We start from the raw sequence: 70,033 nt of genomic DNA on the forward strand, positions 1-70,033 counted from the left end.
AATCCTAAGCACAAAAATCAATCCACTTTTTGTTTTCATATTTGGTTGACATTCTGTCATCTGTATTTTCAGGGGAACATTTTGGTGTACACAAGTTCACACACCCACCCACACACACACACACACACAGCACTGTGGTCGGGCTATTCTTCTCTCTGTAACTTTTATTTAATCCCATGTCTTTTTCCCCTGCTAGACTGTGAGAATCTTGACACATGCAGCAATGTTATACACATTCACCACCTTTTCCCTACCCCATTCCGAGCAGATTTAGTGGGGAGCTGTAACTAATTCAATATATATTGCATAGACTTGAAAGAATATGGCCTCACAAAAATTGCTGCTAATAAAAGACAATGAGAGACAGAAAAGTTGCAGGGGAATACTAGAATAGGCATGGAGAACAAGCAAGAGGAATGTTTTCATGTTCTCAGATTAGGTCCCATTGGGGGTTTGAACTATGGTTTGCAAAAATTAAATAGAAAATAATAAATGAAACCCACAAAAAGTATCAGAGTGTATCATAACCAGTAAGGATACACACAAAATCATTTCTGACCCTCTTTGCTCAATCATGTGCATGGGTAGGTACCTGTCTGTGTGTGGATATGTGTGTTTGTCTATGTTTGTCTATACAGACATGCCAGTGTGCATGTGCAGTTGTGGAGTCTGATTCTTTGCGATCACCCCAGGATCATGATGTGAAATGCATATCTGACTTTGGGACTTAGTCAAAAAGTCTGGAGTCCACTGCAGTAAAGGCAAGAAAACTTTTAAAAGGGCAGTTCCTACTAATGAGGGAAAATCAATATGAATAAAGAGCCCAACAGAGGAGCCAGGTTTCAGAGAGAAGAGGCAGTTGTTTGGGTGCTGAAGTACCTTGGATTCAAGGGAGCACAGACCACTGGACCTTTATTGCTCCACTTGCTTCATCATGTCATCAGTGTCAGGTCCCTGATCTAGTTTTTAATCCTGTACCTATTCCTATTTATTTACCACACTAGTTTTCATATGGTCGAATAGTGAATGAGGTTGGCCTTTCTCTAATTTTTCTCTGTGTAATTCTTCTTTGTTACTCTTGGGCTGTAATTTTTTTTTCCTTTTGGACATATCCAGTAGGCTTCCTTTTTGACACTAGTCCAAGTTTTGCTCCTTATACCTTGTGCAAAGTTCTCCCTAGCTCATACTCTGTAATATACTGCATTTGCCGCAACTATCTGTCTCTATTCTTCAGATGAATTATCCCTGAGGATGTTATGTTATTCATGCATTTATTTTATTGTGTTCTGTTTTCTCTATTATAATATCCACATGAACAAGAATCTCCTCTGCTTGGTTCACATTTTTGTTTTCATAAATGTGTGCACATATATGGAAAAAATTGAAAATGAGCTGGAAACAAAACTAGGTTAAATATGGCAGTATTTAAAAAAATAAGTGAAATATAATTAAAGTCTGGCAGGCAGATTCTTTACCACTGTGCCACCTGAAAATCCACTAATAAAGTACTTATAAATAAATTAGCCAACCAACAAACAAACATGTCCAAGTCTTGGCTCTGAACTAGTCTCCTGAGAATCTCTTGTGACCTTGGGTAAAATTTTTCATCTTCCATTCTCTCTGAATCTTACCTGAAGTATCTGTGAGTCCTTAGACCCACCTAGTTAGGTTCTTTGAAAGGAAGATCTTGTGTGGAAGTCTGAATTCCTTAAGGATGGTTTATGATGGAGTCTGAAGCTGTGTTCTCAGACAAGACAGTAAGAGGAACTAAAGCCCCTTTGCAGATGCAGGACTCCAAAAGCAATGAGCATGTCTCCTCTACTCTGAGGTGGCAGAAGCAGAAGGACTGCAGCATGTGAGGTATATATGGATGCCCAGATTTGGTCATTGGGGACATTTTCCTCTTGTTATTCCATCCTTAAGCATGTGATTTCTCCCAGTGAACTGGTCTAAAGAGAAGTTTCTCGTAATGATTTTCTGTTCCCAAGAGACCAAGTTAGAAGTCAGGTGAATCCTGTTTATACTAATCCTTCTCCACGAACTCTTCTGCCTTCTCGAGTTGAAACTTCTAGCACTTTATCCCAAGTTTTCCCTTCCACACTGACTTTGGGGTCTTCTGAAAATAACCCTATTGTCACATATTTTTGTGACTTTTCTTTCTGGTGCAGGTTCCAAGGCTTGACACATAAAATGTACTTCACAAACTTATTGTCTTGAAAAAGTGAAGTCACTCAGTCATGTCCAACTCTTCGTGACCCCATGGACTGTAGTCTGCCAGGTTCCTCTGTCCATGGGATTTCCCAGGCAAGAATACTGGAGTGGGTTGCCATTTCTTTCTCCAGGGCATCTTCCCAGTCCAGGGATTGAACATGGGTCTTCTGCACTGCAGGCAGACTCTTTATCATCTTGAGTCACCAGGAGAAAATGCCTGTAAATGTGAAATCCAGCCCATTTGTGGGTTACTATGCTGGGGGTGGGGTTTTTGAAGAGACTACTTCTCTGTCTCTTCTGCCATGTTGATGTGGTCCTATTATCCTTTTTTGTGGAGCAGATGTCCAGCTGGGTCTTCCCTGATAGCTCAGCTGGTAAAGAATCTGCCTGCAATGCAGGAGACACCAGTTTGATTTCAGGGTCAGGAAGATCCCTTAGGAAAGGGATAGGCTGCCCACTCCAGTATTCATGGGCTTCTCTGGTGGCTCAGATGGTAAAGAATCTGCCTCAAATGCAGGAGACCTCGGTTTGACCCTGTGTTGAGAAGATCCCCTGGAGGAGGGCATGCAACCAACTTCAGTATTCTGAATGCCTGGAGCATCCCCATGGACAGAGAAGCCTGATAGGTTACAGTCCGTGGGGGTCACAAAGAGTTGGGCACAACTGAGTGACTAAGCACAGCACAGCAGCACAGATATTCAGCTAGTTTTCTGAGGAAATTTATCCACATGTAGCTGTAGATTTGGGGTGTCCATGGGTTGTGGTGAGTTTAGGATCTTTCTATGCTGCCATCTTGTACTGCCACCCCAACATTTGATATTAGACCAGCAAGACTCATTTAAAGCTCTTGACACCCGAACTATAAAAGCATATATTTGCTTATTTTAAGCAATTTATTTGGCATTATTTTACAACAGCAACATGAATCTAATATAGACATTTATTCAATAAAATTTGTTTACAAGAATTGATTTTAAACTTCTCAATTTATTCATTAGCTAGCTGACTGGATAAGGCCATTTTATGTGGAAAAGCATACATAGGAAAAAAAAATCATTTAAATCAATTTGAAGGTCTTCCACTTCATTAGCTGATACAGTGAACTCCTCATTCAGATCAGATCAGTCGCTCAGTCGTGTCCAACTCTTTGCGACCCCATGAATCGCAGCATGCCAGGCCTCCCCTGTCCATCACCAACTCCCAGAGTTCACCCAGACTCATGTCCATCCAGTCATTGATGCCATCCAGCCATCTCATCCTCTGTCGTCCTCTTCTCCTCTTGCCCCCAATCCCTCCCAGCATCAGAGTCTTTTCCAATGAGTCAAGTCTTCGCATGAGGTGGCCAAAGTACTGGAGTTTCAGCTTTAGCATCATTTCTTCCAAAGAAATCCCAGGGCTGATCTCCTTCAGAATGGACTGGTTGGATCTCCATGCAGTTCAAGGGACTCTCAAGAGTCTTCTCCAACACCACAGTTCAAAAGCATCAATTCTTTGGTGCTCAGCCTTCTTCACAGTCCAACTCACATCCATACATGACCACAGGAAAAACCATAGCCTTGACTAGACGAACCTTTGTTGGCAAAGTAATGTCTCTGCTTTTGAATATGCTATCTAGGTTGGTCATAACTTTCCTTCCAAGGAGTAAGTGTCTTTTAATTTCATGGCTGCAGTCACCATCTGCAGTGATTTTGGAGCCCAGAAAAATAAAGTCTGACACTGTTTCCCCATCTATTTCCCATGAAGTGATGGGACCGGATGCCATGATCTTCGTTTTCTGAATGTTGAGCTTTAAGCCAACTTTTTCACTCTCCACTTTCACTTTCATCAAGAGGTTTTTGAGTTTCTCTTCACTTTCTGCCATAAGGGTGGTGTCATCTGCATATCTGAGGCTATTGATATTTCTCCCGGCAATCTTGCTTCCAGCTTGTGTTTCTTCCAGTCCAGCGTTTCTCATGATGTACTCTGCATAGAAGTTAAGTAAACAGGGTGACAATATACAGCCTTGACGAACTCCTTTTCCTATTTGGAATCAGTCTGTTGTTCCATGTCCAGTTCTAACTGTTGCTTCCTGACCTGCATACAGATTTCTCAAGAGGCAGATCAGGTGGTCTGGTATCCCCATCTCTTTCAGAATTTTCCACAGTTTATTGTGATCCACACAGTCAAATTCTTTGGCATGGTCAATAAAGCAGAAATAGATGTTTTTCTGGAACTCTCTTGCTTTTTCCATGTTCCAGCGGATGTTGGCAATTTGATCTCTGATTCCTCTGCCTTTTCTAAAACCAGCTTGAACATCAGGAAGTTCACGGTTCACATATTGCTGAAGCCTGGCTTGCAGAATTTAAAGCCTTACTTTACTAGCGTGTGAGATGAGTGCAATTGTGCGGTAGTTTGAGCATTCTCTGGCATTGCCTTTCTTTGGGGTTGGAATAAAAACTGACCTTTTCCAGTCCTGTGGCCAGTGATGAGTTTTCCAAATTTGCTGGCATATTGAGTGCAGCACTTTCACAGCATCATCTTTCAGGATTTGAAATAGCTCAACTGGAATTCCATCACCTCCACTAGCTTTGTTCATAGTGATGCTTTCTAAGGCCCACTTGGCTTCACATTCCAGGATGTCTGGCTCCAGGTCAGTGATCACACCATCGTGATTATCTGGGTCATGAAGATCTTTTTTGTACAGTTCTTTTGTGTATTCTTGCCATCTCTTCTTAAATCTTCTGCTTCTGTTAGGTCCATACCATTTCTGTCCTTTATCGAGCCCATCTTTGTATGAAATGTTCCTTTGGTATCTCTGATTTTCTTGAGGAGATCTCTAGTCTTTCCCATTCTGTTGTTTTCCTCTATTTCTTTGCATTGATCACTGAAGAAGGCTTTCTTATCTCTTCTTGCTATTCTTTGGAACTCTGCATTCAGATGTTTATATCTTTTCTTTTCTCCTTTGCTTTTCACTTCTCTTCTTTTCACAGCTATTTGTAAGGCCTCCCCAGACAGCCATTTTGCTTTTTTTTGCATTTCTTTTCCATGGGGATGGTCTTGATCCCTGTCTTCTGTACAATGTCATGAATCTCATTCCATAGCTCATCAGGCACTGTATCTATCAGATCTAGGCCCTTAAATCTATTTCTCACTTCTACTGTATAATCATAAGGAATTTGATTTAGGTCATACCTGAATGGTCTAGTGGGTTTCCCTACTTTCCTCAATTTCAGTCTGAATTTGACAATAAGGAGTTGATGGTCTGAGCCACAGTCAGCTCCTGGTCTTGTTTTTGCTGACTGTATAAAGCTTCTCCATCTTTGGCTGCATTATGTAATTGTAAATATTGCCTGACCAGGATGCCTTGTGATATTATGGTAGAAAACGAACCCATTATGCAAGTTGAGGTCACCTATTGTACTTTAAAATTTTGTGTCTATATTTCTACATTCTTCTGCTTCATGATAATTCTAATGTTCAACCTTTTTTTTGGGTCTTTGTTGTACAGGCTCTTTGTTGTGGTGTGCAAGCTTCTCTATTTGCTGTGCATGAACTCAAGATCAAGCAATCTCAGTAGTTGTTGCTTGTAGGTTTCTCTAGTTGCAGCCTGTGGGCTCTAGTTGTGGTGCATGGGTTTAGTTGCCCCATGGTATGTGGGATCTTACTTCCCTGACTAGGGATGGAAACCATGTCCCCTGCATTGAAAGGCGGATTCTTAACCATCTGATCACCAGTGAACTCCCAAAATGTTCATTGTTTTCATTTCTATTACTCTCAGGTTTCCTTTTAACACAGAGGAATTAACAGTTGTGTCCACGTGTGTATATGTGTGTGTATGATTGTGTTTATTTGAAAGAAAAATGTATACAAGCACACAGATAATCAGATACAACATTTACCCTTGTTTTCTTTGGACTGAAAAATGAACTACACCTTTCATTTATTTCTCAGAGTATCCACGTGAAGTTTGGCTTAGTATCCCCACAATACCTTCAGAAATATGCAAACTGAGGCTCAAGGAACTGAATTTCTCATAATTATGTAACAAAGCATTTAAAGATATGCTTTAAATTATACTATTCAACTATACAGAAGTGGAAACATGCAATATGCTCTTTAATTTTTGTATAACTCCTTTAATTTATCAAATTGTGCACTCTAAGTATGCACTTTTTTGTGTGCAATTATACTCTGATTATTTAATTAAATTTAAACAATTCAATGGTGTATGGCTAAGGGTAGGATGTAGGCATAGATAGCTGGTTTTCATTTAACAAAGATAGGAGATATGTCATCTAACAGGGAAGAAAGCCAAGTATTATTTATAGTTGTAGGGACAGTGAAACTAAATTTAAGTAATTCGCATGGTAAATTCATTCTTTTCTGTAAATATATGACTAGTCTTAACAGAACTATAGAAAACTGAAGATAAATTAATTCAAGACAAAAAAGCACTACAACCTTACTAACATCATGGATGAGCCTTAAAAACACAGTATAGAGACTGACAGCTGACTACACACTCATGAGCTACACAAAGAAATCAATACAACTCCCCAGAATAAAACTTCATTGGATAGTAAGGATATTATGGTACCCAAATTGACATAGAATGGCTTGTTATGCAGCAACAGCTAACTGATACAATAATCCAAATGAACAGAACCAAGAGCAATTATAATAATCTACAGCATTTTATTTTTATCATATGCTCTTATATTTGAGGAGAACATCCATGGTCCTTCCATTACCCAAGCTTATTTCAGGTAACTATAGTAACAAGTGACTATTTTCTAGGAAACTAGGAGAGGTGGACAGACATTCCTGTTGCTACAGAAAAACTGGTGGATCTGAATCATATGACTGGGCAGGATGTCAGCCTCTCTTGTGGATCATCCTCTGATCATGAGGAAGGAAGAGACTCCTGAGTTTGAAAGACATGGGAAATGGATGAATTGATGTTGTTCACTCACCATCTTTGTGTACTTGTGACACATCAGGAAAGAGGAGATATTTCATAAAACAACAGAAAGAGTCATGTTAGTAGGTAGCAGTAGAAGTTTCAAGTACAAATAGAACAAAAATAAAGTGACAAAATGTAAAATACAGTGACCAACCCTTCACCTCAATTAATAAAACCTCTCACTTGTGGGGAGACATCTTATCAGTTCTGTTCAGTCCAGTCACTCAGTTGTGTCCTACTCTTTGAGACCACATGAATCACAGCACGCCAGGCCTCCCTGTTCATAACCAACTCCCAGAGTCTACCCAAACTCTTGTCTGTTGAGTCGGTGATGCCATCCAGCCATCTCATCCTCTGTCATCCCCTTCTCCTCCTGCCCCCAATCCTTCCCAGCATCAGGGTCTTTTCCAATGAGTCAACTCTTTGCATAAGGTGGCCAAAGTATTGGAGTTTCAGCCTCAGCATCAGTCCTTTCAATGAACATTCAGGACTGGTCTGCTTTAGAATGGACTGGTTGGATCTCCTTGCAGTCCAAGGGACTCACAAGAGTCTTCTCCAAAACCACAGTTCAAAAAGATCAATTCTTTGGCGCTCAGCTTTCTTCACAATCCAACTCTCACTTCCATACATGACCACTGGAAAAACCATAGCCTTGACTAGGTGGACCTTTGTTGGCAAAGTAATGCCTCTGCTTTTGAATATGCTATTTAGGTTGGACATAGCTTTCCTTCCAAGGATTAAGCGTCTTTTAATTTCATGGCTGCAATCACCATCTGCAGAGTTTTTGGAGCCCCAAAAATAAAGTCTGACACTGTTTCTACTGTTTCCCCATCTATTTCTCATGAAGTGATGGGACCAGATGCCATGATCTTCGTTTTCTGAATGTTGAGCTTTAAGCCAACTTTTTCACTCTCCTCTTTCACTTTCATCAAGAGGTTTTTTAGTTCCTCTTCACTTTCTGCTGTAAGTGTGGTGTCATCTGCATATCTGAGGTTATTGATATTTCTCCTGGAAATCTTGATTCCAGCTGTGGCTTCTTCCAGCCTAGTGTTTCTCATGATGTACTCTGCATAGAAGTTAAATAAGCAGGATGACAATATATAGCCTTGAAGTACTCCTTTTCCTATTTGGATCCAGTCTGTTGTTCCATGTCCAGTTCTAACTGTTGCTTCTTGACCTGCATGTAGGTTTCTCAAGAGGCAGGTCAGGTGGTCTGGTATTCCCATCTATTGAAGAATTTCCCACAGTTTATTGTGATCCACACAGTCAAAGGCTTTGGTATAATCAATAAAGCAGAAATATATGTTTTTCTGGAACTCTCTTGCTTTTTTGATGATCCAGCAGATGTTGGCAATTTGATCTCTGGTTCCTCTGCCTTTCCTAAAACCAGCTTAAACATCTGGACGTCTACAGTTCACATATTGCTGAAGCCTGGCTTGCGGAATTTTGAGCATTACTTTACTAGTGTATGAGATGAGTGCAATTGTGTGGTAGTTTGAGCATTCTTTGGCATTGCCTTTCTTTGCGATTGGAATGAAAACTCATCTTTTCCAGTCTTGTGGCCACTGCTGAGTTTTCCAAATTTGCTGGCATTTTGAGTGCAGCACTTTCACAGCATCATCTTTCAGGATTTGAAATAGCTCAACTGGAATTCCATCACCACCACTAGCTTTGTTCATAGTGATGCTTTCTAAGGCCCACTTGACTTCACACTCCAGGATGTCTGGCTCTAGGTCAGTGATCACACCATCGTGATTATCTTTGTCATGAAGCTCTTTTTTTTTGTACAGTTCTTCTGTGTATTCTTGACACCTCTTCTTAGTATCTTCTGCTTCTGTTAGGTCCATACCATTTCTGTCCTTTATCAAGCTCATCTTTGCATGAAATTTTCCCTTGGTATCTCTAATTTTCTCAAAGAGATTTCTAGTCTTTCCCATTCTGTTGTTTTCATCTATTTCTTTGCATTAATTGCTAAGGAAGACTTTCTTATCACTCCTTGCTATTCTTTCGAACTCTGCATTCAAATGGGAATATCTTTCTTTTTCTCCTTTGCTTTTCGCTTCTCTTCTTTTCACAGCTATTTTTAAGGCCTCCTCAGACAGCCATTTTGCTTTTTTGCATTTCTTTTCCATGGGGATGGTCTTGATTCCTGTGCCGTGTACAATGTCATGAACCTACGTCCATAGTTCATCAGGCACTCTGTCTATCAGATCTATTCCCTTAAATCTATTTCTCACTTTCTCTGTATAAGGCTTTAATAATTAGATGTACAGCATGATAAAGAAACATCGTGCCTAGTCACCAAATGTGTGACTTGACATTTTGCCTCCTCATGGGTCATCTTGATGCTATGATCATATCAGTTCAATTTATTCCAATTTGTCTTTCCATGTAGATTTCAACTGGAAGACACGTATTTGATAATCAATTTTTTGGCCAGTGACTATGATAAGCATTTGGACACCAAGGTGAATAATTGAATAAAACCAGGAGAGCAATTATAAAGCATTTGTTTGTAATGTGAGTGCTAGAAACTTAGCTTTTGATTTCGGAGGCATTCACTTCAAAGACAATTATGGCAAATAAATATATTGCCATCAGCTATGTAACACAGCTATTAGACTTGTATCCAGTGACACACCCCCCCCCCCCCCGGCCCGCCCCAACCATGAAGGCCCTTTTATTTTCTTTTTTTTTTCTTTTTTTTTTCTCTCCAATTTTATTTTATTTTTAAACTTTACATAATTGTATTAGTTTTGCCAAATATCAAAATGAATCCGCCACAGGTATACATGTGTTCCCCATCCCGAACCCTCCTCCCTCCTCCCTCCCCATACCATCCCTCTGGGCCGTCCCAGTGCACCAGCCCCAAGCATCCAGCATCATGCATCGAACCTGGACTGGCAACTCGTTTCCCACATGATACTTTACATGTTTCATTGCCATTCTCCCAAATCTTCCCACCCTCTCCCTCTCCCACAGAGTCCATAAGACTGTTCTATACATCAGTGTCTCTTTTGCTGTCTCGTACACCGGGTTATTGTTACCATCTTTCTAAATTCCATATACGCGCGTTAGTATACTGTATTTATGTTTTTCCTTCTGGCTTACTTCACTCTGTATAATAGGCTCCAGTTTCATCCACCTCATTAGAACTGATTCAAATGTATTCTTTTTAATGGCTGAGTAATACTCCATTGTGTATATGTACCACAGCTTTCTTATCCATTCATCTGCTGATGGACATCTAGGTTGCTTCCATGTCTTGGCTATTATAAACATTGCTGTGATGAACATTGGGGTACACGTGTCTCTTTCCCTTCTGGTTTTCTCAGTGTGTATGCCCAGCAGTGGGGTTGCTGGATCATAAGGCAGTTCTATTTCCAGTTTTTTAAGGAATCGCCACACTGTTCTCCATAGTGGCTGTACTAGTTTGCATTCCCACCAACAGTGTAAGAGGGTTCCCTTTTCTCCACACCCTCTCCAGCATTTATTATTTGTAGACTTTTGGATCGCAGCCATTCTGACTGGTGTGAAATGGTACCTCATAGTGGTTTTGATTTGCATTTCTCTGATAATGAGTGATGTTGAGCATCTTTTCATGTGTTTGTTAGCCATCTGTATGTCTTTTTTGGAGAAATGTCTATTTAGTTCTTTGGCCCATTTTTTGATTGGGTCGTTTATTTTTCTGGAGTTGAGCTGTAGGAGTTGCTTGTATATTTTTGAGATTAGTTGTTTGTCGGTTGCTTCATTTGCTATTATTTTCTCCCATTCTGAAGGCTGTCTTTTCACCTTGCTAATAGTTTCCTTTGATGTGCAGAAGCTTTTAAGGTTAATTAGGTCCCATTTGTTTATTTTTGCTTTTATTTCCAATATTCTGGGAGGTGGGTCATAGAGGATCCTGCTGTGATGTATGTCGGAGAGTGTTTTGCCTATGTTCTCCTCTAGGAGTTTTATAGTTTCTGGTCTTACGTTTAGATCTTTAATCCATTTTGAGTTTATTTTTGTGTATGGTGTTAGAAAGTGGTCCAGTTTCATTCTTTTACAAGTGGTTGACCAGATTTCCCAGCACCACTTGTTAAAGAGATTGTCTTTAATCCATTGTATATTCTTGCCTCCTTTGTCGAAGATAAGGTGTCCATATGTGCGTGGATTTATCTCTGGGCTTTCTATTTTGTTCCATTGATCAATATTTCTGTCTTTGTGCCAGTACCATACTGTCTTGATAACTGTGGCTTTGTAGTAGAGCCTGAAGTCAGGTAGGTTGATTCCTCCAGTTCCATTCTTCTTTCTCAAGATCGCTTTGGCTATTCGAGGTTTTTTGTATTTCCATACAAATTGTGAAATTATTTGTTCTAGCTCTGTGAAGAATACTGTTGGTAGCTTGATAGGGATTGCGTTGAATCTATAAATTGCTTTGGGTAGTATACTCATTTTCACTATATTGATTCTTCCAATCCATGAACATGGTATATTTCTCCATCTATTAGTGTCCTCTTTGATTTCTTTCACCAGTGTTTTATAGTTTTCTATATATAGGTCTTTAGTTTCTTTAGGTAGATATATTCCTAAGTATTTTATTCTTTCCGTTGCAATGGTGAATGGAATTGTTTCCTTAATTTCTCTTTCTGTTTTCTCATTATTAGTGTATAGGAATGCAAGGGATTTCTGTGTGTTGATTTTATATCCTGCAACTTTACTATAGTCATTGATTAGTTCTAGTAATTTTCTGGTGGAGTCTTTAGGCTTTTCTATGTAGAGGATCATGTCATCTGCAAACAGTGAGAGTTTTAGTTCTTCTTTTCCAATTTGGATTCCTTTTATTTCTTTTTTTGCTCTGATTGCTGTGGCCAAAACTTCCAGAACTATGTTGAATAGTAATGGTGAAAGTGGGCACCCTTGTCTTGTTCCTGTCTTTAGAGGAAATGCTTTCAATTTTTCACCATTGAGGATAATGTTTGCTGTGGGTTTGTCATATATAGCTTTTATTATGTTGAGGTATGTTCCTTCTATTCCTGCTTTCTGGAGAGTTTTTATCATAAATGGATGTTGAATTTTGTCAAAGGCTTTCCCTGCATCTATTGAGATAATCATATGGTTTTTATTTTTCAATTTGATAATGTGGTGTATTACATTGATTGACTTGTGGATATTGAAGAATCCTTGCATCCCTGGGATAAAGCCCACTTGGTCATGGTGTATGATCTTTTTAATGTGTTTTTGGATTCTGAATGCTAACAAGTATGAAAGGAGAAATTAACAATAACACAATAATAGTGGGAGACTTTAATACCCCACTCACACCTATGGATAGATCAACTAAACAGAAAATTAACAAGGAAACACAATCTTTAAACGATACAATAGACCAGTTAGACCTGATTGATATCTATAGGACATTTCATCCCAAAACAATGAATTTCACCTTTTTCTCAAGCACACATGGAACCTTCTCCAAGATAGATCACACCCTGGACCATAAAGATAGCCTTGGTAAATTCAAAAAAATAGAAATCATTCCAAGCATCTTTTCTGACCACAATGCAGTAAGATTAGACCTCATTTACAGGAGAAAAACTATTAAAAATTCCAACATATGGAAGCTGAACAACACGCTGCTGAATAACCAACAAATCACAGAAGAAATCAAAAAGGAAGTCAAAATTTGCATAGAAATGAATGAAAATGAAAACACAACAACCCAAAACCTGTGGGACATGGTAAAAGCAGTCCTAAGGGGAAAGTTCATAGCAATACAGGCACACCTCAAGAAACAAGAAAAAAGTCAAATAAATAATCTAACTCTACACCTAAAGCAACTAGAAAAGGAAGAAATGAAGAACCCCAGGGTTAGTAGAAGGAAAGAAATCTTAAAAATTAGAGCAGAAATAAATGCAAAAGAAACAAAAGAGACCATAGCAAAAATCAACAAAACCAAAAGCTGGTTCTTTGAAAAGATAAATAAAATTGACAAACCATTAGCCAGACTCATCAAGAAACAAAGGGAGAAAAATCAAATCAATAAAATTAGAAACGAAAATGGAGAGATCACAACAGACAACACAGAAGTACAAAGGATCATAAGAGACTACTATCAACAACTATATGCCAATAAAATGGACAACGTGGAAGAAATGGACAAATTCTTAGAAAAGTACAACTTTCCAAAACTGGACCAGGAAGAAATAGAAAATCTTAACAGACCCATCACAAGCACGGAAATTGAAACTGCAATCAAAAATCTTCCAGGAAACAAAAGCCCAGGTCCAGATGGCTTCACAGCTGAATTCTACCAAAAATTTAGAGAAGAGCTAACACCTATCCTGCTCAAACTCTTCCAGAAAATTGCAGAGGAAGGTAAACTTCCAAACTCATTCTATGAGGCCACCATCACCCTAATACCAAAACCTGACAAAGATCCCACAAAAAAAGAAAACTACAGGCCAATATCACTGATGAACATAGATGCAAAAATCCTTAACAAAATTCTAGCAATCAGAATCCAACAACACATTAAAAAGATCATACACCATGATCAAGTGGGCTTTATCCCAGGGATGCAAGGATTCTTCAATATCCGCAAATCAATCAATGTAATACACCACATTAACAAATTGAAAAATAAAAACCATATGATTATCTCAATAGATGCAGAGAAAGCCTTTGACAAAATTCAACATGAAGGCCCTTTTAGATTTACCCCCTGGACAAAGAGAACTTGTGAACTTGTTTCCCCTTTGTTCAGTCACTCAGTCATGTCCAACTCTTTGTGACCCCGTGGACTGTAGCCCACCAGGCTCCTCTGTCCATGGGATTCTCCAGGCAAGAATACTGAAATGGGTTGCCATTCCCTTTTCCAGGGCATCTACCTGAATCAGGGATCAAACCTGGGTCTCCTACATTGTAGGCAGATTCTTTGCTATCTGAGCCACCAGGGGAGGGTGGATGAGCACACTTTAATTGTGTGGAAGATTTGAATTCAGATAAATGGAAATTCTAAAAAATAAATATAAGGAGTAAGTCCTACTGTTTAACAATCTGATCAAAGAATTTGGCTCTAAGGCTTTGAACCCTACAGTCATGGACACTTCTTGGGCCCAAGGACAATTGCCCCTTTTATAGCAGCCATCCCAGTGCTTCTTTTCAGAGCCCTGTTTATGTCTTTGTTCCTCAGGCTGTAGATGAAGGGATTCAGTATGGATGTAACCACAGTGTACAATTGTACTTGAGTGTGAACTGTTTGTAGCAGCAGAGCTAAGGTACGCTCCTAAGGCTGTACAATAAAATATGGAGGCCACTGAGAGGTGAGATGCACAGGTGGAAAATGCCTTATACTTCTCCTGAGCTGATGAGATTCCAGGTATGGCAGAAACTATCTTAGAGTAAGAGTACAGGATACCAGTGAGGGAAACACCATCCAAAATGGCAGCTGCAAAATACATCACTATGTCATTGAGATACATGTTAGAACAGACAAGTCGGACCACCTCATTGAGTTCACAGAAAAAATGGGGGGTCTCCAGGATTCTACAGAAGGACAGCCACAACATCAGTAAGCTTAGTAGCAGGGAATTCAGGACACTCATCATCCAGGACACCAGGACCAGCAATCCACAGAGCTGAGGGTTCATGATGACTGTGTAGTTCAGGGGGTGACAGATGGCCATGAAGCAGTCATAGGCCATCACTGTCAGGAGAAAGATGTCCAACTCTGAAAAGAGCATGAAAAAATACATCTGGGTGATGCAGCTTTCATAGGCTATAACTTTGCTCTGGTTCTGGATGTTCTACAGCATCTTTGGGATGGTGGTGGAAGTGACACAGATGTCTACAAAGGACAGGTTGGAGGGGAAGAAGTACATGAGGGTGTGGAGGTGGAAGTCTGGGCTGACAGCTAGGTTGATGAGCAGGTTTCCAAATACAGTGATCAGATACACGGAGAGGAAATGTCCAAAATAAGAGAGGCTGCCGTTCTGGTTCCTTTGAAATTGCCAGAAGAAGAAATTCTGAAATTCGTGTAGCATTCCCTGGTTCCATGTGGAAGAGGTGACTGCCAGGAGACAAAAAATAACATGATCAGTTTCTCAACTGTGTGGTTTGTAAGAATAAGATAGAATAGAATATATAAAACACAAAAGAAAATATCAGAGTGCATCATACATAGTAAGGTTTTTTGTTGTTGTTCTTTTTGTTCAGATATGTCTGTATGTGTGTGTTCAAATGTGCATGCAATGTGATGCATGTGAATTTCTTGCTTGCCTGTGTACATATGCTGGATCACATGTAAAAAGCATGCTGTGTTCTGGGACACAATCTGAAATTTTTTTTAATCCATTTTATTAAATGGAAGAATTGTTTTTGAAGAAGATCAGTTTCTGCTGATGGAAGAATAATGTGAATAAAGAGTTCAACGAAAGAGGCAAGTTGCATAGAGAACAGGCTACAGTGTGTTCAGACTCAAGGGACCTGACACTGACTGAGCTTTTTCCCTCCACTTTCTTAATTATTGTATCCACATCAGACCACTGACTCAATTTTTATGAGTGAGTAAGACTGGAGCTTTTCTTACTTTTCTTATGTGGCATCTTTCTTTGTTATTCTTGGCCTTTCAGTTTTGATCTCCTTTTGACAAATCCAGTGGGTCCACACTACTCCTGTTTCAGATTCTCTTCCCACATGCAAAGACCTCCCCATAATATGCTCTATAAAGTCCTACATACCACAAAACCCTACTTTTTCCTTCATTTAATTTATATCTGAGGACACTTGGTCATACATGAATTTGTTTTACTGTACTATTTCTCCATTAAAATGTTAGATCTAAATGGACAGGGACTTCATGCTTTGTTCACTATTAATGGGCTTGCCAGGTAGCACAGTGATAATCTGCCTGCCATGCAGGAGATGCAGGTTTGGTCCCTCAGTCAAGAAGGTCCCCTGGAGTACGATAGGATATGGCAACCTGATCAAGTATTCTTGCCTGGGGAATGCCATGAACAGAGGAACCTTGTGGGCTACAGTCCATGGGGCTGCCAAGAGTAAAAAACAACTGAGTGACTTTCACTTTTCTTGTTTTTTTTTAAAGCATAAATAGATTCAACCATCCTTATGAAAAAGAAGAAATATTTGAGTGCAGAAGCACATATTCCACAAGGGGGCAGAAAATATTATTTAAAAAATTGATCTAGTCACAAAAGGCAATTGTAGTACTAGGCGAAAATGTGAAATAAGATGGCAATTTATAGAAAAGGTGGTTTCTTATTTCTAAGGATGCTTAAGAATTTTCTGGGTGTGAAAAGCAATGAGAGGGAGGACAAAATGTGACCAACTGATAACTTTGATTACTCACAGTTTTTACACTCTCACATAATGCAACAAATACATTATACACTACATACATACAAGATGTAAATGGCAAATATTAATAGGAAGCTTCTTTAAAAAATTGTAATTCTTTGTTTAGAAGAATGAAAACCGTTACCCCCTCCCTGACCCTACTCCGCCCCACCATGAATATAGAGACTGGAATAGGGAATCCAGATTAGTTGAACTAGTTACAGCTAAGTGCAGTTTGGGTGAAATAGTGCCACAGAAATGGTGGCTGACACACTTGTGTAGGGGAGGGGGAAAATAGGAAGAAAAAAGCTACATATTTCTCTATTTTCAGCAAGAAGAATTGACAAAGTATTAAAAATACATCTCATTCTCCTGGTCTTCCACATGCTGTAGTGCAGTTCCTTACCTTTCTGAGCTGGAGATGAAATACATTGTAAAGAAAATGATACAGCAAAACAAAAAAGAATAAAAACATCCAGACACCAGTAGGTAAAGCAAAACATACGTAGACAATTTGCAATAGAGATAGCAAATGGCTAATAAAAACTGCAAATAAATTTAGCCTTTCAGGTAATGAAATAATTGCAAAGATAAATGGTTTATAATATATCTGTTTGTATTTTAAATGCATATTTACCTAATGAATACTCAGTATGAAAGAAGATACAGTGATATATGTGTCTCAGGAAGTGTAGTTTTCAGATAGTAGATATTTCTGTTGATCTGGATCTTCCTAATGAATACAGAACAAGCTCAAATACACCCCGTCTTAAAAATTTCAGAAAAAATAATCACTTCACTGCAAACCTCTCCCGACCAAATAGTTTATTTTCCTACTCCCCTAAATGGGAACTAAACTTCTTGGAAATGTTCAAATTTTAATGATACCACTGGGCTCCCCATTTTTTCCTGAGTCTCATCCAACTAGATTTTCATTCCCATTACTTAGTTGTCAACAGCAATCCTTGAATTGCTGAATCCAACAGATATTTGTCATTTAAAAATATTTAATAAATTGATTATGAATTAATAAATCAAACAAGAAAACAAACATGGAGTTTTCTCGGCTCTGGGTCAGCTGTTTGTGTTCTCAGGTGACCTCAGGTACGTCTTGGGTTTCATTCTCTCCAGCTTTCTCCTCCAGTGTCTGTGGGGCTCTTGGACTCACCTGGATGGAAAGGCAGATTGGAAGGTCTCTGTGTGGAAGTTCAAAATTCCTCCCTGGATGGTGGATGGTGGAAGCCGAAGCTCTGTCTCCTCACAAGAAAGAAGGAAGGAGTGATGCATTGGTCCCTGAGCCAGACTTAGGAGTCCAACTGCAAAAAGCATCCCTGCTGCAGCTCAAGGTTTAACATGCTTAGATCTTGCAGTAGTAGAGATATTTATAGCTCTGTATATGTTCTGTATCTGCTCATTATACCTCTTTATCACATTTTCCATTATTGCTTGAATGTTGACTACATCATTTCCTCAGGGGAACCTGTTTGGACAGAATGGATTTCTCTACCCCGCCCCCCTCCCCCCCAACTCCCCGCTGATATGCTGTTCCCAAGAGGCCAGGTTAGACGTCAGGTGTATTCAATTCTTGTTACTACTCTACTAACTCTCCTATCTCCCAGAATTCTAACATTGAAAGTTTTTATAACCCTCAATATTTCTTCCAAATCTAAGCCTGAGGAATTTGTCTTGACTAGATCCTTTGAGTCTCAAGAGCCATAACATAACAGCCATGCTATGAGAATACAGCACCTGATATATCCAGGAAATTACTATTTCTTCTTCAACAAGGGAGAAAACTGTGTTCTCTTGCTAGAACACCATTGTGGGGAGGGGGGCTTTCCCAGGTGGCTTATTGGTAACAAATCCACCTGCCAAGTAGGAGATGCAAGTTCTATCCCTGGGTTAGGAAGATTCTCTGTAGAAGGAAATGGCAACCTACTTCAGTATTCTTGACTGGGAAATCCCATGGACAGAGGAGCCTGGTTGGTCACAGTCCATGAGACTGCCAAGAGTTGGGCATGACTGAGCAACTAACACTTTCACTTTCACCCAAACATCTACAATGTACAGGATAGCACCAAATACAAATAATTATCATGCCACAAATGCCAATAGTGAGAAGATGAGAAAGCCTATTCTAGGCCAACACTTCTACACATTGTACATAAGAATCCCCTAGGATTCTAGTATTAAATCAGATCCTGATTCAACAGGTCCTGGTTGTCCTGAGGTTCTGAATTTTCAACAAGGTTCTGGGTAACGTTGATAATGCATGCATGTCTTGGTCTGTGGATTATTCTTTGACTAGCAAGGCTGTGATCCTCTGTTAGAGTCTGGAGTAGGTAGTTGTAGGTTCCTTTGCACCAAAAATTGTCTTGGCTTGTAATTTCAAAAGAATGGTTTTCATCATTAAGAGGCTATAATACATTCTGCGTTTCTTTTATTTACAGTCCTTTATTGTTGTTTAGTTGCTAAGTCATGTCTGACTCTTTTGGGACTCTATGGACTGTAGCCTGCCAGGCTCCTCTGTCCATGGGCTACTGAAGTGGATTGCCATTTCCTTCTCCAGGGCATCTTTCTGGCCCAGAAATGGTACCCACATCTCTTATCTCCTGCATTGCAGGTGGATTCTTTCCCACTGAGCCACCTGGGAAACCCCTTATGGTCCTTAAGTAAATAAGTAAGTAAGTGTTACTTGCTTAGTCATGTCCAACTCTTTGTGACTCCATGAATCGCAGAACACCAGGCTTCCCTGTCCATAACCAACTCCTGGAGTTTACTCAAACTCATGTTCATTGAGTCGGTGATGCCATTCAACTATCTTATCCTTTGTCGTCCCCTTCGCCTCCTGCCTTCAATCTTCCCAGCATCAGGGTCTTTTCCAGTGAGTCAACTCTTCGCATCAGGTGGCCAAAGTATTGGAGTTTCAGCTTCAGCATCAGTCCTTGCAATGAATATTCAGGACTGATTTCCTTTAGGATGGACTGTTTGGATCTCCTTGCAGTCCAAGGGACTCTCAAGAGTCTTCTCCAACACCACAGTTCAAAAGCATCAGTTCTTCAGTGCTCAGCTTTCTTATAGTCCAACTCTCACATCCATACATGACCACTGGAAAAACCATAGCCTTGACTAGACAGACCTTTGTTGGCAAAGTAATGTCTCTGCTTTTGAATATGCTATCTAGGTTGTTCATAACTTTTCTTCCAAGGAGTAAGCATTTTTTAATTTCATGGCTGCAATCACCATCTGCAGTGATTTTGGAGCCCAGAAAAATAAAGTCTGACACTGTTGTCAATGTTTCCCCATATTTTCCATGAAATGATGGGACCAGATGCCATGATCTTCATTTTCTGAATGTTGAGCTTTAAGCCAACTTTTTCACTGTCCTCTTTCACTTTCATTAAGAGGCTCTTTAGTGCTTCTTCACTTTCTACCATAAAAGGGTGGTGTCTTCTGCATATCTGAGGTTATTGATATTTCTCCCGACAATCTTGATTCAGGTTTGTGCTTCGTCCAGCCCAGTGTTTCCTATGATGTATTCTGCATATAAGTTAAATAAGCAGGGTGACAATATACAGACCTGACATACTCCTTTTCCTATTTGGAACCAGTCTGTTGTTCCATGTCCAGTTCTAACTGTTGCTTCCTGACCTGCATATGCATTTCTCAAGAGGCAGGTCAGGTGGTCTGGCATTTCCATCTCTTTCAGAATTTTCCACAGTTTATTGTGATCCACATAGTCAAAGGCTTTGGCATAGTCAATAAAGCAGAAATAAATGTTTTTCTGGAACTCTCTTGCTTTTCAATGATGCAGTGGATGTTGGTAATTTGTTCTCTGCTTCCTCTGCCTTTTCTAAAACCAGCTTGGTCCTTAAGTGACAGCAAATAATAGGTCTATAAAAATTACTTTTGATAATCAGAGTAATGACCTTCAAATGATGACTACATCCTAATCCCCAGAATCTTTGCTTATATTATTTTACATAGCAAGAGGGGATTAATGTAGCAGATGGAGGAAGGTTGCTAATCAGTGACTTTAAGATAAGAAGATCTACTATGATTATCTGGAAGAGACTAATGGAATCACAATGAACCTGTGACTATAGAAGAGGAAGACCGAAAGGTTGAAATCAGAGAAAGATTTGAAAATGTTACGTTGCTGTCTTTGCAGAGAAGGCAATGGCAACCTACTCCAGTATTCTTGCCTGGAGAATCCCATGGATGGAGGAGCCTGGTGGGCTGCAGTCCATGGGGTCACTAAGAGTCGGACACGATTGAGTGACTTCATTTTCACTTTTCACTTTCATGCATTGGAGAAGAAAATGGCAACCTACTCCAGCGTTCTTGTCTGGAGAATCCCAGGGACGGGGGAGCCTGGTGGGCTGCCATCTATGGGGTCTCACAGAGTCGGAGACAACTGAAGTGACTTAGCAGCAGCAGCTGTCTTTGAAACTGGAGAAAGGCCTATGAGTCAAGAAATTCTTGTGGCCACTAGAAACTAGAAAAGGAAATGAATCAGATTCTCCTCAGAGACCATGCAGGCATGTTGACTTTAGCTCACTGAGATATTTGCTCTCTGATCTTCAATTGTAAGAGCAAAATATTTTTTATTTCAAACCCTATTGTGGTAATTTGTTATCATAGCCATGAATGTATTAATAAATGTAATACAGACAATTATTCAATAATTTTTTTAGAAACCGAATTTAAGTTTCTCAGTTCATTTTTTGTGATGCCTTATGTTTTGTTAGTTTCCTTTAATTCATAACATATACAATTACTCACACCCCCCCCCCCCACTTTTTTGGCTATGCTGGATCTTCTGGGGGCACACAGGCTTCTCTGTAGTCACAGTGTGCAGAGATTTCCCTTGTTGCAGAGCATGGGCTCTAGAACACATGGGCTCAGTAGTTGTGGTATATAGCTCTCTAGTTGTGGTGCATGGGATCGTAGCTTTCAGATCAGGGACTGAATCTGTGTCCACTGTATTGGAAGGCTGATTCTCAACCACTGAATCACCAGGGAAGTCCCTATATTGTTAACCTGATAGCAAAAGTAAACATGCTTTAATAGAATTTTTTAAAGTATTAAAAATCAAAGACAAAATCATTCATCATACCATTACCAATCAGATAATTACTGCGACAAATTATTTCACTGTATTTTTATTTGCATGTTTAAAATTTTTTATTGAAATATAGTTGACTCACAATATCATATTAGCTTGTGGCATATAAACAACGATTCAAAATTTTATAGATTATGCTCCATTTAAAGTTATTTGATAATATTGGTTGTGAATTCCCATGACTACTTTACTGTATACCCCAACCCAGGCTGTGTGAATGCTCTGGCCCCAACTGCTCCATGCTATAGCCTAGCACAGATCTGGGGTGGCTGAAGCAGAGGATGTGACTGTGGCTTGCTTCTGAAAGGATCCAAAGATACCTACACAGGCAGAGTCTTGGACCTCCATAAGCACACAAACCCTTATTGTTTCAGCATTCCCCTTTATTGAGACAAAGGCCCGAATGTGTGAAGAAGGAAAACATGCACTTAAAGAGAACAGAGCCAGCCCTAGCCTGATGAACAGGCCTTTTGCTCCATCAACCTGGGAGCAAGGTGACACTAACAGGATGGTGATGGCCACTAAGCAGAGAGGAAGACCCATGTCACACTCTACACCGGGCTCTAGCTCTCCTATCACCAAGGTTATAGCAGCCAACACCCCCTATGGAAAGATATGACTGTCATCCATGTCAAACCCAGCCATTCCACCAAAGGTATTGGACATAAGCAATCTACATAGAGACACTGCTAAATAAGAAAACCTCTTTAAGATTACAATAGGTAACTGTTTCACCAAAATTCATGACAGACAGAGAGAAAGTTAAGTAAAATGGAAATAAGTAAGAACTATTCTCACAAGGGCTTCCCTGGTGGTGGTGGTGGTGCTGCTAAGTCACTTCAGTCGTGTTCGACTCTGTGCAACCCCATAGACAGCAGTCCACCAGGCTCCCCCGTCCCTGGGATTCTCCAGGCAAGAATACTGGAGTGGGTTTCCATTTCCTTCTCCAATACCTGAAAGTGGAAAGTGAAGTTGCTCTGTCTTGTCTGACTCTTAGCGATCCCATGGACTGCAGCCTACCAGGCTCCTCTGTCCATGGGATTTTCCAGGCAAGAGTACTGGAATGGGGAGCCATTGCCTTCTCTGCTTCCCTGGTGGGTCAGTGGTAAAAAATGCCTGCAATGCAGGAGATCAGAGTTTGATCCTTGGGTTGGGAAGATCCCCTGGAGAAGGGAATGGAAACCTGTTCCAATACTCTTGCCTGGAGATATCCATAGAAAGAGGAGCCTTGTGGGCTACAGTCCATAGGGGTGCACAGAGTTACATGTGACTGAAGCTACTAAATAGCAGTATTCTCATTTGAAAGAGCAAGAAAAAGCCTCTGTATAAATTAAAAGAAATGTAAGTGAAACAGAAATAAATAATATACCAAAGAATTCAAAACATTCACAATAAAAATATATTGATAATAAACATGAATTAGGGAAAAGAATTTACCTTAACACAGATCAATTGAATAAGGAACTAAAAGTCCCCAGGTGGCACTAGTGGCTAAGAACCCACCAGCCAATGCAGAAGACATAAGAGATGTGGGTTCAATCCCTGGGAAGATCCTTTAGAGGAGGAAATGGCAGCCCACTTCAGTATTCTTGTCTGGAGAATGCCATGGAAGAGGAACCTGGTGAGCTACAGTCTGTAGGGTCTCAAAGAGTCAGACATGAATGAAGTGACTTAGCATAGACCCAAAGATATAAAGCTCTGTATAGTCAAAGCTATGGTTTTTTCCAGTAGTCATGTACAGATGTGAGAGTGTGACTGTAAAAAAGGCTGAGCACCAAAGAACTGATGCTTTTGAACTGTGGTGCTGGAGAAGAATCTTGAGAGTCCCTTGGACAGCAAGGAGATAAAACCGGTCAATCCTAAAGGAAATCAACCCTAAACAGTCAATGGAAGGGCAGATACTAAAGCTGAAGCTCCAATACTTTGGCCACTTGATGCAAAGAACTGACTTATTGGAAAAGACCTTAATGCTGGGAAAGATTTAGGGCAGGAGGAAAAAGGGGCAACAGAGGATGAAATGGTTGGATGGCATCATCAACTCAATGAACATGAGCTTGAGCAAACTCCAGAAGATAGTGAAGGACAGGGAAGCCTGGCATGCTGCAGTCCATGGGGTCACAAAGATTTGAATATGACTGAGTGACTGAACAACAACAAAAGTATAAAGACCTGATAAAAAATAGATAATTCAATATCTAAAATAAAAAGCACTCTAGAAGAAATGAAGGGCATACTCAATGACACAGAAAAATGCGTAAGTGATTTGGAAGATAGAATAGTGGAGATTATCTAATCATAAGAGCAAACAAAAAGAAATAAAAAAACAGAGATATGAGATCTCTGGGATGATATGAATTGTGTCAACATTTGCATTATAAGGATTGCAAATGAAGAGGGAGAGAAGTGTATTGAAAAGGTATTTGAGGATTTTTGCATCCATGTTCATCAGTGATATTGGCCTGTAGTTTTCTTTTTTTGTGGGATCTTTGTCAGGTTTTGGTATTAGGGTGATGGTGGCCTCATAGAATGAGTTTGGAAGTTTACCTTCCTCTGCAATTTTCTGGAAGAGTTTGAGCAGGATAGGTGTTAGCTCTTCTCTAAATTTTTGGTAGAATTCAGCTGTGAAGCCATCTGGACCTGGGCTTTTGTTTCCTGGAAGATTTTTTGATTGCAGTTTCAATTTCCGTGCTTGTGATGGGTCTGTTAAGATTTTCTATTTCTTCCTGGTCCAGTTTTGGAAAGTTGTACTTTTCTAAGAATTTGTCCATTTCTTCCACGTTGTCCATTTTATTGGCATATAGTTGTTGATAGTAGTCTCTTATGATCCTTTGTACTTCTGTGTTGTCTGTTGTGATCTCTCCATTTTCGTTTCTAATTTTATTGATTTGATTTTTCTCCCTTTGTTTCTTGATGAGTCTGGCTAATGGTTTGTCAATTTTATTTATCTTTTCAAAGAACCAGCTTTTGGTTTTGTTGATTTTTGCTATGGTCTCTTTTGTTTCTTTTGCATTTATTTCTGCTCTAATTTTTAAGATTTCTTTCCTTCTACTAACCCTGGGGTTCTTCATTTCTTCCTTTTCTAGTTGCTTTAGGTGTAGAGTTAGATTATTTATTTGACTTTTTTCTTGTTTCTTGAGGTGTGCCTGTATTGCTATGAACTTTCCCCTTAGGACTGCTTTTACCATGTCCCACAGGTTTTGGGTTGTTGTGTTTTCATTTTCATTCATTTCTATGCAAATTTTGACTTCCTTTTTGATTTCTTCTGTGATTTGTTGGTTATTCAGCAGCGTGTTGTTCAGCTTCCATATGTTGGAATTTTTAATAGTTTTTCTCCTGTAAATGAGGTCTAATCTTACTGCATTGTGGTCAGAAAAGATGCTTGGAATGATTTCTATTTTTTTGAATTTACCAAGGCTATCTTTATGGTCCAGGGTGTGATCTATCTTGGAGAAGGTTCCATGTGTGCTTGAGAAAAAGGTGAAATTCATTGTTTTGGGATGAAATGTCCTATAGATATCAATCAGGTCTAACTGGTCTATTGTATCGTTTAAAGATTGTGTTTCCTTGTTAATTTTCTGTTTAGTTGATCTATCCATAGGTGTGAGTGGGGTATTAAAGTCTCCCACTATTATTGTGTTATTGTTAATTTCTCCTTTCATACTTGTTAGCATTCAGAATCCAAAAACACATTAAAAAGATCATACACCATGACCAAGTGGGCTTTATCCCAGGGATGCAAGGATTCTTCAATATCCACAAGTCAATCAATGTAATACACCACATTATCAAATTGAAAAATAAAAACCATATGATTATCTCAATAGATGCAGGGAAAGCCTTTGACAAAATTCAACATCCATTTATGATAAAAACTCTCCAGAAAGCAGGAATAGAAGGAACATACCTCAACATAATAAAAGCTATATATGACAAACCCACAGCAAACATTATCCTCAATGGTGAAAAATTGAAAGCATTTCCTCTAAAGACAGGAACAAGACAGGGGTGCCCACTTTCACCATTACTATTCAACATAGTTCTGGAAGTTTTGGCCACAGCAATCAGAGCAGAAAAAGAAATAAAAGGAATCCAAATTGGAAAAGAAGAACTAAAACTCTCACTGTTTGCAGATGACATGATCCTCTACATAGAAAAGCCTAAAGACTCCACCAGAAAATTACTAGAACTAATCAATGACTATAGTAAAGTTGCAGGATATAAAATCAACACACAGAAATCCCTTGCATTCCTATACACTAATAATGAGAAAACAGAAAGAGAAATTAAGGAAACAATTCCATTCACCATTGCAACGGAAAGAATAAAATACTTAGGAATATATCTACCTAAAGAAACTAAAGACCTATATATAGAAAACTATAAAACACTGGTGAAAGAAATCAAAGAGGACACTAATAGATGGAGAAATATACCATGTTCTTGGATTGGAAGAATCAATATAGTGAAAATGAGTATACTACCCAAAGCAATTTATAGATTCAATGCAATCCCTATCAAGCTACCAACAGTATTCTTCACAGAGCTAGAACAAATAATTTCACAATTTGTATGGAAATACAAAAAACCTCGAATAGCCAAAGCGATCTTGAGAAAGAAAATGGAACTGGAGGAATCAACCTACCTGACTTCAGGCTCTACTACAAAGTCACAGTCATCAAGACAGTATGGTACTGGCACAAAGACAGAAATATTGATCAATGGAACAAAATAGAAAGCCCAGAGATAAATCCACCCACATATGGACACCTTATCTTTGACAAAGGAGGCAAGAATATCCAATGGATTAAAGACAATCTCTTTAACAAGTGGTGCTGGGAAATCTGGTCAACCACTTGTAAAAGAATGAAACTAGAACACTTTCTAACACCATACACAAAAATAAACTCAAAATGGATTAAAGATCTAAACATAAGACCAGAAACTATAAAACTCCTAGAGGAGAACATAGGCAAAACACTCTCCGACATACATTACAGCAGGATCCTCTATGACCCACCTCCCAGAATATTGGAAATAAAAGCAAAAATAAACAAATGGGACCTAATTAACCTTAAAAGCTTCTGCACATCAAAGGAAACTATTAGCAAGGTGAAAAGACAGCCTTCTTCAGCACTTCAAGAAGATCACAAAAAAAGTGTGGGATCTTCATGTTCATGCAGAAGGACAGCCTCAAGACAGTCAAAGTCTCAAGCAGGGAGCTTGTGACACTGAGGCACCAGGAACCCAGAGTCAGCATCCCACAGACCCAGGGGTTAATGATGGCCATATAGTGCAGAGGGTGACAGATGGCCACAAAGCGGTCATAGGCCATCACACTCAGGATTAAAATGTCCAGGCATCCAAATACAAAGAAAAAATATATCTGGATGATGCAGCCTTCATAAGTGATACCTTTGCTCTGTGTCTGGATGTTCCATAGCATCTTTGGGATGGTGGTGGAGGTGAAACTGATGTCTGCAAATGACAGGTTGGAGAGAAAGAAGTACATGGGAGTGTGGAGGTGGGGGTCTGAGATGATGGCCAGGATGATGGCCAGGTTCCCAGCAAATGTACGTGGGACAGAAACATCCCAAAGAAGAGAGGCTGCAGGTCTGGGTCCTCTGAATCCCAGGAGGAGAAAGCTTCTTGTTTGGTTTATTTTCATGTGGCTGTTGGGTTTGTTCGGAATCAGCTGAAAAGAAACACAGAATTCACTCCAGATAATCATTACTGCGAATGACAGAAATATCCTTAATCCAAACCCAGGGAGATGTCATTCATTTGGGGCTAAAAATTTGATCTATTTGGTAACAGATTGTGGTTGCCATTGCTACTTGGAAAATCTGTTCCTGGGTTCAGTAGCTCTCTCTGAATAAAAAGTATTTGGTAGAAATAAGGGGAGAAAAGATCAATAATTGTACCATAAGGTGAAAAATTATAAATAAGAATATACTATGGAGAGAATTTGGATATAAAAAATAATCTATTTGACTGACAAAAATTAATGTATTTAATCTATAAAGTCCTAAGTGTAAATCATAGAAAGATTAATGCATGAATTTAGAAAAAGGCATAGGATATTAAAGGTTCATAAAAGAAAGTGTAAAAAGGCAATAAATGTTAGACAAAAATTCTTTCTACTATTGCTCTATGAGGGATACTGTCTTCATTGCTAGAATTTATGTCTCTTCAAAAAGGATTAAGAAGGAAAAATTCCATCATGTGGAAAGAAAAATAAAATTTCAAACACTTGCTATGAGAGGATAGTTGACCTGCTTTTCTGGCCTTGAGAAATTAAATCAGCATATAGATCTTTTATAATTAGACACATACTTGTACAAACCCAAGGGGAAATGACCTATAACAAGATACACTAAACTGTGGACAAGAATCACCTTTGAGTGGCAACAAAAGTCTAGATTTTTAGATTCATTTTATCCTATTATTTCTTTCAAAAATAGTCACACAGGTACTCTATTTCAAGAGTGAAAAACATTTTAAAATTTGAAGATGCACTTCAGTTTTACAAAACAAAACCAACTAAAGCAGAAAATTAAGCAAAAAGCAGAACTAATAAATGAAGAAGAAAAATTTTACAACCAAGAAATAAATTCCAGTGCTAATTCTTTGACAAAATCAAATAGAGAAAATCAGATGTGTAATGAAAGCAATAAAAAGAAAGAGAAGGGACAGAAATGCCTAAAATTAGGAAAGAGAAAAATGGACACATATAGAAGAAAATACTTTACTTTGCAAGATGATATTACTTATAAATCCTCATTAAAAATGGAAAATCTCTAAAAAATAAATTTACTGATTGGTTAATTCAGCATGTAGGATAACAGATCAATAATTAGAAAATCAAAACTTACCTTCAAAATTACCATGGAAATATGTGAGAAAAACATTAAAAGAATTTCCCTTTAAGTATTAAAGAAGAAAAGAAAGTTTACAACCTCAGATACTATTTACTAACACCCTTGGGATCTGAAATTGTTGTTTGAAGATTATAGATTGGTTTCTGATATAAATTGAAAGCTGAAAACCTCGATCAGTGAATATAATTTTAATAAGACAGCTGATATAACACAAATTTGTAAAAACCAATAGCTATGTTAACGTCACATTCAATTGCAGATGCTGATATATTATATATTGTTCAGTTCAGTTCAGTTCAGTCGCTCAGTCGTGTCCGACTCTTTGCGACCCCATGAATTGCAGCACGCCAGGCCTCCCTGTCCATCACCAACTCCCGGAATTCACTCAGACTCATGTCCGTTGAGTCAGTGATGCCATCCAGCCATCTCATCCTCTGTCGTCCCTTTCTCCTCCTGCCCCTAATCCCTCCCAGCATCAGAGTCTTTCCAAATGAGTCAACTCTTCGCATGAGGTGGCCAAAGTGCTGGAGTTTCAGCTTTAGCATCATTCCTTCCAAAGAAATCCCAGGGCTGATCTCCTTCAGAATGGACTGGTTGGATCTCCTTGCAGTCCAAGGGACTCTCAAGAGTCTTCTCCAACACCACAGTTCAAAAGCATCAATTCTTTGGCGCTCAGCTTTCTTCACAGTCCAACTCTCACATCCATACATGTCACTGGAAAAACCATAGCCTTGACTAGATGGACCTTTGTTGGCAAAGTAATGTCTCTGATTTTGAATATGCTATCTAGGTTGGTCATAACTTTCCTTCCAAGGAGTAAGCGTCTTTTAATTTCATGGCTGCAGTCACCATCTGGAGTGATTTTGGAGCCCAGAAAATTAAAGTCTGACACTGTTTCCACTGTTTCCCCATCTATCTGCCATGAAGTGATGGGACCAGATGCCATGATCTTCATTTTCTGAATGTTGAGTTTTAAGCCAATCTTTTCACTCTCCACTTTCACCTTCATAAAGAGGCTTTTTAGTTCTTCTTCACTTTCTGCCATAAGGGTTGTTTTACAAAAATCATTTCTATTTAGTTCCAAAGCATTATCATTATTATGGAAATCTCTGTACTGACTACCTGTGTAACTTTTCTGTAAATCTCAAATTATTCAAAAATGAAAATTGGCAGAAAAAATGAGTGTGAGAGAAAAAAATAGCATTCATAATTACAGTTAAATCTCTTAAAAACAGATTACAATCATTTCAAGACAGCCTTCAGAATGGGAGAAAATAATAGCAAGTGAAGCAACTGACAAACAACTAATCTCAAAAATATACAAGCAACTCCTACAGCTCAATTCCAGAAAAAAATAAATGACCCAATCAAAAAATGGGCCAAAGAACTAAATAGACATTTCTCCAAAGAAGACATACAGATGGCTAACAAACACATGAAAAGATGCTCAACATCACTCATTATCAGAGAAATGCAAATCAAAACCACTATGAGGTACCATTTCACGCCAGTCAGAATGGCTACGATCCAAAAGTCTACAAGCAATAAATGCTGGAGAGGGTGTGGAGAAAAGGGAACCCTCTTACACTGTTGATGGGAATGCAAACTAGTACAGCCACTATGGAGAACAGTGTGGAGATTCCTTAAAAAACTTGAAATAGAACTGCCATACGACCCAGCAATCCCACTGCTGGGCATACACACTGAGGAAACCAGAATTGAAAGGGACACGTGTACCCCAATGTTCATCACAGCACTGTTTATAATAGCCAGGACATGGAAGCAACCTAGATGTCCATCAGCAGATGAATGGCTAAGAAAGCAGTGGTACATATACACAATGGAGTATTACTCAGCCATTCAAAAGAATACATTTGAATCAGTTCTAATGAGGTGGATGAAACTGGAGCCTATTAAACAGAGTCAAGTAAGCCAGAAAGAAAAACACCAAGACAGTATACGAAGGCATATATATGGAGTTTAGAAAGATGATAACGACAACCCTGTATGCGAGACAGCAAAAGAGACACAGATGTATACATCAGAACATCTTTTTTTTTTATTTTTTATTTTTTAAAATTTTATTTTATTTTTAAACTTTACATAATTGTATTAGTTTTGCCAAATATCGAAATGAATCCACCACAGGTATACATGTGTTTCTTTTTTAAAAGAACCTTCTTTTGGACTCTGTGGGAGAGGGAGGGGTGGATGATTTGGGAGAATGGCATTAAAACATGTATAATATCATATAAGAAATGAATCGCCAGTCCAGGTTCAATGCAGGATACAGGAAGCTTGGGGCTGGTGCACTGGGATGACCCAGAGGGATGGTATGGGGAGGGAAGTGGGAGGGGGTTCAGGATGGGGAACACGTGTACACTCGTGGCGGATGCATGTTAATGTATGGCAAAACCAATACAATATTGTAAAGTAAAAAAAAAACAACAACAACAACAAAAAAATACAATCATTTCAAACAGTAACAAAAATAGAAATCTGGAACAGGAACTGGAAACCACAAACATACAATAAATGAGAATGATAAATTTATTATATAAGCTAAAAATTATTGAGGATTACCAAATGTCGAGCACCTGTGCTATGTTTAATAGCCTTAGCTCTTTTTATCATCATCACAATTGGTGTGTGCCTGATAAGTCACTTCAGTCATGTCTGATTCTTTGTGACCCCATGGACTGTAGGCCACCAGGCTTCTCTGTCCATGGGATTATCCCTGTAGGAATAATGGAACTGGTTGGCATTTCCTCCCCTAGGGGATCTTTCCAACCCAGGGATCAAAACCATTGTCTCCTATGGCTCCTGCACTGCTGGCCGATTCTTTACTGCTGAGTCACCAGGGATGCCCTGTATTGAGGTATAGTTAACAAATAACATTATATTAGTTTCAGGTGTATGGCATAATGATTTGATATGTGTATGTACTGCAAACTGATGACTATAATAGGTATAATTAACAACTATTTCCATACATAATTATGACATTTTTTTCTTGTGATAAGAACTTCTAAGATCTAGTCTTGTAGGAACTTCCAAATATACTATTCAGTATTAACTATAGTCACCATGCTTTACATTATAGTCCCATGGTTTATTTTACAACTGGAAATCTGTATCTTTTGACCTTCTTAACCCATTCCACCCACTGTCTCAGGCAGACACTGAACTTCACTACTTTTTTAAAAGAATGAATATGTGTTTACAGTAATGCAGTGATAATGATTAATATATATAGATGATCACAGAGTGTTAGGGACAATTTAGGAACTTTAAAGACATTATCTCCTTGGCTTTCCTGGTGGCACTGTGGTAAAGTATTTGCCCACCAGTGGAGGAGATACATGTTCAATCGCTGACTGGGGAAGATCCCACGTGCTAAGGAGCAATTAAGCCCCTGTGCCACAATTCCTGAGCCTGTGCTCTAGAGCCCTGGAGCCACAGGCACTGAAGCCTGAGTGCCCTAAAGCCTGTGCTCCACAACAAGAGAAGTCACAGCAGTGAGAAGCCATGCACCATGCCTAGACAGTAGCCCACACATGCTGTAGCTAGAGAAAAACCCTTGCAGCAGTGGACCTAACACAGCCAAAAATAAACAAATACAAATTTAAAAAAATGCATTTTATCCTTTTACTTAATCATCTTAATATTATGAAGTGGATAGTACCATGATCCCCATTTTACAAAATTTGAAATTGAGAGCCAGAATCATTAACTAACTTAATGTGAGAAGATGTATAAACAGATCTGCAAGTGTTAACTATATGGAACCCAAGGGATTGTTTCTTTTTTGAATGAATTAATGAAATTTGATAGATGAAAGAATAAAGGTGCATCTTTGATAGAGGAAAATATAGGAACCTGTAACAGCTCCTTAAAAATGTCTAAGATAGTTGGATAAGAACCCCTGGAGACATTTTGGCAGCCAAGGCACCAGTTCCCATTAGAATGGTGAGATGTTCTCAGAATTGGGTTTTAGAAGAGAGGAGGAAGCTGAAAGAGATTGAAAGAGACTCAGGATGTGAATTGTGTAGAATGTTTTAGCAAATGGACTCTTAACCATTGTGTTATCCTCATTTGTGCCACCCATGTTAATACTCTGAGAATTCTGCCTGTCTCCGTACCTGTTTCCCATGGCACACTCTCAGTGGGTCTCTAGTTTCCTTGGTCCTTTCTTTCCTGGGTGATGGATGGTCAACTCAGCTCCAAGGAAGTGCAGGGAGGTGACATCAGGCATACATTCTCTGAAAGGGCACCGCTGAACTTCCTCCTTCCTGGGACTGTGGAGCTGTAGTGAGAGGAGAAAGGGACATATTTACCATTTCTGGGGCTTCAGAGGTTGAATTCTCACAACTTCTCATTAAGTTAATTGTTCCATGTCACTCTATTCTAGGAGAAATTTGGTTCCCATGAGTGAGGAAGCTAAAACAGAAAGGAGCTTTTTTTCTGCTAGGTTTGTACCCATGGGAGCATCTTGACTTTGAGATATGCGTACTCCTTCCCATGCACCTTAGTCATGATGCTCTTTTCTCCATTTGTCTTGTCTCTAGTGTCCTTTCCCATGAGCATTTCCTCAACATTTCAGTTGAAATCTGTTTGACTATCAAAGACATGCTGGCAAATGGTTCAGGACCACATGAGTCCCAAGCACCTGGACTTGGAGTTGTCAACAAAGAACTGGCACATACCCAACTCCCAACAAAACCATTTCTAATGACTTCTAGTCACACTATTCAAGGTGCAATCTACAGAAGTTTCCAGGCATGCAATGAGAGAAATATGGTTAGATAAGAGGTGGATGTCTGGCTATATAGGCAGGACTCTGCAGATATCCATAGCTTTACAAGGTCAAAACAAGTCCATTAGACCCTTGTTGATATTACAATCCAAAGGATAACACCATCTTTATTAATTCATAAGGTACTGTTTTTAAAATCATAATCAACAATATCAAAGCATTTTCAGAAAATAGGAACAGGCCATCACTTAGGGTGTTTAGGTATGATCTTGCATGTCTGTTGGATTTTACTTCCTTTTCTCCATTCATGAGGGAAGTGCTGTTTTCTATTCTGCTCATGGTGGATCTGAATGTCCAAGTTTTATAACCACTGGGTACTTCCTACACTTGAAACATTTTTTCATCTATTTTCTCCCATAACCTGGCTTCCACTTTTAATATCAACTAACCTGTACCTGTTAATATCACTAATAATCTACTAGTGGCCTCATCTGATGATCATCCATTTAATTATCTTCTGATGTTTGACATGTCAACATTTCTTCCTTGAAACTCTTTATACTTTTGATTTCAATTTGTATTCTCTCTGTCCTCCCATCTTTCCAAACTTTTCTGCTTTTACAGGAAACTCTAATGTCTTAACACCCCACAAAACACGTAAAATACTGGGGAAAATGGTCAGTATCAACTTCATGAATATGAAAAACTACTGATGGTTCAGAGCAAAGAAGTGAACACTTAAGAAAAAGGCAACTGGAATCAGATTATAAAACTTTTTGATAATTGAAATTATTATTTCCCCAACATCCCCTTCTTGGGTCAGTAGCAGTGTTGCAGATGGCACCACAGTCCCTGTGTGGATTCTTAGTGATGGAGAACAAAAAGATGTGGCTTTCTGTTTCGACCTTTCTTTTGACTCCTCAAAGGATTTGCAAAATTTACTTCGAACAGAGAGATTCCAAGTTACTTTGCCTAACTTGGAATTTCTCTCAAGGTGGGAAAGCAGCTCTGTGGACTGTGAGTGTTGAGCATGTTTAAAGACTGATGAACTACATCCTGGTGTCCAGGGCAGAAGACATGAAATGGGGCAAACAGTAGGCACACTGAAATTTCTTTGAGGAAAGACTGGAGAGGGAGATGCTTTGGAAGCATGACTATGAAAGTATTCACATATTATTTAGAATTTAAAAGACTGGGCAGAAAGCCTGATCAGAAAAAAAGCCCTAATTTCTCACCTCTGACTGATAGTCAAGGCTCTGGGCAAGCAGCATGTGAAGACAGAGATAAATAATTATTAAATGTTCAGCAGAGGATTAAAAGAAGTCCAAGTGTACACAGGCATGTGAACGTGGGCACGCACACACACACACACACACACATCCAAACAATAAAGTTTGAGAAAGTTTATTTGGATCCAGAATTTAGGAAATCTATCATTAGCTGATCATTAAGATAACAGAACAGAGACTTTAGTGATCCCATATAGCAAAAAATATAGTCTATAAAATTTAGTTTATAAAAATCATTAAGCAAACAAACAAATACAGTCTACAATACAATAGCAATGTATCTCAAGGAGGAGGTACATATCTGATTTCTGAAATTGTGACAATTTAATATTCACAATATTTAGTTTTCAACAATAAGGAGGATAAATATGAAACATGCATAGAAATGAGAAAGTATGACTCTTTCACAAGAACAAATCAAATAGTAGAATCTGAATTTGGGACTCTGGGCTTGTCAGAAGACTTAATATAAACTGTCTTAAATATACTCTGAGAGCTAAAGAAAGCCATGTACAAAGAATTAAAAGAAACCAGGAGGAAGCAAGAATTTGTGTATAAAGGGAGTCCCAGAAGAGTAGTCGAGGGAAAGTGGCAGAACAAATGTTTTAAAAAATAATGACTGAAAAGTTCCCAAAGTTGATGAAAGGCATGAATCTATGTGTTCAGGAAGCTCAAAATATTCCAAGCAGGATAAACTTAAAGAGGTCTATTCTGAGACGTATTGTAATCAAATTGACAAAAGAGAAAGACAGAGAGGACCTTGAAAGCAGCAAAAGAGAAGTGACTTCTCACAGAAGAAGTATATTAGTAATATTAACAGTTGATTTCTAATGGGAAGTGTGAGACTTAGATTTAAAGTTCTAGGGGAAAAGCTCTTAATCAGCAAAACTATATCCAGCAAAACTACCCTTCAAAAATGAAGGATATTATCTATTAACAAATTAAGCCATGATACAACTTGCATGAAAAGGCAAAATATTATGAAAGTGAAGGATATTCAATACAAAGACTGTGTATTGTATGATTCCTCGTATATAAACTGCATATAATATATAGATACATAGAGTCATACAGGGAACACTTTTTCAGGGACTAGAAAAGGACGTAATGGGGAGCAACTGTTCTTATAATGTATAAATGGTTTTATGTTGACATGATGAAAATGTTTTAAAACTAGATTGAGGTGGTAGTTGTACAATACTCTGAATGCTCTAAATGATACTGAACTGTTTGTCTTAAAATGATTAATTCTTTGTTATGTGAATTTCAACTCAAATTATTTTTTAAAGAAGGAGAAATTAAGACATTCCCAGATAAACAAGTTGAAGTTTGTTTTGGTAGATATACTTTCTACATAATGCTTTGTGATCAACACAGTCAAAGGCTTTAGCAAAGTCAATGAAGCAGAAGTAGATGTTTTTCTGGAATTCCCTTGATATTTCTATGATCTAATAGATGTTCGCAATTTCATCTCTGGTTCCTCTGCCTTTTCTAAATCCAGCTTGTACATCTGGAAGTTCTTGTTTCAGGTACTGTTGAAGCCTAGCTTGAAGGATTTTGAGCATTTCCTTGCTAACATGTGAAATGAGTTTAATTGTGTGGTAGTTTGAACATTGGAGAAGGCAATGGCAACCCACTCCAGTACTCTTGCCTGGAAAATCCCATGGACAGAGGAGCCTGGTGGGCTGCAGTCCATGGGGTCACTAGGAGTTGGACACGACTGAGCGACTTCACTTTCACTTTTCACTTTCATGCATTGGAGAAGGAAATGGCAACTCACTCCAGTGTTCTTGCCTGGAGGATCCCAGGGACGGGGGAGCCTGGTGGGCTGCCATATGGGGTCGCACAGAGTCAGACACAACTGAAGCAACTTAGCAGCAGCAGTTTGAACATTTTTGGCATTTCCCTTCTTTGGGATCGGAATGCAAACTGACCTTTTCCAATCCTGTGGACACTGTTGAGTTTTCCAAATTTACTGGCATATTTAGTGCAGTACTTTGACAGCATCAGATTTTAGGATTGAATCAGATATACTGTACTTAGCTGCTCAGTTGTGTCTGACTCTTTGTGACCCCATCAACTGTAGCCCACCAGCCTCCTCTGTCCATGGGGATTTTTCAGGCAAGAATACTGGAGTGGGTTGCCATGTCCTTCTCCAGGGGATCTTCCCAACCCAGAGATTAAATCCTGGCCTCCCACACTGCAGGCGGATTCTTTACTGTCGGAGCCACCAGGAAAGCCCCGAATCAGATGCGTATGTGTTAACTGAAGCCACTAAATTAATGTTAATAAAGGAAATTGTTATCTAAGGCAGTGCACTACATGTTTACTCAGGATTCTGAAAGCTCTTGTCACTCAGATGGGATATGCCCTTTCACTCTCGTCAAGGTTGGCTGCTGAATTTTCCCCAAATACCTCAATACCCAAGCCATTATACAACATCACTGCCTCAGTTTTACTACAGGGTGTGGATTATCATGTGTCATATCCCTAGCCTATGTTAAGAAATATTCAAAAACCTTACAATGTTTTTCAGTTCCTTGAAGGAATTGGCTCGAGACAGTGCTTTCTTCATCACACAATGTGACTGTTTTATAAGAATTAGGAAGATCAATGTCCTTTTGAACAAGATCTTCCTGCTTGTATCAAGCAATTGTTTGTTTTAATGTTCTGGATACTGTCAATCTTGTGATTGCTCATTATAGATTGGTTATGTAACTTTTCCATTCCCCTCTTCCCTCTTGACAGAGCCTGATTATATCTGGAAGTGGTCAGATGCCCAGCAAAGATACTATATTTTCCACATCTTTTTCAATCATGGACAGTCATGGACAATATGTTAAGGTATTGGGTGGGAATATTGAAATGCTCTGTAGCAGCCTTTTCCCTTTCTATCTGGAATTTGCACAAGACAATGAGACTCTTGGAGCTGACATATCTTGGAAAACTATACATTACAGATGCAGGAACAGAGAGGTAGAATGAACCCTGAGACATTGTTCATGTTCTTCTTTTATGAGGGAGATAAATTAACCCTTCAGTTCAGTTCAGTCACTCAGTCGTATCCGACTCTTTGCGACCCCATGAATCGCAGCACGCCAGGCCTCCCTGTCCATCACCAACTTCCGGAATTCACCCAGACTCACATCCATCGAGTCAGTGATGCCATCTCATCCTCTGTTGTCGCATTCTCCTCCTGCCCCCAATCCCTCCCAGCATCAGAGTCTTTTCCAATGAGTCAACTCTTCGCATGAGGTGGCCAAAGTACTGGAGCTTCAGCTTTAGCACCATTCCTTCCAAAGAAATCCCAGGGCTGGTCTCCTTCAGAATGGACTGGTTGGATCTCCTTGCAGTCCAAGGGACTCTCAAGAGTCTTCGCCAACACCACAGTTCAAAGGCATCAATTCTTCAGCGCTCAGCCTTCTTCACAGTCCAACTCTCACATCCATACATGACCTCAGGAAAAACCATAGCCTTGACCAGACGAACCTTTGTTGGCAAAGTAATGTCTCTGCTTTTGAATATGCTATCTAGGTTGGTCACAACCTTCCTTCCAAGGAGCAAGCGTCTTTTAATTTCATGGCTGCAGTCACCATCTGCAGTAAATTAACCCTTAATTGTAAGTAAACAATTTACTTTTTTTCTTTTATGTAACATGACTATCCTTTCAGGAAAATAAGATGAAAGTTACTTGGGATAGTATATATCATTTGAGAAGAAATTATTCTTAAGAAATCCTTGTTATTCTATGAATGAAATAAAAATATCCAAATATTTCAGATCAAAACTTGGGAAAAATTTTGTGTCGTGGGACAAAAGATAAATGGGAAAACTTTATCAGACTCAGGAAGTGAATTGCAAAGTGAGTTACTTAAATTGTATAAAGAGGTGGAGACAAAGAAATGGACACTCATGGAAATCAATAGAAGGAACAAGGTTTATTTCCACAATGGATCAAGGAAAAGCAGTTCCTGGCTCAGTTGCTCTTTGTCCTGCAATCAAGGGCACTTCTTGATGTGCAGGAAAGCCATCCTGGTTAGAGCTGCTGCCCCATAAATGCTTTCAGAGCTCTCTTTATGTCTTTATTCCGCAGACTGTAGATGAAAGGGTTCATCATGGGTGTGACCACAGTGTACATCACTGAGGCTGTTGCACTTGAGTGGGAGCTGTGGGTACCAGCAGAGCCAAGGTACACTCCAAGGCTTGTACAATAAAATAGGGAAACAACCAAGAGGTGAGATGCACAGGTAGAAAATGCCTTATACTTCTCCTGAGTTGATGCTATTCTATATATGGAGGAAATTATTTTAGAGTAAGAGTAAAGGATTCCAGCCAGGGGACCAATGGCCAGAAGCAGTGATGTAAAATATATCATCATGTTGTTAAGAAAGGTGTCAGAACATGCAAGTTGGATGACCTGATTGAGTTCACAGAAAAATTGGGGGATTTCTAAGTCTTCACAGAAGGTCAGATCCAAAACTGTTAAACTTTGTAGCAAAGAGTTCAGGACACCCATGATCCAGGACACCAGTACTAGTACTCCACAGAGCCAGGGATTCATGATGACCATGTAGTGCAGGGGGTGACATATGGCCACGAAGCGATCATAGGCCATCACAGTCAGGAGTAAGTCATCCAACACTGCAAAGAGTACAAAAAAATACATCTGTGTGACGCAGCCTTCATAAGTTATAACTTTGCTCTGTGTCTGGATGTTCCACAGCATCTTTGGGATGGTGGTGGAGGTGAAACAGATGTCTACAAAGGACAGGTTGGAGAGGAAGAAGTACATGGGGGTGTGGAGGTGGGAGTCTGAGTTGACAGCCAGGATGATGAGCAGGTTCCCAAATACAGAGATCAAGTACATGGAGAGGAAAAGCCCAAATATGAGGGGCTGAAGTGCTGGTGCATCTGAGAATCCCAGAAGAAAAAATTCTGAAATTCGTGTATCATTCTGTGGTTCCATGTGCTGGAGGTGACTACAAGAAAAATTTAAAAAGATTAATTTTCACATAAGCAACTTGATAACTTAGAATTAATAACTGACTTAAGAACCTAGAATTAATGCTATGTTTATATTGTAGAGCCAATATATTAATTTCTGTATTTGGTGGCTTGCCTGGTCCTCATTAAGGGGATCCTTTTTCCATTTTTATAGAATTCCTTTCCCACTGTCAGCCTGATATTCAAGCATAATGTATACTACTGTTTTTGAGAATATCTTTCATGCATTTGAGGAATATATATTGACTACAGACAATTCTTCAGGCATAGCCAGAGCATAGGGATGTTTAAAAATAAGTCTTTACAATCTAAAGACTTACGGCAGTGAGAAAATATAATCAAACAAAAATAATAACAATGTAACATGTTTAATAGCCCAGGTGCAATGAAGAAGAAGAAAGCATATATAAAAGAAAGAGTGGATAGACTGTGTTATTTTTATTGGGACTTCAACCAAGACATGCAAATAAGGTAGCACTTTAACAGACACCTTAAAGAAGAACGAGAGAGAGAGAGAGAGAGAGAGAGAGAGAGAGAGAGAGAGAGAGAGACAAGGTTATCTGAGGAATATGTGCCTGGCAGAAGGAACAGCCAGTGCAAAGGCCCTGGGGAAGAAGTGTGCTTCAGAAGCTCAAGGCCCAGAATGAGCCAGTGTGTGGTGGGAAAAGAATAAGCCATAGAGTGATGAGAGATGATGTTAGAGGATGTTGAGGAGGGAGGAAACCTGTCTGCTGCTGCTCAGGCTTTAAGATACAGCGAGCCCATTGTCCACACTATGTATGTAAATCTTGCACTTTACTAATCTCATTGTAAAGGCATCTGATGAATTGAAAATGATCCCTTCCTTAGCACTTTCTTGAATGAGTTATGGTCTCTGTATTATGAGTTACTTTGGAATACACCATTCCAGGTACCTACTCTGAGCACTGCTCTCAGTTCACAAAGCATGCACACACACACACACACACACACACAGACACACACACACTCACACAACATTCCCAGGCCTCCTAATGAATGTTATTTCCATGTTCCTTCACTCCGTCTCACACTGTTTCACTGTTTAGGCTCCAAGTAGATACAACTCTAGCTGTCCAGATCAAATATCTTTTCTCTAGAGAATTTAGAAATGGTACCCAGAAATTCTTAAGTCCCCATGGACAAATAGACTTGGGCTCCATATTGGTATGTCCATTTTTCTGCTTTGTAATTAAATAAACATGAACAATCTGTCCATAAACATAGAGAAAGAGGACTGAAATGGACTCGAGAAAGAAAATATCTAATAAACTCAGGTGATCCCTGAGAGACTTTGAGACAGATAAAGCTTCTTTGGTTTTTGGCAGCCTAATTAACCCCATTTGATGCCAAGCAAAAATAATAATAATAAAATTGCTTAAAAGATAAAAGTGGTAATAAATGTATGATGTGAAACACTTTAAAGATTGAATGCCCCAAAATAAATTTAAAAAATAAAATAAACACAAAACAAAACACAAGCAAAAAATTGAATGCCCCTAGTGAAAACTGATCAGAGAAAATAAAATAATAATTCACAAAAGGAAATATACAAAATAAAATATGCTTTGACTGTTGTTAATATCAAACAGAAGGAGACTTGTTTTTCCTGTGACTGTCCTGTGTTTGACCAGGTTGTTTTCTATGTGATTGAATAGAAGATTAGGGAAGCCCCTTTCTCAGTTTTCTCATGTGGCATCTTTCCTTTGTTTTCCTTCTACTGTGGGTTTTGATCTCATCCTGATAAGTCCAGTGGGCATACTTTAATATCAGTCTTTATCCAACATGCAAAGACATGCAAAGACCTCCTAGACAACAGCCTGTAAAATTCTATACATACCATGACAATCCCATCCTTTCAATAGCTGAATAACTTTATATGATTTAAGCCTGAGCACACTGTGACAGATACATTTATTCCATTGTACTCCGACTTCTCATTATAATGCAAGATCCAAGCAAGCAGGATTTCACCTGTTTTGTTCACTTTCCTATTTTCAAACGTTTGCAAATATATGTGCTGTGTTCAGTTGCCCAGTCTGACTCTTTGCGATGCTATGGACTGAAGCCCACTGGGCTCTTCTGTCCATGGGATTTTTCTGGCAAGTTTACTGAAGTGGGTTGCCATTTCCTTCTCCAGGGGATCTCCCGACCCAGGGATCGAACCCGTGTCTCTCATGTCTCGTACACTGCAGACAGATTCTTTACCACTGAGCCACTGGGGAAACCATGCAAAAATATGTGCACCGTCAAATTTAAATAAATGTGAAGTTATATAAAGTAAAAAGAATGAGAGAGAGGATGAACCAGGTTATACACAGTAGTTTCAAAGGAACTATATTTAATATAATTGAAAGATGCATCAAAAGCTAACTGCAATGAGACATAAAATAATTTGATGACTTCAACATGGACTGATAATTAAGTTGAAAATCACATAGACATAAAAGAATATGATATATAATATTCCTAGAAATTTTGGGACTTAGCAGGTGCTTAATTATTTGTTGAATGAATCAATAAATTAGGTCTCAGTATGTAAGTGTATTTAGTATATCAAGGTCGTATTTCAATAGGTTTGAAAAGGTTGAATTGTTGACTGAAATCTGGCAGAATAGATATCTAATTGGAAGAAAATTAAGTTGATTCCCAGCTTTGGCCCTACTGCAATGAATCAGAGGGATTATATATTCACTGTAAGAGTAAGCAATACCCTCAGGTGAACATTTAGAAAACCACACATAAAATCTACAGGAAGGCCAACTATACTATATTTTTCCTTTTGAACTTTGTATTTTATATTAGCGTATAGCCTATTAAAATGTTGTGAGAGTTTCAGGTGGACAGCAAAAGAATTCAGCCATATGTACACAGGTATGCATTCTCTCCCAAATGTCACTCTCATCGAGGCTGCCACATAACGTTGAGCAGAGTTCCCTGGGCTATACAGTAGGCCCTTGTTGGTTATCCATTTTAAATATAGCAAGAGGGTCAACTATCTTAACTAAGGAAAGAAACTCAGAAGTAAGAAGATTAGATACATTTAACTAAATACAATGTAAAACATTTTAATAGCCAAATCACCGTTCAAAAGTCAGTTGAGAAACTGTAATTAAAAAATAAATCATTTGAAAAGTTCACAGTGGTAGAATAATAGGCATAAGGCATATGGGCATAAAATAATATAGGCAAGTCAAAATGGTGATCAAATATATGAGTCTTTGATCAAAGTCAGGAATAGTTTGGAAAACAATAAATACCTCTTTCACACAAAAAAAAAAATGTTAAAGAGCTGTCATATTGATTGGGATTGGGACTTTTAAACAGGTAGTAAAGGAGTTCACTAATGCTTCTGACAAATGTAAAATGTTCCAAGTTTGGGGAAGCAGGCTGAAGAAAGGTATAGCTATTAATAGTACAGAAGTTCTTTAACTGGGGGTTTCTCAGTCTCAGCACTATTGACCTTCTAGGGAAGGTTGGTCTCTGTGGTGGGGTCTGTCCTGTGCCTTGTAGGATGTCTAGAGCTTCCCTGGTTTCCATCCACTCCTTTTCTGTGTGACAGACAGACATTTTCCCACACATTGCTCAATGTCTCCTGGGAGAAAAATCACTCCTGGTTAGAACTACAATTTGAACTTCACAATCTCACAGTATTTTTATAGCCTTGTTATAACAGCAGCAGAATAACAAAGAATATGAAAGATCTTCAAAATTATGAGCAGCAGAGTCCCATCGTACCATTTTTTTTTAAAACAATGAGAGGATTTTATATAGTTTGTGGTTCTACTTATCTACTGATAACACAAAACAATGGTTCTCAAAGAGTCTCTGAGAACTTTACAAAGGGATTCTGTGACATCAAAACTGTTTTCATAGCAATACTAAGATTGTTTTCACTCTGGTTCCATCATGTAAGTCCAACAGAGGGTTCTACAGGCACATGACATGTGGCATCCCAATAGCTGAATGTAGAAGCAGACATGAGATCTAGTTGCCTTTCCCTCCCACCCAGGGATATTTTAAAATTTATTTTATTTTATTTTTTTGATCTTGCAATCATTAAATGTTTTATTTAAATTATCTAAAATATAATCTCTTTTTTTTTCTTTCTTTCTTTTTTTTTTTTTTTTTAATTTCAGGTATACACGTGCTCCCCATCCTGAACCTTCCTCCCTCCCCCCTCCCCATACCATCCCCCTGGGCCGTCCCAGCGCACCAGCCCCAAGCATCCAGCATCGTGCACTGAACCTGGACTGGCATCTCATTTCACACATGACATTTCACATGTTTCAATGCCATTCTCCCAAATCTTCCCACCCTCTCCCTCTCCCACAGAGTCCATAAGACTGTTCTATACATCAGTGTCTCTTTTGCTGTCTCGTATACAGGGTTATCGTTACCATCTTTCTAAATTCCATATATATGCGTTAGTATACTGTATTTATGTTTTTCCTTCTGGCTTACTTCACTCTGTATAATAGGCTCCAGTTTCATCCACCTCATTAGAACTGATTCAAATGTATTCTTTTTAATGGCTGAGTAATACTCCATTGTGTATATGCAAAACCTTGAATAGCCAAAGCGATCTTGAGAAAGAAGAATGGAACTGGAGGAATCAACCTACCTGACTTCAGGCTCTACTACAAAGCCACAGTTATCAAGACAGTATGGTACTGGCACAAAGACAGAAATATAGATCAATGGAACAAAATAGAAAGCCCAGAGATAAATCCACGCACATATGGACACCTTATCTTTGACAAAGGAGGCAAGAATATACAGTGGATTAAAGACAATCTCTTTAACAAGTGGTGCTGGGAAATCTGGTCAACCACTTGTAAAACAATGAAACTAGAACACTTTCTAACACCATATACAAAAATAAACTCAAAATGGATTAAAGATCTCAACGTAAGACCAGAAACTATAAAACTCCTAGAGGAGAACATAGGCAAAACACTCTCTGACATACATCACAGCAGGATCCTCTATGACCCACCTCCCAGAATATTGGAAATAAAAGCAAAAATAAACAAATGGGACCTAATTAAACTTAAAAGCTTCTGCACATCAAAGGAAACTATTAGCAAGGTGAAAAGACAGCCTTCAGAATGGGAGAAAATAATAGCAAATGAAGCAACCGACAAACAACTAATCTCAAAAATATACAAGCAACTCCTACAGCTCAACTCCAGAAAAATAAACGACCCAATCAAAAAATGGGCCAAAGATCTAAATAGACATTTCTCCAAAGAAGACATACAGATGGCTAACAAACACGTGAAAAGATGCTCAACATCACTCATTATCAGAGAAATGCAAATCAAAACCACTATGAGGTACCATTTCACACCAGTCAGAATGGCTGCGATCCAAAAGTCTACAAATAATAAATGCTGGAGAGGGTGTGGAGATAAGGGAACCCTCTTACACTGTTGGTGGGAATGCAAACTAGTACAGCCACTATGGAGAACAGTGTGGAGATTCCTTAAAAAACTGGAAATAGAACTGCCTTATGATCCAGCAATCCCACTGCTGGGCATACACACTGAGGAAACCAGAAGAGAAAGAGACACGTGTACCCCAATTTTCATCGCAGCACTGTTTATAATAGCCAGGACATGGAAGCAACCTAGATGTCCATCAGCAGATGAATGGATAAGAAAGCAGTGGTACATATACACAATGGAGTATTACTCAGCCATTAAAATTTATTTTTAATTGAAGGGTAATTGCTTTACAATGTCGTGTTGGTTTCTGCCACCATTGTGGCACATTACACAGCCACTGAAAGAATGAAATAAACAAAAGGAGTATCTACGATGTACATAGGATTCTATTCATGCATTTTTAGAAAAGCATATGAATAGGCATGTGTGCATGATATAGAAACAAATTTTAAGTGAAAGTAATAACCCTCAGCAGTAAAGAATCTGCCTGTCATTCAGGAAACTGAGGGAGATACAGGTTAAATCCCTGGGTCAGAAAGATCCCCTGGAGGAGTGCATGGTATCCCACTCCAGTATTCTTGCCTGGAGAAACCTATGGACAGAGGAGCATTGCAGGCTACAGTCCACGGGGTTGCAAAGAGTCAGACATGACTTAGCAATGACACAATCACAACTTATGAAAAAACTGTCAGTAAGAATGAATTAGGTTAAATATAGTGGTTTCAAAACAACTGTTTATAACAAAATTTAATGAAAATCTACATCTAACATATAAAAATATAAAACAGTCATAATTTAATAACATCAGTATAGGTCACTAATCGAAGACTAAATTATCAAAGACTTGGACATAAAATAATATAACAAAACCTTTTGAAGTGGGAGGTAGTATCTGTGTTATAATTTCATCTTATCTGAAGATATATGAGTTTAAACATGTTTATTGAGATATAGGTTGTCTCTAGTCTTATGGTAAAAAAAAAAAGGTCTTTTTTTTGTTGAATATCTTCAAATGCCTAAGGGGATGTGAGCTTTAGAAACACATCTAATCCCAAAATGCCAAACAGAACAGTAAAGAATAAAGGAATGTGAAAAATAGTCAGCAATATGTATAAAGAGTGATTTATTATCCTTAAGGGATGCAGGAGAACTTTCACTTTTCATTGTCATTTTCATTTAAAACAAAGATTCATTCTTTTACAAGTGGTTGACCAGATTTCCCAGCACCACTTGTTAAAGAGATTGTCTTTATCCATTGTATATTCTTTCCTCCTTTGTCAAAGATAAGGTGTCCATATGTGCGTGGATTTATCTCTGGGCTTTCTATTTTGTTCCATTGATCAATATTTCCGTCTTTGTGCCAGTACCATACTGTCTTGATGACTGTGGCTTTGTAGTAGAGCCTGAAGTCAGGTAGGTTGATTCCTCCAGTTCCATTCTTCTTTCTCAAGATCTCTTTGGCTATTCGAGGTTTTTTGTATTTCCATAAAAATTGTGAAATTATTTTTTCTAGCTCTGTGAAGAATACTGTTGGTAGCTTGATAGGGATTGCGTTGAATCTGTAAATTGCTTTGGGTAGTATACTCATTTTCACTATATTGATTCTTCCAATCCATGAACATGGTATATTTCTCCATCTATTAGTGTCCTCTTTGATTTCTTTCACCAGTGTTTTATAGTTTTCTATATATAGGTCTTCAGTTTCTTTAGGTAGATATATTCCTAAGTATTTTATTCTTTCCGTTGCAATGGTGAATGGAATTGTTTCCTTAATTTCTCTTTCTGTTTTCTCATTATTAGTGTATAGGAATGCAAGGGATTTCTGTGTGTTGATTTTATATCCTGCAACTTTAATATAGTCATTGATTATTTCTAGTAATTTTCTGGTGGAGTCTTTAGGGTTTTCTATGTAGAGGATCATGTCATCTGCAAATAGTGAGAGTTTTACTTCTTCTTTTCCAATTTGGATTCCTTTGATTTCTTTTTCTGCTCTGATTGCTGTGGCCAAAACTTCCAAAACTATGTTGAATAGTAATGGTGAAAGTGGGCACCCTTGTCTTGACCTCCCAGAATATTGGAAATAAAAGCAAAAATAAACAAATGGGACCTAATTAACCTTAAAAGCTTCTGCACATCAAAGGAAACTATTAGCAAGGTGAAAAGACAGCCTTCAGAATGGGAGAAAATAATAGCAAATGAAGCAACCGACAAACAACTAATCTCAAAAATATACAAGCAACTCCTACAGCTCAACTCCAGAAAAATAAACGACCCAATCAAAAAATGGGCCAAAGAACTAAATAGACATTTCTCCAAAGAAGACATACAGATGGCTAACAAACACATGAAAAGATGCTCAACATCACTTGTTATCAGAGAAATGCAAATCAAAACCACTATGAGGTACCATTTCACACCAGTCAGAATGGCTGCGATCCAAAAGTCTACAAATAATAAATGCTGGAGAGGGTGTGGAGAAAAGGGAACCCTCTTACACTGTTGGTGGGAATGCAAACTAGTACAGCCACTATGGAGAACAGTGTGGAGATTCCTTAAAAAACTGGAAATAGAACTGCCTTATGATCCAGCAATCCCACTGCTGGGCATACACACTGAGGAAACCAGAAGGGAAAGAGACACGTGTACCCCAATGTTCATCGCAGCACTGTTTCTAATAGCCAGGTCATGGAAGCAACCTAGATGTCCATCAGCAGATGAATGGATAAGAAAGCTGTGGTACATATACACAATGGAGTATTACTCAGCCATTAAAAAGAATACATTTGAATCAGTTCTAATGAGGTGGATGAAACTGGAGCCTATTATACAGAGTGAAGTAAGCCAGAAGGAAAAACATAAATACAGTATTCTAACGCATATATATGGAATTTAGAAAGATGGTAACAATAACCCGGTGTACGAGACAGCAAAAGAGACACTGATGTATAGAACAGTCTTATGGACTCTGTGGGAGAGGGAGAGGGTGGGAAGATTTGGGAGAGTGGCATTGAAACATGTAAAATATCATGTAGGAAACGAGTTGCCAGTCCAGGTTCGATGCACGATGCTGGATGCTTGGGGCTGGTGCACTGGGACGGCCCAGAGGGATGGTATGGGGAGGGAGGAGGGAGGAGGGTTCGGGATGGGGAACACATGTATACCTGTGGCGGATTCATTTTGATATTTGGCAAAACTAATACAATTATGTAAAGTTTAAAAATAAAATAAAATTAGAAAAAAATAAAATAAAAAATAAAAAAAAAGAAATTAAAAAAAAAAACACACACACACAAAAAAACCACAAAGATTCACAAGTGAAAATTACTGGAATGAAAGCCATTTTAGTAAAAAAAAAAAGAAAAAAGCAATAGAGAGAAACAATAAAGCTAATAGGCTCAACTCCACAATTTATAAATTATCATACATTCACTACATGTATGTCTACACATACATAAAAGAACTAAGTGTAATTGTCTGCTGCTGCTGCTAAGTCGCTTCAGTCGTGTCCGACTCCGTATGACCCCATAGACGGCAGCCCACCAGACTCCCCTGTCCCTGGGATTCTCCAGGCAAGAACACTGGAGTGGGTTGCCATTTCCTTCTCCAGTGCATGAAAGTGAAAAGTGAAAGTGAAGTCGCTCAGTTGTGTCGGACTCTTAGCGACTCCATGGACTGCAGCCCACCAGGCTCCTCTGTCCATGGGATTTTCCAGGCAAGAGTACTGGAGTGGGGTGCCATTGCCTTCTCCGAGTGTCATTGTCTAGTTGGTAACAAAAATAGGAATTTCTCTTTTGAAAGAAAGCAGTCAAAATGAGGAATAAAAATGCTCTGACCCACTTTATTAAAACAAAGGACTCAGACTATTTGCAATAGAGAATGTAAGTGGTTAACTAACCCATGAAAATATATTATCTCATAGGGAATGAAATAATTATAAAGTAATGTTTATTTGCATATAATTTTTAACCTATTAATTTTTTTTCTATGTGAATACCCAAAATGAGGGAAGATACTGTGAAATGTATGTCTCATTTATGGCTACTGCAAGTATGTATTTGCAAACTTTCCCTGGTCTGGATCTTTCTCATCAATATGGACACAAAGTCAATTATGCTCCATTTTAAAAATAAAAGAAATGCCATCATTTCACTGTGTATCTTGCCAGATCAATATTTTACTATTCAATATATTACTATTTACTATTTACCTCTTATTAAAAAGATCCTTGGGCTTATACTCTATCATTTAAGTATCACAAATGACAATTGCTTTGCTGAGATCAAGTTCCCTTCTCCTTTGGCATTATAAATAAATACATTAATTTATTAAGCAAGCTAGCAAATAGCTACAGTGATCTTTGGGCTCAGAATTAGGCTGCAATGGCCCTTGGGTGACCTCAGGTCACTTTTTAGGCTTCTATTCTCTTTGATCTTTTCGTGCAGTATCTACTGAAACCTCAGGCTCACCTTGATGGGAACTCTGAGAAGAAGATCACTGGGTGGAAGTCTAAATTCCTCCCTGGATGACTGATGATGGAGACTGAAGCTCTATATCTAGACAAAGCAGCAGGAAGGGGGCAAGCCCTGGTCTCCAAGGAAGATTTAAGAGTCTAAACAACTGTGTTCTGTGCAGGCTAAGGTTGCACATGCCCAGGGACTGCTGCTCCCTTTATCTGCTCATTAAGAATGTTTCCTTTTTGTTATTCTAGACTGGAAGAACATGATTTCCCTCTGGGACACTGCTCTGACAAAAAGGAAAGTTTCCAGCTGATTTCCTGCTCCTAGGAGACTATGTAGATAAGCCAGGTAATTCAGGTCTTGTTACTCCTCCTACATTAACACTCCTGTCTTCAAGAGCTTCTAGCACTTCATCACAATACTGATTTCGAATTTTCTCAAAAGTCTAATACTGAGGAATTTGCCTTAACTAACACTTTGGATCTTCAAAGCATTGACTTGTGGGGTCAAGTCAGTATCTCAAGACAATAATTATTCTCCTCCTAAGAAAAGAGAGTAATACTGTGTCTTTAAATAAAAAAACAAAACAAACTGGGGCACCAAATTCATTGGCTTCAGGATAATATTTTAAAAAAACAATTAAGAATTTCAAACTTATGCCACAAGTTCACAGATATCATTAGTTCATTATAAAATACTTAGTAGTTACAGTAGGAGGTACACTTAGATTTTAAGCACCGTAACCTAGTTTAGCATAACAAAGAGATTCGACTAATTTTTTTTTTTTTATGAAATTTCAATCTATGAAGTAATACTTTTATAAACTCTATTTTCCATTGTAGAAATGTATCTTCAGATCAGATCAGATCAGTCGCTCAGTTGTGTCCAACTCTTTGTGACCCCATGAATCGCAGCATGCCAGGCCTCCCTGTCCATCACCAACTCCCGGAGTTCACTCAGACTCATGTCCATTGAGTCGGTGATGCCATCCAGCCATCTCATCCTCTGTCATCCCCTTCTCCTCCTGCCCCCAATCCCTCCCAGCATCAGAGTTTTTTCCCATGAGTCAACTCTTTGCATGAGGTGGCCAAAGTACTGGAGTTTCAGCTTTAGCATCATTCCTTCCAAAGAAATCCCAGGGCTGATCTCCTTCAGAATGGACTGGTTGGATCTCCTTGCAGTCCAAGGGACTCTCAAGAGTCTTCTCCAACACCACAGTTCAAATGTATCTTAGAGGGATTTAATACTCTGTCCAGTATAAACCAAGTAAGGAGTGGAGTCTTGATTGAAAATGCCATCAGGATGCTTCTAACTCTCAAACTCTGAGGCACTGGTCATCAACCAGAAATGATTTGTCCTCTGGGGATATTGGCAATGTCTGAATTGTTTTTCAGTGGCTCAGTCATGTCTGACTCTGCAACACCATGGACTGCAGCATTCCAGGCTTCCCTGCCCTTCACTATCTCCTGGAACTTGCTCAAACTCATGTCCATTGAGTCGATAATGCCACCCAACCATCTCATCCTCTGTCATCCCCTTCTCCTCTTGCCCTCAATCTTTCCCAACATCAGGATCTTTTTCAATGAGTCAGTTCTTCACATCAGGTGGCCACAATATTGGAGCTTCAGCACCAGTCCTTCCAGTGAATATTCAGGGTTGATTTCCTTTAGGGTTGACTGGTTTGATCTCCAGTGGCTCTAAAATAACTGTAGGAAACAAAGTATATAGAAAAATATTAAACTAATTTATATATATAAAATGTTTGTCATTAAGTGACCGTGATATAAGTGATTAATTCACGATTATGTTGCCAAAGCCTTGGGAATAAATGAATGTAACAAGAGCCTTCTAAAAGAGGATATAACAGTATCTAAAAGTTATAATTTTATCTTATATAAAGATATATGGATTTAAAGATGTTTTGGAAGCTAATCTTCAATCAAGTGTAAAAGAGAATGCCTTGCAGCTGATGGACAAAGGTGACACAAGTTTCAGAAACAAATCTATTCATAAAGTACAAAAGAAAGAAAGAAGAGTAAGCGAGATTTGAAATCTAGTTGTACGTAGGCATAAAGGGTGATATATTAGAACAAAACATGCAGAAGAACCTCCACTTTGTATTTTGTTTGAAGTACAGATTCTCAAGTGAATAACAATAAAGTGACAGCTCTATTCTTTCTGTCAAAAAAGGGGAAACACATTATGAATGACTAGATAGAAGTAACCACACAAAATGTATACATTTTTACTTTCTCCCTAGTAAATTTATATGTATATAAATGAACACATGGAAAACAGCTAGCTGGTGAAAACAAAATCTCCAATTTGTTTGAATAAGTACAAACAAAAAGGGAATAGAAACACTGAGCCCTCAAAAAGTAAAGAACTCCCACAGATAATTATGATACAGATGGTATATGTCTAACAAACCTGAAGACACATTCAGCTTCATAAGTGAATTGCAATGTAAAACTTGTTAACACATCTCTTTTCACATATAATTTTATTTCATATGAATACACATTCTGAGATGATACCATGAGAGGTATATCTCATAAATTTCTTTTCAAGAAAATATTTTCAAGCATTCTTTGCTCTGGATTTTTTTCATTAGTATAAAAAGTCAAATAAGCCCCATTTTAAAAAGAAGTGTCTTCACTTCATTGTATATCTATCTTCAGCTAATGCCCTGTTCCTCTACTTCAGTTAATTCCAAAGATCCAGGATCAGATGGTAGTTCTATGTTTAATTTTTTCAGGAACTTCATACTCTTTCACATAGTGGCTGTGACAATTTACATCCTCATCAATAGTGCACAAGGGTTCACTTTTCCACACATCTTCAGCAACATCATTTATCTCATCTTTTCCGTAATAGCAACTCTAAATGATGTAAGCTGATATTTCTTTGTGATTTAGATGTTGACTTCCCTAATGGTTAGCCATGTTGAACATCTTTTCATGTACTTGTTGGCTGTTTGTATGTCTTTTTTTTAAAGAATAAATTTCTATCAAGTTCTTTGCCTATTTTCTAATTGGATTATTTAGTTTTGCTCTTGAGTTGCAGGAGTTCCTTATATATTTAGAACATATTTAGATATAGGGTTTGAAATATATTCTTTCATTCCATCAGTTTCCTCCAACACTTTGGCCACCTGATGAGAAGAGCTGACTCATCAGAAAAGACCCTGATGCTGGGAAAGATTGAAGGCAAGGGGAGAAGGGGATGACAGAGGATGAGATGGTTGGATGGTATCACCAGTTCAGTGGACATGAGTTTGAGCAAGCTCTGGGAGATGGTGAAGGACAGGGAAGCCTGGCGTGCTACAGTCCACGGGGTCGCAAACAGTCAGACGTGACTGAGTGACTAAATAACAACAACAATCAGTTGCCTCCTCATTTTGTTGACTATTTTACTGCAAAGAAGATTTTTAGTTTATATTTTTCCAGTTTAAAATTTTTGTTTTGGTTCCTTGTATTTTTGGTGTCTCGTCCAAAGAAATCATTGACAATACCAATGTCAGAGAGGTGCTCCTTGTAGTTTATTCTAGGAATTTTACAATTTTAGTTTTTATGTTTAAGTTTTTAATCCATTTCAAGTTGAATTTTTATTTGTGCAGGATAGGGATCCATTTTGTTCTCTTTATTATCCAGTTTTACCAGCACATTTTTTGAAGACACTGTTCTTTCTTAATTGAATTTTCTGGGCTCTGTTAAATAATAGTAGATGGTATATAAAAAGGTTTATTTTCAGGCTCTCAGTTCTATTCAGTTATGGCCATTTATATGCTAGTAGTACACAGGTTTAATTACTATAGTTTTATAATGAAATTTGAAATTAGGAAGTATGATGCCTCCAACTTTCTTCTTTTTCGAGATCGTTTTGGCTATTTGGGATCTTTTATGATTCCATAAAAGTTTTAGGATTTTAAAATATATTTCTTCAGATAATGCCATTAGAATTTTGTTAGTGATTTCATAGAAACTGTAGTTGGATTTGAGAAGCAAGATCAGATCAGATCAGTAGCGCAGTTGTGTCTGACTCTTTGCGACCCCATGAATCGCAGCACGCCAGGCTTCCCTGATCATCAACAACTCCCAGCGTTCACTCAAACTCATATCCATCGAGTCAGTGATGCCATCCAGCCATCTCATCCTCTGTCATCCCCTTCTCCTCCTGCCCCCAATCCCTCCCAGCATCAGAATCTTTTCCAATGAGTCAACTCTTCGCATAAGGTGGCCAAAGTACTGGACTTTCAGCTTTAGCATCATTCCTTCCAAAGAAATCCCAGGGCTGATCTCCTTCAGAATGGACTGGTTGGATCTCCTTACAGTCCAAGGGACTCTCAAGAGTCTTCTCCAACACCACAGTTCAAAAGCATCAATTCTTCGGCACTCAGGCTTCTTCACAGTCCAACTCTCACATCCATACATGACCACTGAAAACCCATAGCCTCATTAGATAGACTTTTGTTGGCAAGATAATGTCTCTGTTTTTGAATATGCTATCTAGGTTGGTCATAACTTTCCTTCCAAGGAGTAAGCGTCTTTTAATTTCATGGCTGCAGTCACCATCTGCAGTGATTTTGGAGCCCAGAAAAATAAAGTCTGACACTGTTCCCACTGTTTCCCTATCTATTTCCCATGAAGTGATGGGACCGGATGCCATGATCTTCGTTTTCTGAATGTTGAGCTTTAAAACAACTTTTTCACTCTCCACTTTCACTTTCATCAAGAGGCTTTTGAGTTCCTCTTCACTTTCTGCCGTAAGGGTGTTGTCATCTGCATATCTGAGGTTATTGATATTTCTCCCAGCAATCTTGATTCCAGCTTGTGTTTCTTCCAGTCCAGCATTTCTCATGATGTACTCTGCATATAAGTTAAATAAACAGGGTGACAATATACAGCCTTGACGTACTCCTTTTCCTATTGGAACCATTCTGTTGTTCCATGTCCAGTTCTAACTGTTGCTTCCTGACTTGCATACAGATTTCTCAAGAGGCAGATCAGGTGTTCTGGTATTCCCATCTCTTTTAGAATTTTCCACAGTTTATTGTGATCCACACACTCAAAGGCTTTGGCATAATCAATAAAGCAGAAATAGATGTTTTTCTGGAACTCTCTTGCCTTTTCCATGATCCAGCGGATGTTGGCAATTTGATCTCTGGTTCCTCTGCCTTTTATAAAACCAGCTGGAACATCAGGAAGTTCATGGTTCACATATTGCTGAAGCCTGGCTTGCAGAATTTTGAGCATTATTTACTAGCATGTGAGATGAGTGAAACTGTGTTGTAGTTTTAGCATTCTTTGGTGTTGCCTTTCTTTGGGATTGGAATGAAAACTGACCTTTTCCAGTCCTGTGGCCACTGCTGAGTTTTCCAAAATTGCTGGCATATTGAGTGCAGCACATTCACAGCATCATTTTTCAGGATTTGGAATAGTTCAACTGGAGTTCTATCACCTCCACTAGCTTTGTTCATAGTGATGCTTTCTAAGGCCCACTTGAGTTCACATTTCAGGATGTCTGGCTCTAGGTCATTGATCACACCATCATGATTATCTGGGTCGTGAAGATCTTTTTTGTACAGTTCTTCTGTGTATTCTTGCCATTTCTTCTTAATATCTTCTGCTTCTGTTAGATCCATACCATTTCTGTCCTTTATCAAGCCCATCTTTGCAAGAAATGTTCCTTTGGTATCTCTGATTTTCTTGAAGAGATCTCTAGTCTTTTCAATTCTGTTGTTTTCCTCTATTTCTTTGCATTGATCGCTGTGGAAGGCTTTCTTATCTCTTCTTGCTATTCTTTGGAACTCTGCATTCAGATATTTATATCTTTCCTTTTCTCCTTTGCTTTTTGCTTCTCTTCTTTTCACAGCTATTTGTAAGGCCTCCCTAGACAGCCATTTTGATTTTTACATTTCTTTTCCATGGGGATGGTCTTGATCCCCGTCTCATGTACAATGTCACGAACCTCATTCCATAGTTCATTAGGCACTCTATCAGCTTTAGGCCCTTAAATCTATTTCTCACTTCCACTGTATAATCATAAGGGATTTGATTTAGGTCATACCTGAATGGTCTAGTGGTTTTCCCTACTTTCTTCAATTTAAGTCTGAATTTGGCAATAAGGAGTTCATGGTCTGAGCCACAGTCAGCTCCTGGTCTTATTTTTGTTGACTGTATAAAGCTTCTCCATCTTTGGCTGCAAAGAATATAATCAATCTGATTTTGGTGTTGACCATCTGGTGATGTCCATGTATAGAGTCTTCTCTTGTGTTGTTGGAAGAGGGTGTTTGTTATGACCAGTGCATTTTCTTGGCAAAACTCTATTAGTCTTTGCCCTGTTTCATTCCTTATTCCAAGGCCAAATTTGCCTGTTACTCCAGGTGTTTCTTGACTTCCTACTTTTGCATTCCAGTCCCCTATAATGAAAAGGACATCTTTTTTGGGTGTTAGTTCTAAAAGGTCTTGGAGGTCTTCATAGAACCGTTCAACTTCAGCTTCTTCAGCATTACTGGTTGAGGCATAGACTTGGATTACTGTGATATTGAATGGTTTGCCTTGGAAACGAACAGAGATCATTCTGTCATTTTTGAGATTGCATCCAAGTACTGCATTTCAGACTCTTTTGTTTACCATGATGGCTACTCCATTTCTTCTGAGGGATTCCTGCCCGCAGTAGTAGATATAGTGGTCATCTGAGTTAAATTCACCCATTCCAGTCCATTTCAGTTCGCTGATTCCTAGAATATCGACATTCACTCTTGCCATCTCTTGTTTGACCCCTTCCAATTTGCCTTGATTCATGGACCTGAAATTCCAGGTTCCTATGCAATATTGCTCTTTACAGCATCGGACCTTGCTTCTATCACCAGTCACATCCACAGCTGGGTATTCTTTTTGCTTTGGCTCCATCCCTTCATTCTTTATGGAGTTATATCTCCACTGATCTCCAGTAGCATATTGGGCACCTACTGACCTGGGGAGTTCCTCTTTCAGTATCCTATCATTTTGCCTTTTCATACTGTTCATGGGGTTCTCAAGGCAAGAATACTGAAGTGGTTTGCCATTTCCTTCTCCAGTGGACCACATTCTGTCAGATCTCTCCACCATAGAGAAGTAAGGACAGTATAAAAATACTAAATCTTTGGATCCAAAAATAAAGAACATTTTCAATTTATTTGTATCTTAGTTCAATTTCTTTCATCTGTATCTCATTGTTTTGTGTGTCTTTCACTTCCTTGGTTAAGTTTACTCTTAGGCATTTGTTATTTTGATGCCTTTATAATATTGTTTTAATTTCTTTTTTGATGGCTTACTGTTGGTGTATAAAGCAAAATTTTTGTATGTTGATCTTATATTAATGTATGTTGATTTGGTATACTGAAACTGCTATTTTGTCCATTGTTTCTAACAACAAGTCTTTAGGGATTTATATTCAAACAGGGACAGTTTTCTTCCTTTTGATTTTAGATGATTTTTGTTTCTTTTTCTTGTCTAACTAATTTAGGTAAAACTTTTAGTGCTATGTTGAATTGCAATCATGAGAGTGACACCCTTGTCTTGTCCCTTATCGTAGAGATAAAACTTTGAAACTGTCACTGCTGAGTATGATAGCTGTGACTTGTCACATATTATTTTGAGGAATGGTCCATCTATTCTAAATTTGTTGACACTGTGTATCATAAAAGGAAGTTGAATACAAAGTTGAATTTTTATTTATTTTATCTTTAGTTCTATCAGTGTGGTGTGTGTATCATGTTTATTTCTTTGCACATAGGGAACCACCCTTATATTCTAGAAATGAATCTCACTTGATCACGATGTATATTCCTCTCTAACTGATAGTTTATACTTCTATGTTAGTTAGGAATATCAATTTGTCATTTTCTTTTCTTGTAGGGTCTTTTCTGGCTTTGGTAGCAAGGTAATAGTGTCCTTGGAAAATGAATTTGGGAGTGTTCCCACCTCTTAAATCATTTGGTGGAGTTTGAGAAAAATTGTTAACTCTTTAAATTTTGGTAGGATTCACAGTAAAATCATCAGTTCTTTGCTTTTGTCTGCTTTTTGTTGCTGCTGTTATTGGGAAGTTCATGGTTACTGATTTATTTGCCTTATGCTTTATTTGTTGGCTCAGACTTTCTATTTCTTCACAGTTTTGTTTTGGCAGTCAAAGCCCTTTAGCAATCAGCCTGTCAAGGGTATTCTGACGGTATACAGAGATGGAGGTGTTTAAGGCAAGGAGTAGAGTGTACTGAGAAAGAAAAGTCTCCACGGTTCAAAGGAGAAATAATAGTAGCAAATACAAAATTTATAAAATGTCACATGGTGACAGGTGAAGTGAAAAAGAAAAGGGGTACAGAGAGGTAAGTGGCTGTGTTGGTATTCTTTACTGAGTGTTTAGGCATGTTGGCAAACAAGGTAACCTTTTCAGAGACTTCAAGGAAGAGAGGTGAGGAGCTGAAGACAGGGCCTGCCTCTAAGGTGGAATGGCCAGTGCAAAGACCCCAAAGATGCCATTTGTTTCAGGTATTCAGTCTCCAAAAGAAGCCAGTTTCCCAAAGGGAATATGCAAGAGGGAGGGTGATGGGAGATGGGGCCAGACGATGTTAGGGAATGAAGTGACCTTCCTCTGCTCCTGAACTTCAAGGCATGAGGAGTCCCTAATCCACATATTGTTCCTTGTACTTTATTAATTTTGTTTCCAAGAATCCTGAACATAGAAATAGATCCCCCTTTTGTTTCCCTGTTCAGTTAACATTCTGTCATCTATACTTCCAGGGGAAAATTTTGATGTCTATGAACTCAGGTCCTCCTGTTCTAGGACACTCATGCCCCACAACACACACACACACACACACACACACACACACACACACACACACACTTGTGCACCCATGCAACACAGCACTGTGATCTCTTGTAGCCATGGGGGAGTCAAGAGTCTTTTCACCTTCAACCACATCATTTAGGAATGGAATGATGCAAGGCAAGACTGTGAACATCAGATTATCTCTACCCTAATGTATGTACAAATAGTACCCAGATTCTAGTTGTTAAGCTTTCTATAGACATGTAAACGTGGTCTTCAACATTAATATGATCATTTTGTGCCATATATGACTTTATAAACATGAGAAAGCAGTTCTAAGAAGCATAGGTATAGTAAGCAAATAAATATAAACAATAAAGATGATCTAATAGCTTAGACCCTGATTAATTGTTATGAGGGGAAAGTTCTTTGGTTCTGGCAGCATTTCAAACCCAGCTATAACCCCTTGATGTCCGAAACACCTAACAAAGCAGCAAAATAATTAATCCAAAAGAGAGAAGAGTGATGTCTTCATGGTGTCAAGACACCTTAGTGATTGAATATCCTCTTGGAAAAATGAGCAAAGGGAATAATAATAAACACACAATTCAGAAGAGAAAATTCATGAAGTGCAAGAAAAGGGTTGATTTTTAAGGATGAAATGGTAAAAACCTTTTGATTTTACTGTTTTAACTTTTATTTCATATTGAATATAGTTGATTAATGGGCTTCCCAGGTGATTCAGTGGTAAAGACCCGCCTGCAATGCAGAAGATGCGGAATTGATTCCTGAGTTGAGATCTCCTGGAGAAGGAAATGGCAACCCATTCAAGTATTGCCTGGAGAATCCCATTGACAAAGGAGCCTGGAGGGCCATAGTCCATAGGGTCGCAAAAGATTCTGACATGACTTATCGACTAAACAATAGCAACAACATAGTTGATTAGCAATGTGTGTTCATTTCGGGTGTACAGCAAAGTAATCCAGTTATACATATTCATGTATCTATTCTGTTTCAAGAGTTTTTCCTGTTTAGGCTATGGGCTCCCTAGTAGCTCAGCAGGTAAAGAATCTGCCTGAATGGGGAGATTTGATTCCTGGGACAAGAGATTTGCTGGAGAGAGGATAGGCTTCCCATTCCAGTATTCTTGGGCTTCCCAGCTGGCTAAGCTGGTAAAGAATCTGCTTGCAGTGCAGGAGACCTGGGTTCGATCCCTGGGTTGGGAAGATCCTCTGGAGAAAGGAATGGCTACCCACTCTAATATTCTGGCCAGGAGAATTACATGGACTGCATAGTCCATGGGGTCACAAAGAGTCGAACACAAATGAGAGATTTCACTTCGCTTCATAGAATATTGAGCAGAGTTCCCTAATACAGGGGATTTTTATTTTATTATCTTTTTAAATTTATGTTTATTTTAATTGGAGGCTAAGAACTTTACAATACTGTGGTGGTTTTTGCCACATATGAATCAGCCATGGATGTACATGTGTTCCCCATTCAGACCCGCCCTCCCACCTCTCTCCCTATCCCATCTCTCAGGATCATCCCAGTGCACCAGCCCTGAGCACCTTGTCTCATGCATTGAACCTGGACTGGTAATCTATTTTACATCTGATAATATACATGTTTAAGTGCTATTCTCTCAAATCATTTCACCCTCGCCTTCTCCCACAGAGTCCAACAGTCTGTTCTTTACATCTGTGTCTCTTTTACTGTCTCACATATAGGGTCATCATTACCATCTGTCTAAATTCCATATATATGCATTAATATATTGTATTGGTGTTTTTCTTTCTGACTTACTTCACTCTGTATAATAGGCTCCAGTTTCATCCACCTCATTAGAAGTGATTCAAATGCATTCTTTTTAATAGCTGAGTAATATTCCATTGTGTATATGTACCATAACTTTCTTATCCATTCGTCTGCCAATAGACTTGTAGGTTGCTTCCATGTCATGGCCACTGTAAACAGTGCTACAGTGAACATTGGGGTACATGTGACTCTTTCAATTCTGATTTCCTCAGTGTGTAGTCCCAGCAGAGGGATTGCTGGGTCATATGGAAGTTCTATTTCCAGTTATTTAAGGAATCGCCACACTGTTCTCCATAGTGGCTGTACTAGTTTGCATTCCCACCAACAGTGTAAGTGGGTTCCTTTTTTCCCACAACCTCTCCAGCATTTATTGTTTGTAGACTTGGATAGCAACCATTCTGACTGGTGTGAAATGGTACGTATTGTGGTTTTGATTTGCATTTCTCTGATAATGAGTGGTGTTGAGCATCTTTTCATGTGTTTGTTAGCCATCTGTATATCTTCTTTGGAGAAATGTGTGTTTAGTTCTTTGGCCCATTTTTTGATTGGGTCGCTTCTTTTTCTGGAATTGAGCTGCAGGAGCTGCTTGTATGTTTTTGAGATTAATCCTTTGTCCATTGCTTCATTTGCTATTATTTTCTCCCATTCCGAAGGCTGTCTTTTCACCTTGTTTATAGTTTCCTTTGTTGTGCAAAAGCTTTTAAGTTTAATTAGGTCCCATTTGTTTATTTTTGCTTTTATTTCCATTAGTCTGGGAGGTGGGTCATAGAGGATCCTCCTGTGATTTTTGTTACAGAGAGTGTTTTACCTATGTTTTCCTCTAGGAGTTGTATGGTTTCTGGTCTTACATTTAGATCTTTAATCCATTTTGAGTTTATTTTTGTGTATGGTGTTAGAAAGTGTTCTGCTGCTGCTGCTGCTGCTAAGTCACTTCAGTCATGTCTGACTCTGTGTGACTCCACAGACGGCAGCCCACCAGGCTCTTCTGTCCATGGGATTTTCCAGGCAAGAGTTTGGAGTGGGGTGCCATTGCCTTCTCCAAGAAAGTGTTCTAGTTTCATTCATTCACAAGTGGTTGACCAGTTTTCCCAGCAACACTTGTTAAAGAGATTGTCTTTTCTCCATTGTATATTTTTGCCTCCTTTGTCAAAGATAAGGTGTCCATAGCTGCGTGGATTTATCTCTGGGCTTTCTATTTTGTTCCATTGATCTGTGTTTCTGTCTTTGTGCTAGTACCACACTGCCTTGATGACTGTTGCTATGTAGTATAGCCTTAAGTCAGGCAGGTTGATTCCTCCAGTTCCATTCTTCTTTCTCAAGATTGATTTGGCTATTGGAGGTTTTTTGTATTTCCATACAAATTGTGAAATTATTTGTTGTAGCTCTGTGAAGAATATCATTGGTAGCTTGATAGGGATTGCATTGAATCTATAGATTGCTTTGGGTAGTATACCAATTTTCACTATATTGATTCTGCCAATCCATGAACATGGTATATTTCTCCATCTATTTGTGTGATCTTTGATTTCTTTCATCAGTGTTTTATAGTTCTCTATATATAGGTCTTTTGTTTCTTTAGGTAGATTTGTTCCTAAGTATTTTATTCTTTTCATTGCAAAGGTGAATGGAAATGATTCCTTAATTTCTCTTTCTGTTTTTTCATTGTTAGTTTACAGGAATGCAAGGGACTTCTGCTTGTTAATTTATATCCTGAAACTTTACTGTATTCATTAATTAGCTTTAGTAATTTTCTGTTGGAGTCCTTTGGGTTTTCTTTGTAGAGGATCATGTCATCTGCAAAGAGTGAGAGTTTTGCTTTTTCTTTTCCAATCTGGATTCCTTTTATTTCTTTTTGTGCTCTGATTGCTGTGGCCAAAACTTCCGAAACTATGTTGAATAGTAGTGGTGAGAGTGGGCATCCTTATCTTGTTCCTGACTTTAGTGGAAATGCTTTCAATTTTTCACCATTGAGGATAATGTTTGCTGTGCATTTATCATATATGGCTTTTATTATGTTGAAGTTTGCTTCTTCTATGCCTGCTTTCTGGAGGGTTTTTATCATAAACGGATGTTGAATTTTGTCAAAGGCTTTCTCTGCATCTATTGAGATAATTGTATGGCTTTTATCTTTTAATTTGTTAATGTGGTATGTCACATTGATTGATTTGGGAATATTGAAGAATACTTGCATCCCTGTGATAAAGCCCACTTGGTCATGATGTATGATCTTTTTAATATGTTGTTGGATTCTGTTTGATAGAATTTTGTTAAGGATTTTTGCATCTATGTTCATCCGTGATATTGGCCTGAAGTTTTTTTTTTTTTTTTTTGGCATCTTTGTAAGGTTTTGGTGTTAGAATTATGGCCTCACAGGATGAGTTTGGAAGTTTACCTTCCTCTGCAATTTTCTAGAAGACTTTGAGTAGGATAGGTGTTAGCTCTTCTTGAAATTTTTCATAGAATTCAGCTGTGAAGCCGTCTGGTCCTGGGCTTTTATTTGCAGAAGATAAAAAAGCCATATATGATAAGCCCACAGCAAACAGTATTCTCAATGGTGAAAAATTGAAAGCATTCCTCTTATGATCAGACCACAACAAGGGTGTCCACTTTCACCACTATTATTAAACATAGTTTTGGACATCCTAGCTACAGCAATCAGAGAAGAAAAATTAATAAAAGGAATCCATATTGGAAAACAAGAAGTAAAGCTCTCACTGTTTGCAGATGACATGATACTGTACATAGAAAGCCCTAAAGATAGTATCAGATAATTACTAGAGCTAATCAGTGAATTTAGCAAAGTTGCAGAATACAAAATCAATACACAGAAATCACTTGCATTTCTATATGCTAACAATGAAAAATCAGAAAGAGAAATTAAGCAATCAATTTATTCACCATAGCAACAAACAAAAATTAAATATCTAGGAATAAACTTACCGAAGGAGACAAAAGAACTGTACAAAGAATATTATAAGACACTAATGAATTAAATAAAGACAACATAAACAGATGAAGAGATATTCTATGCTCCTGGGTGGGAGGAATCAATATTGTGAAAATGACTACACTACCAAATGCAATCTACAGATTCAATGTGATCCCTATAAATTACCAGTGACATTTTTCGCAGAACTCGAACAAAAATTTCACAATTCATATGGAAACACAAAAGATCCCAAATAGCCAAAGCAGTCCCAAGAAATAGAACGGAACTGGAGGAATCAATCTTCCTGACTTCAGATTATACTACAAAGCTACAGTCATCAAGACAGTACAGTACTGGCACAAAAACAGAAACACAAACCAAAGGAACAAGATAGAAAGCCCAGAAATAAACCCATGCACCTATGCGTACCCTATTTTTGACAAAGGAGGAATGGGGCAAAGACAGCCTGTTCAATAAATGGTCCTGGGAAAACAGGACAGCTGCATGTAAAAGAATGAAATTAGAACAGTTCCTAACATCAAACACAAAGATAAACTCAAAATGGATTAAAGGCCTAAATGTAAGACCGGAAACTATAAAACTCTTGGAGGAAAACATAGGCAGAACACTCAATGACATAAATCAAAGCAAGATCCTTTATGACCCACCACGTAGAGTAATGGAAATAGAAACAAAAGTAAACAAATGGGACCTGATTAAGCTTAAAAGCTTTTACATGGCAAAGGAAACGATAAGCAAGGTGAAAAGACAGCTATCAGAATGGGAGAAAATAATTGCAAATGAAACAACTGACAAAGGATTAATTTCCAAAATATACAAGCAGTTCATACAACTCAATGCCAGAAAAACAAACAACTCAGTCAAAAAGTGAAAAACATACTTAAATATACATTTCTCCAAAGAAGAAATACAGATGTCTAACAAATACATGAAAAGAGGCTCTACATCACTCATTATTACAGAATGAAAATCAAAACTACAGTGTGATATCACCTCACACTGGTCAGAATGGCCATCATTAAAAAGTCTACAAACAATAAATGCTGGAGAGGGTGTGGAGAAAAGGGAATGCTCTTGCACTGTTGGTGGGAATATAAATTGATACAGCCTCTATGGAAGACGGTATGGAGATTCCTTAAAAGCTAGGAATAAAACCACTTTATGACCCAGCAATCCCACTTCTAGGCATATACTCTGAGGAAACCAAAATTGAAAAAGACACATGTATCCCATTGTTCATTGCAGCAGTATTTATAATAGCTAGAATGTGGAAGCAACCTAGATGTCCATTGACAGATGATTGGATGAAGAAGTTGTGGTACATATACACAATGGAATGTTACCCAGCCATAAAAAGGAATGCATTTGAGTCAGTTCTGATGAGGTGGATGAACCTAGAATCTATTATACAGACTAAAGTGAGTCAGAAAGAGAAAGATAAATTTTATATTCTAACACATACATACGGAATCGAGAAAAATGGTACTGAAGTATTTATTTACAGAGCAGCAATGGAGAAACAGACATAGAGAATAGACTTATGGACATAGGGAGAGGGGAGGAGAGGGTGAGATGCATGGAAAGAATAACATGGAAACTTACTTTGCCATATGTAAAATAGATAGAAAATGGGAATTTGCTGTATGGCTCAGGGGCTCTGTATCAACCTAGAGGGGTGGGATGGGCTGGGAAATGGGAGAAAGGTTCAAAAGGGAGGAGATATATGTATACCTATGGCTGATTCATGTTGAGAATACAACAAAATTCTCTAAAGCAATTATCCTTAAATAAAAATAAATTAAAAAATATAAAACAAGGGAAAATTTGCAAGATATCAAAGGAAGAAGAAAGCTTATTAAAATGAGCTACAAGTTAAGATAGAAAAGTTGAAATCAAAGAAATGGAAATTCAAGGAAATAAAAGTAGCAAGTTCTGCTTTCACAGTCTGATCAAACAGTCACAAGATCTGACTCCGAGGCTTTGACCTCTTCAATCTTGGGTACTTCTTCAGTTTTACAACAATTGGCCTTTATATATTTCCCTTCACAAACAATGCTTTCAGAGCCCTCTTCATGTCTTTATTCCTCAGGCTGTAGATGAAGGGGTTCAGCATGGGTGTGATGACTGTGTACATCACCGAGGCTGTTGCACTTGAGTGTGCATTGTGGGTAGCTGCAGAGCTAAGGTATACTCTAAGCATCATACAATAAAATAAGGAGACAATGGTGAGGTGAGATGCACAGGTGGAAAATGCTTTATATTTCCCCTGAGCAGATGAGATTCTGCATATAGAGGAAACTATTTTAGAATATGAACAAAGGATACCAAAGAAGGGACCACCACACAGCAGGACAGCTGCAAAATACATCACTATGTTATTAAGACAGGTGTCAGAATAGGCAAGTTGGACCATATGATTGAGTTCACAGAAAAAGTGGGGAATTTCAATGTTTGTGCAGAAGGACAGTTGCAACACCATTAAGCTTTGTAATAAGGAATTCAGGACACTTATGATCCAGGATATCAGCACCAGTAGTCCACAGAGCTGGGGATTTATGATGACTGTGTAGTGGAGAGGTTGACAAATGGCCACAAAGTGGTCATAGGCCATCACGGTCAGGAGGAGAATGTCCAACACTGCAAAGAAGATGAGAAAATAAATCTGTGTGGTGCATTCTTTATAGCTGATAACTTTGCTTTGTGTCCAGATATTCCATAGCATCTTTGGGATGGTGGTGGAGGTGAAACAGATGTCTACAAAGGACAGGTTGGAGAGGAAGAAGTACATGGGTGTGTGCATGTGGGCGTCAGAAGTGATGGCCAAGATGATGAGCAGGTTTCCAAACATAGTGATCTGGTACGTGGAGAGGAAAAGCCCAAATATGAGGGGCTGTACTTTTACTTCCTCTGAAAGTCCCAGAAGGAGAAATTCTAGAATTTGTGTATCATTGTCTGGTTCCATGCAGGAAGGTGACTTCTGGAAAAGAAAGGCTATAACATGGTTAATTTTCACACAAACTTGTATTACTCACATATACAAAATGGTGTTTCAAATTTATATTTTGTTGTCAAATATTAATTTTATATTTTGTGTATTTTTTATAACCCCATGGAAGGTAACTTTGTGCCCCACATAATGTGGAATTTTTTCCCCAACCAGCTTTTACCATAAGGGTCATGAGTTTTGCACTTTTAATGAGAATTTCATAGTGTAATTCAAGAATGTAATACAGTCTGTCATTTTTAAGCACTGAGTAAAAGGCACTAAAAAGCAAAAGTCCCCAAAGTTTCATTTCAATTATAGAGAATGAATATATAGTGGGAATGTAAGTTGATATAGCCACTATGGAAAATAGTGTAGAGATGCCTTAAAAAAAAACTGGAAATAAAACTACCATATGATTCCTCAATCCCATAACTGAGTATATAATCTGAGAAAGCTATAAATCAAAACAACACATGTACCCCAAAGTTTATGGGCAGCAGTATTACAGTAGCTAAGACATGGAAGCAACCTAGATGTCCTAGATGGATAGATGAATGGATAAAGAAGTTGTGGTATATATACACAATGGAATATCATTCAGCCATAAAAAGGAACTAATTTGAGTCAACTGAAGGGTGGTGGACAAATCTACAGCCTGTTATACAGAGTGAAGTAAGTCAGAAGGAGAAAAATAAATATTGCACATTAATGCATATATATGGAATCTAGAAAAATGATACAGATGAACCTATCTGAGGTGTAGGAATAGAGATGCAGATGTAGAGAATGGACTTGTGAACACATCAGGGGAAGCAGGGGGACGAATTGAGAAAATAACATTGACATCTATGTATTATGTGTAGAATCAATAGCTAGTGAGAAGCTGCTACGTAACATAGGGAGTCCTGTCTTGTGCTTGGTGATGACCTAGATGGGTGGGACGGGGTGGGGTGAGAGGGAGGCTCAAGAGGGAGGTGATACATGTATACTTCTGGCTGATTCACATTATTGTATAGCAGAAACCAGCACAACATCATAAAGTAATTATTATCCTCCAATTAAAAATAAATTGAAAAAATGAATCAGGACATAAAAACAGAGAATGACTATTTAAACAGACAGTAAAATTATATATCATCCTATGGTGACAGATTCTGTGATGAAACTAACGACAGGCACAAAGGAGAGATTGGGTCTATGTGGAGACATGTGTGCCCAGCAGAAGGAACAGCCAAGGCAAAGGCCCTAAAGAAGGTACTTGTTTCCTGTGCTCAATTCAAATACAGAGAAGCAGTGTTGCAAGTGAATGGACCTGAAAGACTGAGGAGAGGTGGTGTCACACATGTTAAGGAGGGAGGTGGTCTCTCTGCCACTGCTGACCCCAGGGCACAGGTATTTCCTGTTCCATACTACAACTTGTTCATCTTGTTGCTAAGGGTCCCCAGGGGACTCTTCTGGTGATCCAGTGGCTAAGAGTCTTGCTTACAATGCAGGGAGCCAGGGTTTGATCCCTTCTCAGGGAACTAGATCCCACATGAGAAGACTAAGAGTTCACATTCAGCAATTAAAGATCTCATAGGCTGCACCGAAGATTCTGCACAGCCAAGTCAATCAGTCAATCAATCAATCAGTCAGTATTTTAAAAAAGAAACAGCTCCCCTCCTTAGTACGTCCTCTGTTTGAGTTCTGGTCCCAGGACTGTAAGAATCGTCTTGGAATGTATGAGTCCTTGTATTCTTGTTCTGAAGACTGGTCACACTCCACAAGTATCTCTCTCTCACACACACAATGGCCTCCAGCACTGTCATATTTCCATGTCTTTCTCAGCCACCGCCTTTCTGATTACACTTTGTTGTTATTGATTTTCAGTTGCTAAGTCCTGTCTGACTGTTTGCAACCCCATGGACTGCAGCACGCCAGGCTCCCTGTCCTTCACTATCTCCTAGAGTTTGCTCAATTTCATATCCATTGAGTCGGTTATCTAGCCATCTTATCCTCTGGTGCCCTCTGTGCCTTTTGCCTTTAATTTTTCCTGACATCAGGGTCTTTTCCAATGAGTTGGGTTTTCAGGTCTTCAAGTAGCTAAAGTATTGGAGCTTCAGCTTCAGCAATAGTCCTTCCAGTGTATATTCAGTGTTGATTTCCTTTCCTAATTGCACTCAGTTCAGTTCAGTCGCTCAGTCATGTCCGACTCTTTGTGACCCCATGAATCACAGCACGCCAGGCCTCCCTGTCCATCACCATCTCCCAGAGTTCACTCAAACTCATGTCCATTGAGTTGGTGATGCCATCCAGCCATCTCATCCTCTTTCGTCCCCTTCTCCTCTTGCCCCCAATCCCTCCCAGCATCAGGGTCTTTTCCAATGAGTCAACTCTTTGCATGAGGTGGCCAAAGTACTGGAGTTTCAGCTTCAGCATCAGTTCTTTCAATGAACACCCAGTACTGATCTCCTTTAGGATGGACTGGTTGGATCTCCTTGCCATCCAAGGGACTCTCAAGAGTCTTCTCCAACACCACAGTTCAAAAGCATCAGTTCTTCGGCACTCAGCTTTCTTCATAGTCCAACTCTCACATCAATACATGACCACTGGAAAAACCATAACCTTGACTAGTCAGACCTTAGTTGGCAAAGTAATATCTCTGCCTTTCAATATGCTATCTAGGTTGGTCATAACTTTCTTTCCAAGGAGTAAGCGTCTTTTAATTTCATGGCTGCAATCACCATCTGCAGTGATTTTGGAGTCCCCAAAAATAAAGTCTGACACTATTTCCATTGTTTCCCCATCTATTTCCCATGAAGTGATAGGACCAGATGCCATGGTCTTAGTTTTCTGAATGTTGAGCTTTGTACTAGGAATGCATAAAACCCAAACTGGCCCAATCAGTGATCTCTCCCCTGTAGAATGCAGAAATAGTCCTCAGATATTCCAATTCTTCAACTTCCCATGGACATATAAACTTGGGACTCCATACTGATAGGGCCATTTTTGGTTGATTTTTTTTTTAAGCAAAAAAGAATCTGTTTAATTAACAGAAAAAGAGAAAAAAAATAAAGTGGGTCAGGAGGAAAAGATCTAATAAGCTCAGCCAGTCCCAGAGACATTGTGAGGAAGAATCTCCCTCGGTTCTGGCAGCATGCCAACCCTGATTACATTCCCTTGATACCCAGGGAAAATAATAAGAGAACCAAAAACAAAAACAAAAACAAAAAACCTTGTCTAAAAGACAGAAGTAGTGATTTTCTTTAATGGTGTCAAGCACCTTATATGTGGTACATCCACCAAAAAAATGAACAAAGGGATAAACCAACATTTCCCCAGTGAAAATGCATACAGTATAACAAAAGTTGGACATTGTTAATATGATGCAGTAGATTTACTTTTCCTGTGCCTATTCCATAATTATTTGACCAATTAGTTTTTTTTTAAAGATTGTTTTGATGTGAATCATTTTTAAAGTCATTACTGAATTTGTTACAATACTGCTTCTGTTTTTTTATATTTTAGTTTTTTGGCCATCAGGCATGTGGAGTCATAGCTCTGGTACCAGGGATTGAGCCTACACCCCCTGCATTGGAAGGCGAATTCTTAACCACTGGACCACTAGGGAAGTCCCTGACCATACAGTTTTTGTATGGCCCAATAATGGATGAGATTTCCCCTTTTCTCCATTTTCTCATGTGGTATCTTTCTTTTACTGTTCCCGTTCTGTAATATTTCATCCCCTTTTTGAGAATCTCAGTGGGCACATTCTAATCATGATTCTGGACTTCATCCAACATGCAGAGGCTGCCCTGGGGCATGTTCTATAAGTCCTGTCCCCACTATGACAGTTCTGTTTCCTCATACTTCATACAAAAGAAATGTATTTCATCCAAGCTCTGTGTAGGGGTAACCAATACATTTTAGATGAACATCTAGAAAACAACATATTCAATTTGCAGGGGGCAAAACCGTCCAATAAAAAAGGAATTCAAAACTAAGAATATAGATATATTT

At 38.6% G+C, this 70,033-nt stretch overlaps 2 protein-coding genes and 1 pseudogene across 2 annotated transcripts; all 3 read right to left on the reverse strand.

Moving 5' to 3' along the window:
- Positions 1–14,109: 14,109 nt before the first annotated feature.
- LOC133251802 (olfactory receptor 7A10-like) lies at positions 14,110–15,177 on the reverse strand (annotated as a pseudogene).
- A 23,399-nt stretch (positions 15,178–38,576) lies between these two features.
- LOC133250498 (olfactory receptor 7A17-like) lies at positions 38,577–39,701 on the reverse strand. Its single transcript, XM_061421818.1, has one exon. It carries the CDS (start codon positions 39,504–39,506, stop codon positions 38,577–38,579), a length of 930 nt encoding a protein of 309 aa, XP_061277802.1. The 5' UTR covers positions 39,507–39,701.
- Positions 39,702–65,077: 25,376 nt separating this feature from the next.
- Positions 65,078–66,010, reverse strand: LOC133251803 (olfactory receptor 7A17-like). The gene has a single exon (XM_061424591.1). It carries the CDS (start codon positions 66,008–66,010, stop codon positions 65,078–65,080), a length of 933 nt encoding a protein of 310 aa, XP_061280575.1.
- Between the last annotated feature and the right edge of the window lie 4,023 nt (positions 66,011–70,033).

Source organism: Bos javanicus, chromosome 7 (genome assembly GCF_032452875.1).
Source record: "Bos javanicus breed banteng chromosome 7, ARS-OSU_banteng_1.0, whole genome shotgun sequence".
Lineage (NCBI taxonomy): Eukaryota > Metazoa > Chordata > Mammalia > Artiodactyla > Bovidae > Bos > Bos javanicus.

Bases quoted from the DNA above. Each gene is read 5' to 3' on its own strand.
- LOC133250498 (XM_061421818.1), bottom strand. From the start codon at position 39,506: ATGGAACCACAGAATGATACACGAATTTCAGAATTTTTTCTTCTGGGA.
- LOC133251803 (XM_061424591.1), bottom strand. From the start codon at position 66,010: ATGGAACCAGACAATGATACACAAATTCTAGAATTTCTCCTTCTGGGA.